This window comes from Mus musculus, chromosome 17 (genome assembly GCF_000001635.26).
Source record: "Mus musculus strain C57BL/6J chromosome 17, GRCm38.p6 C57BL/6J".
In the NCBI taxonomy this organism is placed as follows: domain Eukaryota; kingdom Metazoa; phylum Chordata; class Mammalia; order Rodentia; family Muridae; genus Mus; species Mus musculus.
The window spans coordinates 52,109,379-52,181,467 of record NC_000083.6 but is presented as its reverse complement, the minus strand read 5'-3'; the positions used below and the strand labels follow the sequence as shown (position 1 = coordinate 52,181,467).

The 72,089-nt window shown below is 40.2% G+C and overlaps 1 long non-coding RNA gene across 1 annotated transcript; it reads right to left on the bottom strand.

The window, feature by feature from the left end:
* Window positions 1-17,981: 17,981 nt before the first annotated feature.
* On the bottom strand, window positions 17,982-32,179 carry Gm19585 (predicted gene, 19585). Its single transcript, NR_155494.1, has 4 exons — window positions 32,064-32,179; window positions 22,841-22,977; window positions 21,050-21,128; window positions 17,982-18,674 (listed from the first exon to the last, which is right to left on the bottom strand). It is a non-coding gene; the product is annotated as a predicted gene, 19585 (long non-coding RNA).
* Window positions 32,180-72,089: the final 39,910 nt, after the last annotated feature.

The window sequence follows — 72,089 nt, the reverse complement described above, 5'->3', positions numbered from 1 at the left end:
GAATTCCATACAATATATTTTGATCATATCCATGACCTACTCTTCCACCAACTCATTCCAAATTGACCCACCTCACTATCTCACCTCCAACTGTGTGTGCATGTGCGTGTGCGTGTGAGTGTGTGTGTGTGTGTGTGTGTGTGTGTGTGTGTGTGTGTGTGTTTGCTTAAATAGCCCTTCAAGTCCAATTTGTATCCCTCATATATTCCTAGTTGTGGGGTCATTCACTGGAGCATGGTTGACCTGCTAGGGACTATCATCCTTAATGAAAACTGAATTTCTCTTCCCAAGACACAATCAACTGTTCATAGCTCTTCAGTTATGGATAGACTATACTGGAGGTTGACAGGATTGATCTTACATAGATCTTGTACAGGCAATTACAAGTTGTGACTTCATAAATGCAGTGGTCTTTTCATATCAAGAATACACTGTTTGGCTTTGGTAGTCTCTGAACTCTGCCTCCCACAATCTTTTCTTCTCCTCTTCTGTGATGCTTCTTAAGCCTTGTGGGGAGGAAGCTGATATACATGTCTCCTTCCTGGCTGAGTCCTCTACAGCCATTTTTCTGTGCACTCTGACCAGTTGTGAGTTTCTGTACCAAATATTGTCCATGATACACAGAGACTTCTCTGATGAGGTCTCACACAATCTATGGATATAGAAATATGAATTTGTAAGGCAATTTGATACTATGTCCACTTGACAGAATAGCAGTAGATTCTTCTCTGCAGCCTGCATCCTCCCCAATGATGGGTTCTTGCTTTATAGTATCAAGAAGGTGTTTCCTCCTACAGAACAGGCCTTAAATCAAATAAAAAGTGGTTGGTTCCACCATAACACTTATGCCATTATTGCACTCATGGACATATCTTACCACACTGATCATTATTACAGTTCACAGAGTTCACAGCTGGGTGAGATCGTTGGTTGCTTTTTTCCCCCTGTAGCCTGAATAGCACCTTCTATTACTATAAGAGCAAGCCAGGAGGGAGGAAGCTTTCCAGGCAGTACCCACGTGATTTATCCATGTCTTGTGACCAATGTGTGTTGTGTTTTCAATCATTTAATCTTTTAATTTTATAAGACACTGGGTTGGTATAACAGTTTTGGAGAGCTAAATTCCTAGTGGTGTTATATAAAATGAATGTGGGCTGTTGCTTTTTAATAAGTGATTTGCAAAAAAATGAAGATTGGATCTGCCAAAAATCCCCACCTAAATCTCATTTACAGCACTTTCCAAAAGGAAAATAAAAGCCCTAAATGTTTGTACAAAACCTAATTATGAGTTTGCAAGTATTTCAGGCAGCTGAAGATGCACAGCCTTGACAGGGGAGAATCGGAACGAGAAGCAGACACACTATTTCCAGGAAGTAAGGCAAGGATAGGAACTTCAAGGACCAGAATCAGGAGAAAGAATACATATGCTGCTTCTCATGGTCTTGGGTTTGCCAAAGGAAAAAGAGAGGAAGAGGGAATAGATTGTGAAGAAATGAAAGAGAAAAGAGAACAAAGGCAGAAGCTGAGGGCAATCCTGAGGTGATGGAGAAATTGAGGCAGAGTTTGGATGGCGAAAAAGAGGCCAAAGAAACTGGAGCCCTGCATGCCCTCACACCCAGATAAAGTAAGGATGCAGCTATTCAGTTCCTTCTCTTTGCTTGGTTCTGTTTATTTCTCTTTGCCACCTAGTTTTCAACACTAATAGCAGGACCAAGATAGTAGTGTCTCTCTTTGCCTTGAAGTGTTCCTAAACCCAGTTCTCACTGTAATTCCTACTTGGTTTGAAGAGATGTAATAGTTACAAAGTGAATCAGCTTTTGGAATGCCCACTGTCCTGAAGTCCAGGTCAGAGACCCAGGGAAACACTACTAGTTCACATAGACAAAAGTTATAGGCTTCCCTGACTCAGAGCAAAGACCATTGAGTTAGCTCTTCTATTCTTACTTTCACTAGCTCTCCATGGCCCATTACGCATGTTGAAGACATGACAGGAAGCAACCCATGTTTTCAGACAGACTAGAACTACTATTGAAATGCAATATTGTCCAACCTGAGCTACATGACCATCAGGGAAGAATTATGGGATGAAAAGGTGGGGCCCTAGCTATTCCTCTGCATTTAATAAATACTTGCAGGGTGTCCAGCATTTGGACATTGTGACACCACATTGTCATCTGCAAAGTTTAGGCTCAAACAGCGTACAAACAAGTTACAAAAGTAATTCACAGAGAGCGTTACAATGTGGCAAGTTAACAGCTTTGTGTTCAGCCACAATCACAGCTGTCCTGGAACACACCGGACAGGGTATGGATTGGATCTGCCTGCAAGGACCTTTGTTTGGTTCCTCCATACTGTCTTCCTCCTTCTGAAAGCTATTGTCTCATTTCCAATTTGTTCTATTTTCCCTCCACAGCAGGTGGAGCCCACTGTCCTGGTAAACGTTGAGCAACCACTGATGGAAGGAAGAGAACCAGCCAAATCTGTCCAGTCAGGTGCACATCTGTGGGTCTGCTCACCCTGTTAAGTGAATTCCGACACACTTGATCCAGAGTTACAGTCAGAGATGGAATGAATAACTCATCAAATCTGCCTCACACTCCTTCCCTCCAGTCCTCAGGCTTGAGAAGGAGAGCCGGGAGAGCTAAAGCAAGAGGAATGTGGTGAGGAGGACCACTAAATTTTAAACCTTCGGGTGAGATTCTATGAGTTGAGGAGTGGGAAACTTATTTCTGTAGTCTTAGATGGTAAACGAGTTCATCTTTATAGGACATATATCTTTTTTCCAATTACTCCTTTCTGGCTGTAGATCACTAGTCAGCCATACATGATGAGTGAATGGATGAATGAAAGTAGCTATTTCTTTTTTAAAAAATAAAAAAAATTAAAAACACATATACACACATATATTATTATTACAAGCCTTCTTTTTCCACCAAGTGTGTATTTTATTGACAGTGGCTAAAATGCAAGGTATTGGTACAATAAATTATTCAACTTTAGATGTAACCAATGTGTGCTTGGAAACTGCACCCCAGCATCTACAGAGAGACTTTCTATGACTTGTGCACAAAGCATGGTTCTGGATAAAGGGAAACTAGCCCACAAGTGAATTCTCACTGAGAACAAGATTTGTAAGTCAGATCAGCAGGCAGAACTACTTCTCCTCACCAGAAAATCATAACTACAACATTAACTCTAGCTCCAAATCAAGCTGGCCTAACTCCCATCAACACCTGAAGTTGCATTAAGGCCATACGTCACCAATCCAACCACTGTAAAGAAACGACTGTGCTTTTCATGCAGCTCTTATGAGCATGTGGCTCTTTGACATCCTGGTGATGGTGTGTGGTTCTCTGTCAATCCCTTTGCAGTAGGAGTGATAACAATAACATAATAAAGCAATCCCTCCTATTTCCTCTTGAAATCTTATTTAGAAACCAGTCCTGGAATACACACTCACCAATTTTAACCTTAGTTAGCATGATCATTTCGATCTTTTCTTTTGTCAAGATACCAAAAGTGTTTAGAAGACTCTCCCAAGATCCCACTGGCCAATTTCCATTTAGCATCAAGCCTGTCGGAACCGAGAGACAAAGCACAACGCCCTTTCAACCAGTCAACTCCTATTGTTCTGATTTACACTGGTTAAAAAAAAATGAATGAATGGCAAAACAGATTGTTTTTGAAACTGATAACACAATTTGTTCTCCTGCTTCATATGTTAGATTTCTGCCTGCAGCAAATATTTACAGCAGAGTTTTAACCCTCAGAAAATCAGCTCAGTTACGTCAGGGCTGTGACTGTTTTTCAAATAGTCCTCTTGACAATGTGGCTTTAAAAATATAGTGACTTCTGACAATGTCATTTGTGCATGACCAATGTTTAGTTACAAGGAAACGTGCAGATAGAAAATATAGTTTAAAAAACCTCATTGTCAATTATTTAGCACTCCCATAAACCATTAGACCGTCAAAAATATCTTTAATTGATTCCATCGCTACCTATGCTACTTATTATTTATTACTATAACAAACTTCTCCATGGGAACAGCTAATTGTATGTCCCTTGTGGCCACTTCTACTTGAATAAGCCCTGCACAGTGCAGTTTAAGATATGCTGAAAGGTCTTCGGCTTTGGGGACTTGATTAAAACTGTATTACCTGAGCATATCAGCCACCATTGGTGAAACCAAACACTGAGTTAAAAGCTGTTTGTGTTACTGCTCCACACAAGTGGAAGGAGCTTTGTGTGCATACATTTGTATGTATGTGCTTGTATGTATATGCATGTGGACCAGATGAGAGTATGGGAAAGTGGAAGCAGAAGTAGGGGTTCCATGTGTTTTTCTCTCTTGGAAGCAATCATGTTTAGTGGAAACAATGACATTCTGTAACACAATAAGGTGAAAGAAAAGGACAATCTTGCCAGCCACATTATGGGTACAAACAAAATCTCAGACTTAGCAGTAGGAATGTAAGAATAAAAATTATGATGTTGCCTAGCCCCTCTCCAGTGCACACATGCTAGTGCGTGAGCGTGCTTACACACACACACACACACACACACACACACACACCTTTAAAAAAAAAAGCATAATTGTTAATCTGCTCTTTAGTAGAAAAGACAGATGTTATGGAAATAGTAAGCCACACTCGGCTCAGAGTGTTCTATGGAAAGAGATTCCATCGACAGCACTCTACACGGGAAGATTTAGACAATTAAGCAACCGTTGTGAGGCATGCAGATGAATAACACATGCTAAATTAAATCAATACCAAACACTGTGTAGGAAATAGGTTAATTGTTTATTTTAAACTTCATGGGAGAAAAAAGTAAGTAAGCAACAGTGGAATTTGTCAACTACTGGGAGCAGTATACTGGCCTAGATTCACCACGGCAGCCCCCACACAGCATGCCCCATCATGCCTTATCCATAGGCTTTCACAAAAGCTTTTTTCCCACTTAAACAGTGGGCATGAATTCCAGATTCATTTTAAGGAAGGTGATGGACAAATGAAAATCAAAAGTTTAACATCAAGATGTTGAATAATTGCTCACCAATGCAGATACTTGGGCTGAGCAGAGCCGCTAAAAGATACCAGTGCCTCAGTTTACCAAATTTATTCACACAGAGCTTTTTTTTTTACTTGATGAAATGAATAATAAGCTACATTCTTACAGTATTTCCTGAAGGAATCAAGAGAGACAATTGTCCAAAGATATGTGTGTGTCACTCCAAAGAATTGGAATCTCTAAGTACTGTTATACTACAAAAGCCCAGTAGCTGAGTCATTTCTTCAATGAATATGAACATCCAGGACCAATCAGTTGTAAGCACTAATACTACAGCACCAGAGAGAGCAAGGTTGGGGTAGCCTGTGTGTTTCTGTGGCTGTACTTATCTATTTGGAAGAAGCAAGAAAGAGAAAGTTGATCTTTTCTTGCATCTATTAATGTCACACATGTGTAGAGCTCACTGGCCTTCATATCTCCATTCTATGATGGATGAGATATCAGGCTCATGTTTAAAAGTAAGGAAACCTAGGCTTCCAAATGCCAGAATTGAAATGCTGTGCCCAAGACCACAGGCTGTTTCTTGAAGTGAACTGTGAAGCCAGTTTCTGACTGACTCCAAATCTGAGCTTTCCTTCATTCCCATAGCAAGTTGCTAAGAACGGGATCAAAGCTTGGCTGTCTGGTAGTGCAGCTCATGATCTATCTTGAATCTGTGTACTAGATAACCATTGTGCTTGCTGCAGAAAGAGAATATTACATCAAGGAAACCCCAAGAGGAGTGAGCATATGTCTCAAAATGCTTTACTAACTACATCATTACCAACACAACATGTCCAAACTGAAATAAATGTATATGTATCACTTGCATTCATTTATATGTTTTTAAATTTACATATCTCCCATTTGCAAATTAGTTTTTGCTCTAGATATGTTTTATATGATATAATTATTAGCTGGCTAGTTGTAAAAGTCACTTGAAGAAAACGATAGGTGAAATTACACTCTAGCAAGCACCTAAAACATGTCTTCTTTGCAGCTAATCCTCTTTCCCTGGGCATCTCCACTTATACATTGCATGCCTACTTCCATGTCTTCATTTTTAGTGTCTTCATGTCATTGAGTCATTCTAAAGCCCATAACTTTTGTGCCATAAAAATAATTCTATCTTTTGCGTTAATATGTCAAAGTTTATGAATTATTTAATTAGACTTTGTGTTATAATAATTACTGTAACCTATCCAGCATAAACTAGCCCAGGATCAAACACAACTGCCCCCTACAAAACATTCTTTTCAATTGCTTTGAACATAGAAAAGTAAGCCTGCCAGAGAGGATATGATTTAGTAGTTTCTTTATCAGGGAGAGCACAAGTTAAAACAATAGACTTGGGAAGACATTGTTAGGATCAATGACAACCATAAATAAAATGACATTAGTAGGACTACATGTGTGTTACTGGGTATCTGGCACACCCTGCTTGTAGACCTTAAGTGTCTGAGCAGCAAAGGGACAGAAGGAATCCCGCTGCATCACATTGGCGTTCCATCCCATTGACTCTTGATTAAAGGGAACTTAGGCCTGACTCTCAGCCAGTGAGACCTGAAACTCAGAACAGGCGTATGTATGTATGTATGTATGTATGTATGTATGTATGTATGTATGTACGTATATTACTTTAAGCTAGGCAGGGCTTAGGAGATACCATTATGCCATCTTCCAGACCTCTCATTAATGTAATGAATTATTAAAGTAATCTGGAGTTTCCCATGATAAGCTATTCAAGACAGAGGTGTATTCAAGAGTGATATTTATCATGTATTAGCATCCTTTGTTCTTGCTGAAAGTAGTTGTGAGATGGGTACCCAGCTGGAGATGATGTTGGTATCTTGGACCAGTTTCTGTCTACTTAGTTCTCCATCAATGGTCTTCCCAGCATGGCTAGTTCCCAGCTTGACACTGGCACTTATAGCAGGTAGGGAAAGTAGACATTTTTATCTATAGAGATGAAAATTCCTTAGGTCTCAGAAAGATACAGCACACTGACCTCTGAAAGATAAGCATTGCATATAATAATAGAGACTGCATCCAATATGGTTGTTGGCCAAACTAATTTAAAATAGTACAAAAATGCAATTCTATTCTTAAAAAAAAAAATAAAGATCCTAGTCATTGTCAAAAGCATGAATATAAATCCAGAGCACAGGAAAGGTAGGATTCGGTCATTTTGGCCCTTTGCAAGCTTGTTCCCTTTTTGTTTGTACATTTTCCTTTGAGTGTTTTAAAGTGAAAATGCTAATTTGGGGGGCTGTAAAAATTTAGAGACAGAAGGAAAGTCTGGAATTCCCTAATCAAACCTTACCAATGATCAATGCAAAAATACCTGTAGTGCTCAAAGTTACAGTGTAAACAGATAACCCTCCCTTATCCCGGGGCCCTTTCTTAGTCTCTCGGGGCATTATGTTTATGTTGGTTCAGTTGGGGAGGTGGTTTTAAGGAAGTCCCAGGGATTAAATTAATGATGGATACACTGGAAAGCATAGTTCTGGGTGTCAGTGGATCTGATTTTGTGAACCCCACCTAAAAGAAGCTCTAGACATACACATATGAGTCAACTGTCTGTCTTTCTTGAATCTTCTGTAACTCTAGCTATACAACTAGACTTTACGTGCTCCCTTGGGGAGGTGAAGACAGCATCAGATGAAAATGTGGAATTGATACTGCTCAACTGAGCTAGTTTGTGATGATGTCACCCAGAGTACCAAAAATCCCGGTGGTGTTATGCAGAGGCATATTACTTGTAGAATGAGATCAGAATATTCTTTCCAAAGATCTTCCCTCCCACATCTGTGTGTGTGTAATGTATACAGTGAATACGACGAGTCCTTTAAGCTATTTTCTTCCTTTGTATTCAGTTTTTGTTTGCTCTTCCACCACCTGCTTCCCACATTAAGGATTCCCTATTTTATTCAAAGGCAATCAAAGCCATCCACTTTCTCCTTTGGAGCTTTGACACTTATCTTGGATGGCTAGTTTTGCATGCTTGCCATTTTTTCCATCTATCTGCAAACCTAATATGTTCAACCTACAGTATCTACCCCTCATCTCCCAACTCTTTTTCTTCCCCATGGCTATCATCTAACCCAACCAAAACTGGCTCTTAACCATGGAGTCATTTTCAAGTTTTAATTTATGCCTTTCTTTTTGTTTTTCCTTTTCCATTTTTTATTAGGTATTTAGCTCATTTACATTTCCAATGCTATACCAAAAGTCCCCCATACCCACCCACCCCCCTTCCCCTACCCACCCACTCCCCCTTTTTGGCCCTGGCGTTCCCCTGTACTGGGGCATATAAAGTTTGCGTGTCCAATGGGCCTCTCTTTCCAGTGATGGCCGACTAGGCCATCTTTTGACACATATGCAGCTAGAGTCAAGAGCTCCGGGATACTGGTTAGTTCATAATGTTGATCCACCTATAGGGTTGCAGATCCCTTTAGCTCCTTGGGTACTTTCTCTAGCTCCTCCATTGGGAGCCCTGTGATCCATCCATTAGCTGACTGTGAGCATCCACTTCTGTGTTTGCTCGGCCCCGGCATAGTCTCACAAGAGACAGCTACATCTGGGTCCTTTCGATAAAATCTTGCTAGTGTATGCAATGGTGTCAGCGTTTGAATGCTGATTATGGGGTGGATCCCTGGATATGGCAGTCTCTACATGGACCATCCTTTCATCTCAGCTCCAAACTTTGTCTCTGTAACTCCTTCCAATGACTGACAGCAGTCAAAACTGAATTCTTTTTTTTCCCATTTTTTATTAGGTATTTAGCTCATTTACATTTCCAATGCTATACCAAAAGTCCCCCATAGCCACCCACCCCCACTCCCCTACCCACCCACTCCCCTTTTTTTGGCCCTGGCGTTCCCCTGTACTGGGGCATATAAACTTTGCATGTCCAATGGGCCTCTCTTTCCAGTGATGGCCGCCTAGGCCATCTTTTGATACATATGCAGCTAGAGTCAAAACTGAATTCTTAAAACCCAAGGCTGACCGTGCCTCTTTCCTGCTAAGAAAATCATCCAGCTGCCTTCATCCTAAGTTATCAGAAGAAACATTAAATAGGTAGGTCTTGGTTTTGTGAGCCCTTTACAAAACCTCTACACACACACACACACACACACACACACACACACACACACACACTCACACTAACATACACGTGCACATGCATACGTGTATGTGTGTGTGTGTGTGTGTGTGTGTGTGTGTGTGTGAGAGAGAGAGAGAGAGAGAGAGAGAGAAAGAGGGAGAGAGAGAGAGAAAGGTCACTGTGGGTCTTCGCTTCCCTTTTTAACCTGCAGATGAATGAATCAAGCTTCAGGACAAAGACTTAGTGCGAATGTAAGACACAAATCTTTCCATTTGGATGAGCAGCTATATGCAAACACGAGAAGTTGTTTTGGCAATTAACTCTATTGTCGAGACTGTCATTATGAAGGCAGTGATTAAAAGCACCTTTATTAGAGTTCATTGTTTAAAATAGAGAAGGTGGGAGTCAGGAGTCTGTTCATGAGGGTTTCACCTGACTATGTTGGTGTCATCTCTCATTGCAAGCAGCTTATTTAACTCTCTTATCTAAAATACAAATAAATGAATAAGCCTTTGGTCACTAGTGCTTCAGGGATCACCAGCAGGAGCATCAGTAAACACTGCTCGGATGGCCAGTGTGAACATCAGTATGCTGATGCCAAACATCCATCACACAGAGGAGGTTTTCTAATGTACTACAACAGTTAATAATCCTCATAGTTGCTGAAATAAGATCGTGCCTCAGAAACATGGGGGCTGTTTTATTTATGTGGGCTGTTAATATAAAAAGGAATGAAGAAGATAGACCACCAAGCAGCAATAATTTTGGGGGATTCTCCTGTATAAGGAAGACAACTCAAATTTTGTAAAGCCTAGCAACACTGAGATTTCTTTTTCAGGGATCCACAAGAATAGGATAGGGTCTTAGAGTTGATGATGCTAAGCCATGAGAAGAAATTATCTTAAAATTTGAATGAAAGATCATCTCTTCACAATACAAACTACATTTACAAAGGAGGTTGAGGTAGACATTTATGAAGAAAGAAAGCACATCTATTTATCCATGTACCTGATAGGCTGAGGCAGGAAGTTCTCACGTTCTAGTCTAGGTTTTTAACAAAATCTTCACTTCTTTGATTAATTGAGTTTTTGATTTTCTAAATGCTGAATGTGTGGTGGTGGCTTCAGTTTGTTGTTTATGCCCTTCCAACTCCAATCACTTTGCCATGAGGAAAATGATAGGCAATCTCCCTTTCAGGTGAAGAAAAAAAGAGAGACAATAACCACAGTTCCAAATACCTTGCTACTAGCAAAGGTCTGACTGGATCAGTTGTCTACGTGACAGCTCAATTACCTGGCAGTGGTTGACAGTTTCTGAAGTCAACAGGATAGCGTTCAGATCTAGACACCTTTTCCTTTTTTAAATAAGTTAATAGCTCAGTTTTGCATATGAAAGGGGGAACCTGATAATATCTCCCTTGAGAATTTTACGAGGATTAAAAGCCATAATCCACATAGAATATACAGGGCATAAGTCCCACTCAATGAAATGTTTGCTATGAGCACTAACAGGTTTTGTTTTGTTTTCTTTTGTTTTTTTTTCCTAACACTTGCCTGACTCTCAACCACAAAGAATGACTGGTACAAGTTCCAGAATAAACATTTGCCTGGGAACGCCAGAGATGTCCCTACTCACTGCTGTATCATTCTCAGGTATTGATTCTGATCATGGACTGCCTGTGTGCCTTTCATAGATCCCAAGACTACCTAGACATGAATACGAATACGGGCCGGCACAGTGTTCAACCACAGAATCCAGGAGACCTATGAATGTGGCCCAGCACAAAGCATACTTAAACCTATTTAAAACCTTGTCAGAGGTTTTCTTTTTTTTTTTTAATTAGGTATTTTCCTCGTTTACATTTTCAATGCTATCCCAAAGGTCCCCCATACCCACCCCCCTCCAATCTCCTACCCACCCACTCCCCCTTTTTGGCCCTGGCGTTCCCCTGTACTGGGGCATATAAAGTTTGCAAGTCCAATGGGCCTCTCTTTCCAGTGATGGCCGACTAGGCCATCTTTTGATACATATGCAGCTAAAGACAAGAGCACCCGGGTACTGGTTAGTTCATATTGTTGTTCCACCTATAGGGTTGCAGATCCCTTTAGCTCCTTGGGTAATTTCTCTAGCTCCTCCATTGGGGGCCCTGTGACCCATCCAATAGCTGACTGTGATCATCCACTTCTGTGTTTGCTAGGCCCCGGCGTAGTCTCACAAGAGAGAGCGATATCTGGGTCCTTTCAGCAAAATCTTGCTAGTGTATGCAATGGTGTCAGCATTTGGAAGCTGATTATGGGATGGATCGATTTATTTTGATCATTTTTATTTTTCATGCTTTATTATTTTAAAAAATTGCAAATAAATAAGAGCATCACATACCAAAATTGACCAGTTAGTGCAGGCATTCAAAATGGAAGCTGTGATGCTTCACATGATATTTTACACTTTATGTGTTGAGTATATTCTATGCACTTATTCTCTATCAAAAAACAAAACAAATAAAAGAAAACAATTTCATGACAGAGTTAGAGCTAGTAAAACAATTAATGTTATCTTCTTTTTCATATTTCGTGTCTATAGCCTTCCTCATCTCCTTATATTTAATCTTTTGTGTTCTCCTCTCTTCACATTCTCCTATACCCTCATGTACATTTGGTCACATATGTACATAAATAATTGGCTGGATCCTACATATGACAGAGAATTACAGCTTGTTTCTCTTTGAGAGTGTATTATGATCTTGCTTAGTATTATACACTCTAAGTCCGTTCACTGCTGTGCAAATTTTTACACTTCATTTTTCAGAGATACTGCCTCCCTCTCCAAGGTGGAAGGGGAGGGATCCTAAAAGTTACCATTAGACATCAGCATGTTTGCCATTGTATAATTGCACCTACATTTTTACGCACAAATATGCATCCATACTCGAGCGAGCACACACACACATTTAATAAGTTAATCATAACTAATAATGGATGTCCTTTCATTTGGAAAGTTTGTCTAATACGTATTTGGTCATTGAAAGTGGAATTTATAGAGATCACAATGTGACCACAGATGTTCCACAGAACCAGAATAGACATGTCGATATAGAACCCCTCGATGGCTCACACAACCTCAAGTACTTCTACATGAAATGCACCCATCTAGACATGAATAAAGGCCAAGATCTGTCTTCACATTTAAGGAGGCATCACTACATAATCAGACTGTTACGGAGACCCATTCAGCATCATAACATGTGCATCCATGAAGGTCTGGGTCATTTAGAACAGCGTGAAGAGTGTTCTAGGAGAAGGAGAGTATCCACGTCACTGTCCCTTTCTTTTTACTTGACTGTTTTCCTACACAAGTCTGTAAACTGATGATATGAAATTGTTTTCACTCCCTGAGTGTAGCTTAGAATCTCACATGTAGTTGAACCCTCAAAAACAGTTGCAGGGACAAATTATGACTGAAGAAAGCATGTAACAATGGTTAACAGAAAGAGATGCAAACAGCTGTCAGAGTACAATTGAGTGCCACTTCCTCTCCGTGTGAGTGTGTGTGTGTATTGGGGGAGGGGGGTTTTGCGGGGTGCATGTGTGTGTGTGCTTAGGGAAGTTCTCAAAATATTTTTCATTTCGTTCCTTTAAAAACAATTACTGGCAGTAATACACTTAGTATCATCCTTCTAGTCCAAGTGGTCTGAGGACATCTCCAAAACAGGGCACAGAAAGGAGGAGTGACGTGAACATAAAGCCAACCACATTCCTTACACATCATGCATTGCTCCTCATGATGAAACCATCACCACAGAAATGTGGCAACCACTGGAGCTTTTTGAGAATACAGGATCTGGGGCCCACCTACATGCTGCAGAGACAGACTGTGCATGAGAGTGCAATTCTTGGCTGCTTCACCCGTGCTCAGTTCTGAGGAATACCTGCCCACTTCAGTATCTGAACAGTCATTCAGTATGATATCACAAACGTGAGGTCAGACAATGCTGTGGTCTCATGTCCAGTGACTACGCAAGTGACGGCTACATTAACCAAAATACAGAAGAGCAAGGAGAAACTGGTTTGAAGTGGCTGGTGGGAGGAACGCACAGATGCCCCTGGGTTAGGAAAAGGGGAACTGGGTTGCTCATCCTTTGAAACCAACCAAACTACAAACTATTAAATATAAGTCTCTTCTAATACCAGAAGTCCACAAGTACAGACCTCACTAATGTGGGATGGGGGTAGCGTTGGGCAAAGACAGTCATTTGAGATTGAATGCATGTAAAAGGAGGTAACTCTTCAAGTCAAAATATTTAAAGCCATTGCTCCACCCTCCCAGCTCTCCCTCTGATAATGTACCATTTCTCTCCAAAATTCTTTGAACCAACTCGCCCATTTTTTTCCATGCTTACTCCTTGAACATTAAATGCCAAGAAACACATCCCCCTCAAATCCTCTAAATCCCATTTTGGGTATCCACTCTGCGTAAAATGCCTGCTTAAAAAGCTTTTTAGCACATTGTTTTCAGATGCCACCTCCAATGTATTTCCCTCATTTTTATAGTCACCAAAACCTACCGCTCCTATGATAACCCTTAGGAAACTGGAAATGAAGTCTGTTTTTATAACATTTTAAAAGCCTAGCCTTCGTTCTATGTTTTTGTTACTCTTCTTTTTTTTTAATGATTATGTTAGTTGTCTGAAAATTGCCAGAGGCATTAGTTTTTCTTAAAGAAAATGGCCTGAAATCATTTATATGGGCTGTGTAAAAAGATACATAACGATAGGAGCTTGGACAACGTAATATAGTGGGGATAAGGAGACAAACAAATCCAACTTGGTACGGTGTTCCCTCTATTGTCAGATCCCCCGAGAACCCACCCTGTCACTTTACAGGGAAACAGGTTACTATGAACACATGTCACAGCGGAGAACTGAATGCTTCTGTCAGCAAGAGATCTGACCAAGCTGCAGTGAAAGCCACTATGAGCAAGGCCAGAGCATGGTGTCTTGATCATTCACATCCCTTGTCATGGTGACTCTTCTGAATATGGCTCAGTGGGTAAAGGTACATTCTGCCAAGCCTGAGGCACTGAGTTCTCCCTCCAGGAACTATCAAATGGAAGGAAAGGGCAGATGCCTCCAGTAAATTGCACACACACACACACACACACACACACACACACACACACACACACACACACATCTCCACATGAATGTCCACATGCCTATATATACACACATCTCAGAATAAACAAATGCATTGGTTTTCTTTCAAAGCGTGATGCATATGGCCTGTCAACAGCACTTGGGATGTTGATTACATGTTACAAACTGCATTTCTCCCCTACTCTTCCCAAAGCCCTATCGGCTTCTTCTAACGGGGCTCCTATGCCAGTCTTCTGCCCCTGACCCCTCACCTCACTCCCAACCCCCTCTTAAAACAGAGCAGAATTAACAGAGATTCATGGGAGGCAGGGTGAAATAAATATCAAGCCTGTCAATGTGTGTGTGTGTGTGTGTGTGTGTGTGTGTGTGTGTGTGTGTGTGTGTGTGTGTGTTTTCATAAAGCAAGAAGGAAAGCCAGCACTCGGTACCTAAAAGGATGGCTGACATTTCTAAAGTTTTCAAATAAAACAGGGCACTTTAGGGATCGTTTTTAACATTGAGCTAAGTCTGAGTCTACCCTGATCTTCGATCTCCGGGTACATCCACATTCAAGATGTGAGTCCAAGTCACTGGATGGCCAGGCCTACCCCTTCCTGTTATCCCCTGTAACTAGGAACTGCATAAGAGAATTGTGAATTCAAAGACTACAGAGGAGAGTTTGAGGCTGGGCAAAAAAAAAGAACTGTCTCCATTTTTGTTAAAGGTCAAAGAAAAAAAAAAAAAAACCAACCCCAAAAACAAAAACAAAACAAAAAAAACCAAAACCAATATTTTAAAGTTTTAACTGCCACAAAGAAGGTAGCATCTGAGACCTGCCTGGCTGTCAGTGCCCAGTGCACTCTCCAGGGACTTCACTCTACTTGAAAGCAGCTCAGCTTTGGTTTGCTCTGCACAGTGTCCTAGCTAACCTCGCCCGTCACTTCCTCCAGCTCTGGGAGATCCACACTTCAGAGAACACAGCTCTTTGCTGGACAAGTAGAAATGGAAAGCAGAGGCAACAGTCGTTGGTTTCCTTCCATAAAGACCTCAAGGGAGTGTTTCAAAACTAAGGAGAAGCTCACAGGGCCCACTGGAACAGACGGCTCTTTCTTTAGAGATTCTCTCTCCTCTAAACCTCACTTGAGCCTGCCATTGGCCTGTCCATAATGACCTCTCAAGGACTGCTCTGAGTCTACCCTGATCTTCTATCTCCGGGTACATCCACATTCAAGATGTGAGACCAAGTCACTGGATGGCCAGGTCTACCACTTCCTGTTATCCCCTGTAACTAGGAACTGCATAAGAGAATTGTGAATTCAAAGACTACAGAGGGAGTTTGAGGCTGGGCAACTTAGCAAAAGATCCTACCTCAAACTTTTTTTAAAAAAAGGTCTGGGTATGAGACACAGTGGTAGAGCACAGGAGCAGCCTGCAAGAGACTGTACATCCAGTCCCCCAAATGGCCCCGAAATTCTGTGTCCTGATGGTGCCTAGGTTTCTTTATGCCAAGGCTATGAGATGATCTGAATGGTGTTGAGCCCACTAGCTGTGCACACAGTTTTAGACATCGAAAGGCATATACTCTACGATGATGTTCACACTGCCACAGATGCAGTCCCAACTGTGTTGTCCGTCCTGCATTGTTAATAATAATGGCTATCATTACTGCTGATTGTAACAGTAACTCTGAACAAAGCAAGATTCTTGCTAATGATGATTATGAGAATACTAAGAATTCTAAACTAAAATAACAACATAATTTCAGGTTTTAATCCTAACAGGCTGGAAATTAAATGTGGGCCCAGAAGTCAAGGAAACTGATGCCTAGTCTACATAATAGCCTCCAAACCATTATTTCTCTCTCGTGTTAAAAATTAAGTTGAGAGCATATTCAAGATTGCATTGTGACTGGAATTTGCGGACAGTGAAAGTTTTATTTATTTTTCATTAGAAGCAATTTGAAGAATATTCAATCCATTGAAATGCTAATAAAAATACCCTGCACTTTCTTATGGTGGCATGGAAAATAGTAATTCATGTCCTTCAATCAAGGAAGGACAGTGAAGAGACCATAGATATTTCTCCTTTGTGTTTAAGTGAGTCCTATGATCTGTGTATGCCTCTCCAAAAAAAGTAAATAATAACAAATAAAATTAGCCAGCATAATCTTCTCCTTAAAAAAAAAAAGATAAATAATAACACATAAAAAACGACCAAGATGAAGAGTGTGAGTTGAGATCTCAAAAATAATTCTCTGTTTCCCCCCACCCCCAAACCCCAATTTTAATTTTCTAACATAACAAAATAGAAAACACAAACTAGGCAGTGCCTGGATGCATTAATAGGTCAAGATGGATCACATTTTAAAATGTTATGTTTTGAAAGTTCTCTCTTTCTTACCTTTTATTTGTGTGTGTGTGTGTGTGTGTGTGTGTGTGTGTGTGTGTGTGTGTGTGGTGTTTGCAGGGTATACATTATGTGACAGGGGTATATACAGGGGTGGTATACACACCCACATTAATGGGATCCTCCTCTGGCATCTTCTATTTCTATTCATCTTATTTCTTGATAGAGTCCCTCGGTGAATCTGTGGCTTGCTTGCCATTTTAGACTGGCTGGCCAATAAACCCAAGGATGCACCTGTCTTGGCCCCTGTTGCAACTGGAATTTCAGAGGACTGCCTTTACACCTGACTTTTACACGGGTGCCGGGGACTCGAACTCCTGCCTTCACACTTGCACAGCAGGCACTTACTCCTCCATGCTCCCGGGATGCTAAGTAACTTTGAAGAGCATATTTGAAGTCTATGCCTTGCCACTTTCTCTGGCAGAGGTTTAAGACCACACTAAATGGAAACAGAAAAAGAAATGTTGGAATAGGGAGAAACTAGCCAAGTACATAAAGAATAAAATGTAGAAACAGCAAGTATGGACAAGACCATCTTTGTAGTATAATTCTTTTCTTCCTCCAAAAAAACTTCTGTCATCTCAAATGTGTGCCTATGCCATTGTACTCACTCTTCTCTGTTATTTAATCTGTACAGTAATCACTAGTCTGTTTTTCCTTTTAATATTTTACACTTGGCCCCAGATAGGGAAGAGTGACTGGAACAAAACCGGTTAATACATAGCTTTTTGTGTTCCATTTTTGTAGGTTTTAAAAACTCCAAGGTTGGACACAGAATAAATTAATTCTTTAAAACATTTTACTCTATTCATTTATTTACTGTGTGTGGAGGCATACCACAGTATGCACAATGGAGGACTGTGGACAACCAGAGTGGACCACATGGTGGGAGAAGGGATCAAGATCATGCTGTCAGCTTTGTTAGCAAGTTCTGTTACCCACTGAGCCATCTTGCTGGTCCAGAGTATGTGGTCTTTAACAAATGCATATGGAGGCCTATGAGATGGGTGGCTGAGGTATATAAGATGCTGCTCCAGTCAACCCAGCAATCCTGAAGAGAGTCTGAAGACACTTTCGGTCTTGAGCAGGTCTTCTACTCCAGTTCGGATAAAATGATGCTGAGATACAGAAAGGGGATGAAGTAATCCACAACTCACAATAGGTCACCTGGACATGTATGTCCCAACATGACATCTGTATGTCAATATTTTGTTTTAAGCCTCGAGTAGCCTCAGACTGCTATAAACAGAAGAATAAATGAACATAGAAGTAGACTGGAGGGCTTACATTTATTTGTTTATTTATTTATTTATATCTATTTATTTTACAATCATCTCCCATAGTCTGGCATTTATAAACCCTTAACTACTTATCATCAATCATTTTTGGTCAACTTTGATGTGAGAATGATTTTTATCAAGTGTCCAGGAAACACACCTGGGTAGATCTGCAGAATGGCCCAGAGTATGAGAGGCCATGTAGAAACAGGAAGCCGAACTTCAGTTGAAAGAGTTCATGTTTTCTCTCTGTTCAGATCTCAGACTAAATTTGGCAAGCTGTGAGTGCCCGTGCAAGGGAAGGAAATGCATAACAGAGCAGAGCAACTCATCTTTCATGGCTTTTGGGAAATTATTTGACAGATCCACAGTCATATTATTCTTTAAAAACTCTTTCATGAGGCATTTCCCAAGAAATTCTGATGTTGACTGTGGTGGACTGACGGGTTGTGTTTACGTACTTCTAAGGGACCACAAGTCTACCTGTGTGTGAATGAGCGCCTTCCTAATAAGTAAATGACTCTGCTTTCATGTGTTTAATAATATTTAGACTTCACTTTTTCTTTTTTTTTTCCCCTTATGTTCTCCCAAAGAAGTTTCGGTCTCTCCCATCATGTGTTGTTGTGGTGGTGAGGTTATTTTTCTTGATGAGTCGCACCCACTCACAGTCAACTTGAAGGTCTTTTCCACTGCAGACAGCCTGTGAATGCGCAAAAGGAAGCTGGTTATCTCCACATCAGCAACTCACATCACAGCGTGATCAGAAGTGACATCACTGTGTGGTTTCACTAATGATATTTAAAGGAGATCACTATTTTCAGTTGCTTTTTTAGTCTCAGAAACCTCTGCATCTCCTTCCACTTCGCTGCCCATCTGTCACCCCTCCTCTGTCCCACCAGATTCCTTCTCAGCACTACTCTCCTCTCCATTTCCAGCCTGTGATGACAATGGGTCCTCTCAGGTTTTTCTGGGGTTGTTTTGTTTTGTTTTTTAAAAAAGAGAAAAGTCAAGTCCATTAATACTATTGACTTGGTAACTTTTTTTTCCCAGAATAAGATCTGAGAAGAATTCGAGAAAACCACAGATACTAGAACTGATGAAGACTGTTTCCTGTGAATTTGTGTGGCTTGCTCACCAAGACACCCTCTGCTAGTCTCATTCTTCCTTCTATAAACAATTTCTGCAATTGGCCCTAAAACCCTCTTGGAATGAAGACACAATTCTTACATGCGAACACTTCAATCCAGGTCCAGTTGTAGATCAACAGGACCTACACAGGGAAGCATCTTTGTACAGACATCTCTTAAACAATTGTAGTGAAATGATCTGGTTTGAAATAGGTGTCCAGAAGAAAGTCCTTACCTTTGCGTATGCAGTGGAAACCCTCCGTTTTATGTTTACAGTGATAAAATTTGTATATGTGTGTATGCATGCATGCATGTGTACATATATATATATATATATATATATATATATATATGTATATATTTGTGTTTTGGAGTGCAGGTAAGGAAGGGCTGAAAAGTGATGTGTGGGGGAAAAACAGAAATCACATACACTAACATTCCAATAGAGGAGTTTGTAATGAGCATACAAATGGTAGCAGGATGTGCATTTATTAATATTTTATGGAACTGGGTGCCATGAAATGATATCGGTCTCCACAGCATCATCTTTATAACATGTGAGACCACAAGATTCTCCAGCCATAGTCACTGAGCCTCTTGGGCTCTATCTTCCTCCAGTCTAAAATAGTTTCTTAACCCCATCACAGTCGGCTTGGGGGGATGGATGCTTCTTGTGATAGGGTTTACTTAACAGCATTCCTGGTTTCTGCTTGTCAGACACCAGTATGTTCTATCAGTTTTAACAGTCTCCAGACAGAGCCAGATGTTTCTCAAGGGAGCTGAACAGGCAAAATACCCTATAGCTTACAACCAGTAAATAAAAATAATTAAAGTTTATAATATCTTTCTATTCTAAAACTTGGTGAGAAGAACATCTAAGATACTTTTTTAGAATGTATTTTACTTACCTTTTAACTATTTTACAAATACATAATAAAATGTTTTGACCATATTCACCCACCTAGCACCTACTCTCAAACCCCTTGGTACTGCTAAACCCCATAGTCAATTCATAAAAGATATTTTTTAAAAAATTCTTAATTCATACCAGTTAAGATTGAAGAGAGAAAAGTAACCAAGTTATATTTTTAGACTTGTGAGTGGAACTAAAGAACTAAAGGCAAAGACATCTTCATCATTAACCAAGCACTTAGCCCCTACTAAGAACAAATCTTGAGAAATAAGAGAGAATTTGCTCACAATATACTACATGAAACATCTCTAGTGGAGTGTCTCATCTCTTGTAGGGAGAGAGTAGCAGGTAGCATAATTAGCTTCGGCTTACAAAACAGTGGGCCTCTAGCTTAGGAACAACTCACCGAGGAGCACACTACCAGGGAATGGGGAGCACAGACTTGAAGTGTAGTGTGCTTCTCCTCAAAGGAGTACTGACATTGCTTTGTACTGCTTTGTCTGGGACATTAGGACAGGTTGTCACTTCAATGTTAAATATGAATGGATTCAGCCCTTGTCTCTCAGTCCCAGTGGTAAGGATAGTCACCAACTTTGTCTTTCACATGAATCAAATTAGAGAAGCCTAGATATGTGCTACCTGCTGCAGGTCACACACTTGGTGGAAAGTTGAGACTCAGGTCAGGCAAAGATCCTACTCATGTCACTTTGTTATCTTTAACACAGAAAAACTCCCTTCCAGTCCTGACTATCCTATAAGAATTCATGTAAGTTTGTTCCATATTCAGTAGTGTGTTTTAGATGGTCAGGGTATCATGAACCTCTTTTTTATAAAGACATCGACACAGTAAAATTAAAAAAAATAGTATCATAGTTATGACATTTAAGAGATTCTCTGTGGATCTCAATACAGAAAACAATGTCTGAGCTTCATTTCACACATGCTATAAAAGAGTGAGACATTTGAAATACCATCACAGGCAAGAAGTGCTACCTACAGTATGACTATAACCACCCACATATAGCTTATACTTACCAAGCAGTCTCTATTGTAGACTTGAGGCCATCCACTAGGAATACCCATGAAGAAGCCAGATCCCTATAGAGCTCAAACCCTAGGATTAACAGAAACCATCACTAAGGCTTATGAAATAGGAGCAAGGATGTACAGATGAGAGCAAATGTTTCTAATGAGTAAAGTTTGCCCAGGAAGAGTGCTAAAGTAAGGCTCTCATATGACTACGGTGTTTGGCAGATATGAACAGACAAATATAGGGTATGAAAGTAGATAGAGTTCACAGAGACATTGCTCTTTGGCTAAAGAAAAGAGACTGCAGAGAGGTAAGAAGAGACTAGAAAAATAGATCAGAGTAACAAAGGAGAGAGACTTGAACTTTCATGTCAATAAATCTAGGGTATTTTGTGTTTGGAGGAATGCAGTATGTATCAGCTACATTGGGGAAGTCTAAGCAAGAGAATGCAGAATAATACTTGTGCTTTAGAAAGATTGCTCTTCACTTCTAAGGAAATGGATTTGGCTTGCCCAGTTTGTTCATTGTCTTTCTCTTTCCAGAGTTCCTATGTATCAGACAAACATAATATACTAATACAGAGCACCTACCAGTAGGACCCCATATTCTTGCCATTTCCCTAACATGGGACTAATGAGAGTCCTCTGTAGGAATCTTCCTGACGATCCCCATGAGCAGTGGGTGTAGACCATTTAGCTGGTTTGTCCTTGTTTTCTTTCCCATGGGGGAAAATGTCTCTTAAGAGCCTATGAAGTCTTGCTGCATAAACAAGCAATTCACCTTTAGTATTTTGTCTCTGCAAAGCAGTTTGTAAACAGAATTTCTCAAAGCGCTAACAAACATGCGTAAAGACATGTTCTTCCATGTAGTAGAAACGAAAAGCACTAGAGAAAGGGATTGAACTTGCTTTGGCCTCTCAGTCATGAACAGATCCTGTAAATGAAGTATCTGTCCATCTTGAGTGTCCATACTGGGCAGGGCTGGACATCTCATGAATGATGTTGAACATTTTGAAAGAGAAAGCTCAATGCTTAGGCCATTACACTCTCAAGGGTAGTTAAGTAACAGTATCAGCTCAATTTTTTGTCACACATGGCTATAACCATGAGCAAGGAATTTAGGGAATCCACAGAAATTAATGAAGCCAGCCCACAATATAAATTATATGAGAAGAACTTCTATGGAAATCTGTGTGTCCCATTTTTCTTTGGCCACCAGGCAGAAGGCAAGCTCACACTAGCACACTCTTGATTCCTAATAGGCACCTAGGTCCAAAGCATTATCTATAAAAATGATACATAGTATCCACGCTTGCAGAATGAGCATAACCTCTTGCATTGGGAAGACCTTGCCCTGTCAATCACACAGTTCAGCCACAGGAAATTTCACAACTCTTTTCCAAAATGTAACTCACACCAACACCAGGGCCTCATTTCCTCCATACCTGGAGCTTACTAATATTAGATAAGACTTTCCCTCATCCCTGTATATTCAACACAATTCGTATTAGAGACACCCACACCTATGTGGGCCCTCGTACTTCAGTCATAACCTTTAATTTGTTTTGTTGAGTCCAACTTTTCCCATCCTGCTTTTGCTGTGCTGAGTGTGGGTTTTCCTTCCCTGCAGCTTGTCTGTTTCTTCTGAAGCCCTGAGAATCTTCCTTAATTGTCTGACTTAACAAGTTCACTGTCTACAAAGTATATTGCTATTATGAATCATTTTCTAATCAACAAAAGGAATGCCCTACGTCAGGAAAGAGAAACAAAAGATGAGAAGACACAAGTGTCTCATACCTCAGTTACCACTTCCTCTGGATCCATGGAGAAATGTCCTGTTTTTCTGCAAAATTCTTCCAAGATTAGCTCACTTATTCTCCAATTCCACATCCTTTAGACGGGTAAGCAAGTCCATCTCCAAACTCTATTCTTGCCTGGGAGAGATAAGGTATTGATTGGGGAAACAATGGGGGAAAGAACACTTCCTATTAGAGTAAAAGTCCTGCATATCTGCAGCTCCAATTCCATTCTGTCTCAGGATGGTCACATTATCAGCAAGACATGAGGATGATTGCTTTGCAGAGCCACCCAAGAGGTGCTAACACTCAGGGAGACTCTACCAGTTAGCAGCTGAGTGATTTTTGTCCAGAGACATTTTTCTGGGCTTGGCTTTTCTCCTTGAAAAATGAAGGGGTTAGGAAAGAAAATGAGCCTTTAGGTAAAGACATGCGTATTTCTGTCCCTGGTGCTTTACTGTGTGTAACATTTTGGATATTCCTTGGTTATTTTGAGAAACTGGTAACATTGTGGATAAAATGATAGTGTTTTGAAAATGTAAGAATCCAGGGATGCACAGACAATGTGTTCTCCTCACTTGGATTCTTACCCCCACTTTAGAAACCCCTCCCCTTTTATTCTGTAAGCAATAGAAAATTATCTGTCATACCAGGAATAGGCATACAGTATCCCCAAGACCCCCCATACTTGCACATGAATTAAGTCTGTCATATGATCTTAATAGGCCCTATCTTCACAAGCTCAATTATGTCATCTTCATCAATAATTTATTAAAAATCCGTGTGTATTTATTTTTGAGTTATCTGCCAATAGTATAATGTTATAAATTCTAAGGCACTCTGGTCAAAGAGCTCAAGATTGCCTAGAAGTGGGAGAAGGCAGAAGCCCATCAGTCACTGCTGTGATGACCTTAATGTCTCCATCTATTGTGGCTGACATGTACTTGCTCGTGAGGCTCTGTATTCACCTAAAGAGAACAGATTTCCCTAGGAAAAAAAATGGACTCTGACTCGTGAATTTATAAGCAGATTCTCTTAATAACCCAAATGAAGCACTAATGTTTTAGAAAGCTCTATTCTGCTATCTAACTCATTCAAATAAGTTGGTCTTTTGATGAAATAATGCCATCTTATTGACTTTTTAGTTCCATACTGGTTTATTGCTCAAATAAAATGTAACCATAATAGGATTCAGTGTCATCTAAGGAAAAACAAAACAATTCAAAAATATTTAATATAAATTTTAAGGAATCAAGGACTCCGGGGGTGGGTTAAAATCCTGTCAAGTACCATTTGATTTGGTGGCCATCCTATTTATTGGCAGGTGCTTTGCATATACAGTAGTTTGATATTTTGAAAACTTTGTCAATAAAACCAGGCAAATTATTTTCATTTCTCATTATTTGACTGGTGTTTTTACTCACCTCAGAAAATTTGGCATACTTTGTTTATCATGCGACTGCACGACTGCACTCCACACTATGCTGCCTTGTGTAAACTAATCCAAAACATCTGCCCTGTACTTTGCTCAAAAGCTTTGAAATGGGATATAAAATAGGGTAAAATAGAAATTCTGCTTTCTGCGCTTAGTTATTCAAAATATAGTTTCTTAAACATCAAGGAATTGTTTTCTATAACTAGTCCCAAGCACATCCTAAGATAAATAAATTTGAGAAGCATTACTCCAAAACTCTAGCTGGTGGAAGCCATGTACTCAGTCACTATCTTTAGAGTCACTAAGTTCCCACTATGCAGAATTTCCGGTTGACTGGCATTGGATGCCCTCAGCAAGGATGCCTCCCAGGACTGACAGACTTGCAGATTCACAATACCTGAACAATGAGTCTAGGTCTGAGCATGTGATTTATTTCAGCCAATTCTTTCTCTGTACTTCTGATGTAAGCAGGAGCTTAAAAACTGTTGTGATGGTTTGTATATCCTTGGACCAGGGAGTGGCACCATCTGAAGGTGTGGCCTTGTTGGAATAGGTGTGACCTGGTTGGAATGGGTGTGTCACTGTGGGTGTGGGTATAAGATCCTCACCCTAGTTGCCTGGAAGTCAGACTTCCACTAGCAGCCTTTGGATGAAGACATAGAACTCTCAGCTCCTCCTGCACCATGCCTGCCTGGATACTGCCATGCTTGCTCCTTGATGATAATGGACTGAACCTCTGAACCTGTAAGCCAGCCCCAATTAAATGTTGTTTTATTAAGACTTGCCTTGGTCATGGTGTCTGTTCACAGCAGTATAACCCTAACTAAGACAACTGTACACACTGCTTGCTCTCTCGAACACTCCATCTCAGAAGCCAGTTATTTTAAGCTATGTCTAATTTGACAGTGGAGTGAGAGAGTTCTGATACAATGAAAGATCATAATGAGAGGCCTGGGCCCTAGCAAGCTTCCCACCTTAATACAATAACATGAGTGATCTCAGATATTCCATACAGAATAGAAAACACCCCAGATATGCCTCCTAACATGAGAATCATAAGAATAAAGTACTCTTTTTAATTTCTAAAGTAACAGAAAACTAAAAGTAATCAAAGTAAACATATAGGTTTAATTTCATATTTTAGATGATATAAATATGCATGCAATGTATATACACCTACATTGCAAAAATAGTAATAGAATACATACAGACACCATGATAAGAAAATGACTTTTGTCATTGTTTCAGTTAGCAAGGAGTCCAAACTCTAACATGTCAACTTTCCAGGGTAAGTTAACATCTTTTTCCTTAAGCCCTTTTCTAAATATTTGTAGTTAAAATAAATAAAACCCTCAATTAAATAATTTTAAAATGAAGAAGTATTGAGAATTTAAAAGTATTGAGAATTTGAGCATTTAGAAGTATTGAGCATTAGGGATGGCTCAGTGGTAAGAAATTTTGCTGATCTAACATAAGACCCAAGTTCAGCTCCCAGTACCCACAGCATGTGGTCATGACCATATGTACCTACAGATCCAGGGAATCTTATGTTTCTGCCTCAGTGGACACATCCATATATATATTTCAAATCCTGTAAAATACCATACAAAAGATGAAAGTAGAGGAAACAGGCCTTTATTGGAGCCTATTAAGGTAAGGCTATTTCCTCTTAATAACGCCTAACTTTTTATAGATTTATTTAATTTTAATTTTTTGTAATCATTTATAATATACACTGTTAAATAACCTTTGGTCAACTGAATGAAATTTAAGCTTTATCTCTGGTTTGGGTAGAAACATGGATTTCTGATAAAGAACAATGACATACCATTGTCCCCTCTTGTAATAGTTAATCCATACGGCCTGTCAATCATGTGGACAGGAAACATCCCTCAGGAAGATGTCTGTCCCAGAGACTTTAGAAAATACATAGCCTGCCTAAACTTGTAGGTCAACACAATGGTCTCTCTGATCCTGGTTACTCCACACTGTGAGACACTTCTCCTTCACAATGGTCCCTTTGACTGTCTTTCCACTTTGATCCCTTAAGGATACTTCACTAATCAACTGTGCTCTGTGGGTCTCTTCTGAATTATTTCAACAAACAAAGCAAGGAACTTATTTGAGGCCAGAGCAAGAACCCACTATCAAAACCAGCAGCTTTGGCTAATAAATAAAGGATTGGTTTCTATCAAGTATAAACTAACATTCATCTAATATTGTTTCAATGATTATTTCTACATTTTGAGAGATATGGTAGGAATTCTCATGGTTTTGCATATACCAACTCATCATAATAACTTCAACAGTGAGTCAAGTTACTCTTTCTCCATTTAACTGGAAACAAAACAAAACTAAAGACCAGAAGAAATGTTGTAAGATTCAAAGCATGCAGGTGAACAAGAATACTTCCAAGTCCCTGTTCACAGAATTCCCAAAGCTGAAATATTTTTCCATCAAGAGTAACTGCCAGTAAATATGTTTAGCTCTGTAGGCTATGAAGTCTTCATTGCGGGGAATCTGATTGAATCACAAAAGGAGGCTCAAGCAGGAAGATGAATGTGGATGGGTAAGACAGTGTTTCACTAAGACTTTTTTTTATTAGATATTTTCTTCATTTACATTTCAAATGCTATCCCAAAAGTCCCCTATACCGTCCCCCCACCCTGCTCCACAACCCACCCTCTCCTGCTTCTTGGCCCTGACATTCTCCTTTACTGGAGCATATAATCTTCGCAAGACCAAGGGCCTCTCCTCCTATTGATGGCCAACTAGGCCATCCTCTGCTACATATGCAGCTAGAGACACAGCTCTGGGGGTACTGGTTAGTTCATATTGTTGTTCCACCTATAGGGTTGCAGATCCCTTCAGCTCCTTGGGTACTTTCTCTACCTCCTTCTTTAGGGGCCCTGTGTTCCATCCAATAGATGACTGTGAACATCCACTTCTGTATTTGCCAGGCATTGGCATAGCCTCACAAGAGAGAGCTATATCAGGGTCCTGTCAGCAAAATCTTGCTGGCATATACAATAGTGTCTGAGTTTAGTGGTTGTATATGGGGGTTTTGAGTACGTAGGGAAGAGAAGTGAAGGTAAAGTCAGTATGTGTCACGGGATGATTATACAATAGGAATACAAAGGCCCAGGTACATTAAAAGTCAACCAGGAAATAAAACACCCCAGGCAGTGATGGGGATCACCCAAGCCCCAGGGGGACTTAATCTCCTGAAATTCAGGAACGAGATCAGGAAAGAACAGACAAGTACACCCTTTCCCGCCCTCCCCATAAATTCAAGATTTCTCATAAAGCTTTGATTTCTAGCAGTAAACATGAAGATACATTCATTCGTCTCCTAGGAACTATCTTATGGCCTCTTTGACATAAGTTTCTTGCACTGGCATTAAGTTCCTGAGTGACTTGACTATACATTCATAGTCCCTTTTCTGGTCTCCAGATTCCAACTTTCTACATGGAAGACCCCACAATTGCTTCTCTCTACCTAAGAGTGACAGATTATGTTGTTTCGACCCATCCGAAGGTGAATCACACCATGAAATAGTCTTGCCGGCAGAGGTGGTTCCTGCAATCCCTGCATAGAGGGTCGAAGATGGAGAATAGCTAGGAGTCTGAGGCAATAGTAAGCACCTTTTTTTCTGCTAACTCATCACAATGTTCTGGTACTGTGGAAGGCATCCTCACACATGGTTCAGTGGTTAAGAGCACTGGCTGTTTTCTAGAGGTCCAGGGTTTAATTTGTAGTACCTACGTGGAGACTGAAAACTGTTAGTAACTCCGGTTTCAGAGGCTTTTCTATACTCTTTTGAACTCTGCCTGCATGAGGCATGCACGTGGTACACAGACAGACATGCAGACACAACACTTATACACATAAAATAAAACAAAATAAAATAAAATATAGGCTCCTGAGTCACATCACATGCAGGAATGATTGCTGGCTATCCCCTTATCATGTATGTTCCCTAAAAATAAATATTACTTTATCTTCTCTTCATCCACAAGATGGGATTTTGAAGTTATATGGTGATTAAATGAATTCATACATGGGTGAGACTGAACATGTAGAAAAATATTTATTAACATGGTAAGCAGTGATAAATATATTTAATATTTGAGACTGAGCATGAAAGATATCAAATGATTCATTCAGAGATACTTTCTCTTTGCAGTAATCAATTGAGCAAGATATGGCTCTGGCTGACACACAGTCCTTAGAGCTTAAGGGACTGGGAGAAGGAGGAAGGGCGAAGAGCACCCACTCCTAACCAAGACATTTTAAGAACACACATAGAAAATAATCTTCATCCCAAAATGCATATGCAACCATATGGGTTGAATGTGTGTTTGTATGCAGAGAAGAAAGAGTGCAGAAAAGCCTTGTTGGTTTGCTCAGAAGGCATGGGCATTGTAACATTGTTACCCTGAGTATGGCCAAGGGGATCTACTATAGCTGAATTTCTGCACTGGCCTAATTCTCTAGATGAGACCAGACAGTCCTGCAGGACCAGATGCCTGTCCCCAGTGGGATGGGAGATTAGGGCAGGGCCAGGGCTTCTGTTCCACTGGGCCCAGGGCTCCCTGAGAGACCAGGAATCCTGCCTCAGTGTGGGACTGAGGTTCTAATTTATAAGATCCCAATGGTCACCGTAGGACCTAGAGTTTATACATTAGTGGCTCTAGAGGTCACCTTGGGTCCAGAGTTCTAACTATAGTTTCTAGCCTGTTCAGAAATAAAGCCAGAAACTTATCTTCAAATGGACTCACTGAAATCTATTGGGTCCATGATGGTAGCTAGAGAGTGACTTGTAGCTTTCAGCTCTATTGCAATACCACCTTCATTCTATATGGCACGCCCCCTGGGCACCATGACAGTTGACAATTGCCATAGCAACAACTAGATAAAACCTGAAAAGAGGGGAAATTTTGAATTCCTGGAAACTCTCTACCCATTACCAGGAAAGACAGGAGCACACTCCTTATATTTCCTATACTCTATTCATAGCTTGTAGACTGCATGGGTAGAGATGCATATGCATGCTTACCTTTCTCTTTGGCTAGGTCCCCTGACTATTGAATTGGTACTCAGTTTTGTTTTGTTCTGTTCTGTTCTGTTTTCATGGCTTCCACAGTCCCAAGAAAGACAAAAGATCCAATTTGGAGGTAAAAACTGGTTAACAGTGCAATGCAATATTAAAAGGCATTTTTGATATAAGCATCATGTGTACAATGTCTCCAAAGGAAGAGACTAGTCCTGCGGCATAATTAAAGCCATACAATTACCTCACCACACAAATACAAATGTTACTTCTTAACGAACATTTTAGGTGGAAGAAAATCCCTAAATGTTAAAAAGAATCTTCTGAAATGACTTATGAAGAACGTAATAGAAGAGAACTATAAGAATAACTTACCATTTATCGGTAACAATAAATCAATAACTAATAGAGAAAACTCATTAATTTATCACCATTAATCCTCCCATATTCTAGTTATTTATCTACATAGGACAGAGGCAGAGGGGTGTCTGGGGTAGCTGAGAAAATATTAAAGGAAAAAATTTTGCAGAAATAATTTCAAAAGTTCTCCTGTTTTCCAACAAGGGGCATATCTGCCCCATGAGCCTTCGAGCTGTGCCTCAAACAGAGCAAGCTATTAGGTTTACAGTTCCAAGAAAATGGTTTCACACAGCTCTGATTGCACAGGGCCCTCAGAGGTCTTGCTGCAGGTTTGCTTTGGTTTCATGATGATTCTATATTTCCTGTTCACGTTTTTATGAGTTTTATAGAGACACATAAGCATGGAAGGTCAAAAGCAAAGGAAGAAACAGAAGATGGAGTGAAATTAGCAGCTGGAATTTAAGAAAATGGGATGGGACTCAGTTTGAGAGAGCTTGCCCAGCCAGTGAAGTCCAGAGTCAAAACTAGATGCCACAGGTCCATGCATCTCCAGAGTTCCTTTTTCTCTGTCCATAAGGACATGCCTTCCATTGTGTGACTGTTAGGAGCACAGAACAAAGCACACTTGAGGACAAAGGCATCTGTAAGCCTCTTAGCTTCTGATCACAGGTATATGCTCAGAAGACATGTCAGGGTGCGAGGCCCGGATTCTCCATTCTCTAACTTTATAAATAGTCATCAGGGTCTGTGTCCCTTATTGTGACAGTAAAAATAGAGCTTATACCAGGTAGCTGTGTGTGCTTCTATCTTATTTACAAATAGATGAGAACAAAAGAAGCAAAACTGCAATCAATAAGATTTTACATGAGGATGTAGAGCAGAGAGAGAGAGAGAGAGAGAGAGAGAGAGAGAGAGAGAGAGAGAGAGAGAGAGAGAAAGAGCAGTGTAGTGTCAAGCATATAGTCAAACCCTGTTTCAACAACTGGTTATGATTTTTACAAGGCATCCTTTTCTGTTCCGGACACAATACCTTTTAAATTCATGCCTCCCCATTTCCAGCCCAGATCCAGCACTGCCTGGGTGCTAAAGAAGACTCAGCACCACCACACCCTCTTGTTTCTACTTACGGTTCAGAGCTTGTTAAGAGTCTACCAAACAATACAACCTATGCTCCTGTCCTACGTTCTTTCTGTTGCTGTTGTAAACATCATGACCGAGGACAAGTTAGTAAGAGAAGGGCTTATTTGGCTTAAATGTGTCAGGTCGCAATGTATTATTAAGAGAAGTCAAGACTGGGGCTCAAGCAGGAAGTATAGCAGAGGCCATAGAGGGATGCTGCCTCCTGGCTTGATCCCTAGCTTCGGTCAGCTTTTCTTCTTATAAAGCCCCAGATGCCCCTGCTAGAGATGGTACTGTCTATAGTGAGAATGGGCCCTTCTACATCAATTAGCAATCAAGAAAATGTCCCACGGGTCAGTCTAATCGCAGTCCCCCGACGTGAGACCACCTCGGATAACTCACTGTGTCAGCTCAACGACTGCAGATAACTGGGGCAGTTCCTGCTGTACATGACACTGTGCTATTGTATGTCCAGCTGGGTGAACGGGAGAACTGGAGGTGGGTCGCATTCCATCCACTGAAGACAAAACTTTAGACAAGCTATTGCCCTTTGAAACACCCAAGTATCTTTCCAAGAAAGATGGGAGCAATGATCAGCTTTATCTCAGGACGTTGATAAGAGAATCAGATGAGTAAACGCCTAGTGTTTAGAACTGAGCATAGCACATAGGAAAAATTTCTCAATGGATGCTGGTTATTTCTATTACTGTTAGGATCAGTGTGCCAGACACAGTGATGCTTGTCTGACGGCTTAGCAGTGGGGAAAGCTGAAGCCTTCAGTTCCAGGCCATCCCGAGCAAGAACTTGTCTCAAAACACCAAAACTACTCTATTTTATTACTGTTTTCGGAAACTGCCTTCCAGAAACACATATAACTATAAAGGGGCTGTCTCTTAACTGACAACATTTAAAAGTTATATGGAAGAACGTCTAACCAAATTCACAGTTTGGGGACACTTATCTTGGACACGCACCGTCCCTCACTATCAGTTGGTGTTCTGTGATGCCTTGCTCCCTGGAGCCAGAGAGCATTCTCTCACATTTTGATGCCTTGGCAGGGCCTTCTGGGCTTAAATAAATATTCTCTGCAGTTCAATATTCTACAAGAGGCTTGAGTGAAAGATGCTTTTATATTTCAGAGATTTGAAATTGCACAATTTGACCAAGATTTCTACAGACAGTCTTGCACAGTGACAGTTGTTATCAGTGTGTCACCAATTTGAAGATCCTGGTAGAAAACTTGGAGCATTACATACCTGAAGTTTGGTCTTCTCTTTACAGGAACCTTGACCAGTTTGGGTACTATTGAGTAAGATCGTTCACACTCAATAGAGTGCAGCTGGACTGAAGAGTTTGATGTCAAAAGTCAACAGCTCCTCCCCTTCCGTCCACCCCCACACCCCTCTCTATCAGGAAGTTGTACCCAAACCACAGAAAACCCTGCAAATGCTCTGTACCCAGAAACATATAATTAAGTTGATCAGCTTAAATAAAAAAGGTGGTGACCCATTTTCTACTTTGCGTAAGTAAGTCAGGTATGATTATCCATTTTGTTTGTCTCCAAAACTGTTCATCTACCTGAAGGCAACAAAATCTAGATTTCACAGGATTAATTTAGAGTCACTTTGAAGAATGCTTTTCATATAAAAACTATGGAAAGAAACCTCTTCAATCTGCTATTGTGCTTCTTGGAGCTCTAAGCTTTGGTTGAGAGGGTGTGGGGCCTGCTACTTATACATGATCAGATTCTATGATAGATTTGAAAATCTATCTTCTAGAAGATAAACTCAATTTGGATCATTCACAGGGCAGAGTGACAGCAGATGGATAGAAATATATAAAGAGAGAAACTTAGAATCAGCACATATTTATGACATAAAATGTCATTATGTATTAATAGTTTGGCACCCTATTAAATCTGAGGAAGGGAACAATTTTTACTTAAAGACACACACTAAAAGTACCTAAGAAAATCCAAGTGTTACAGAGAACAGGAGGTGCACAGAACGTCATTCTGAGTGTACTGACCCCTCTTCTTGTTACACAAATGTTCATTATAACAGGTAGAACATTATAAAGCTGATTTCTAAATCTTTGGTCAAAGCAGGGAGCCAAGAGGTGCCTCCAGAACAATGTCAGATGGAACCAGATTAACACCAGATCTGGGTAGGTGTCGCTGGACACAAGTGTGAGGAAGGAAGCCATGTGTGTGGAACTTGCAGACATGTTGGGAGAGACCCAGAACACCAGAGATGACCATGGCGGGGTGAGTTAGTCTGAAAGAGAAGCTCTTGCTGTCAGTTTAGTACAAGAAGAAAGAACATGCTCCCTGCTTACCAAGTCATGAAAAGACTAGGGTTATTCTCATAGCATGCTCCATCAGATTGTTTTACCAGAGATTAACTTGGTCAATGTAGCTGCTTGTATTATGAATGCCAAATATGTTCCCCCAAAAACTGTTTGAGAGGGTCTGCATGTAGCTTCTGGGATGCATCCAGTTGGTTCTAATTGGTAAATAAAGATACCATCAGCTAAGAGCTGGGGAGGATAGACAGAGGCAGGATTTTAGGATTTCCTGGGCTTGGGGCCAGGAGGAGAGGAAAAAGGAGATTCACTTTGTTTTAGGAGAGTATGGAGAAAAGAGAGTTGCAGAGGCAGGGGTAGAGAAGCAAGGAGATCGCCCTGGGCTCTGAGCTAAGAAAGCACAGCCCAGAGAGCTGCACAAGTGGGTCCAGAGCCGCCAAGATGAAACATAGAAGATAGTTAGTAGTAACTTAGAATTATTGGCAAGAGGTAGATTCTAGCAGTATAGAAGCTATGCAGGTGCCCAGCTATTGTGCTGCTTAAAGCATATTAAAATATAGAGACTGTGTGTGTCTTAGTCAGGGTTTCTATTCCTGCACAAACATCATGACCAAGAAGCAAGTTAGAGAGGAAAGGGTTTATTCGGCTTACACTTCCATACTGCTGTTCATCACCAAGGAAGTCAGGACTGGAACTCAAGCAGGTCAGGAAGCAGGAGCTGATGCAGAGGCCATGGAGGGATGTTCTTTACTGGCTTGCTTCACCTGGCTTGCTCAGCCTTCTTTCTTATAGAACCAAGACTACCAGCCCAGAGATGGTCCCACCCACAAGGGGTCTTTCCCCCTTGATCACTAATTGAGAAAATGCCTTACAGTTGGATCTCATGGAGGCATTTCCTCAACTGAAGCTCCTTTCTCTGTGATAACTCCAGCTGTGTCAAGTTGACACAAAACTAGCCAGTTCAGTGTGTTTGTCTTTCATTCAGGAATATAAACCATTAAGGCGGGTAGCAACCCACACTGGGATCCATAATTAATAATTAATTCCCCAGTTCAAGGAGGGAACAAATGAATAAGGAGACATAACCCAAGGCCATGCAGACACAGCCTGCCCTGATCTAGTTGAGTGAGACCAGAGAGGAAGCCCAAATTCTACCTTAGAAGAAGATGCTCTCAGAGAAGGAGGGAAGTGGGCACTGAGACTATGGGAAAATGGGAACAATATTTTCAGAAGATTGTTAGGTATTTTGAAGGAACAGCAAACCATCAAGCAGGGTTATTTCTAATATAGCTAATGCGGGAAATCAAAAACAGTCTTGCCCAAAGCAAGGCTAGGAAGATAGCTGAGGGACCACAGCACAAAGAAAGTTTCTTCCTTATCTTCCATCAGTTCACAGGGTTATTGTAAGGGTAAGATTCAAAAGTATTAAGGCCTCAAGTGTTCTAAGCACATGTACCACATGGAGCTTTATACACACCCTAGACTCTTACCACAAAAACAATGGAAACCTACTGGAAGTTCTTTGGTTTTTCAAGACAGGGTTTCTCTGTGTAGCCCTGACTATCCTGGAGCTGGCCTCGAACTCAGAAATCCACCTGCCTCTGCCAAGTGCTGGGATTAAAGGCATGGGCCACCACGCCCAGTTCCTACTAGAAGTTCTTAAGCTGGAATTTATATGATTACATTTGAGAACCAAATGAAGTACATATGGATCTCTAGATAACTTGTTTTGCACAGATTAGGCATCCACCTATCCAAACAGCGTCCTTCAAACCTGAGGATGCATGCATGTTTCATAACCCACCTCCCTGTGAGATGCAATCTGCTGAGACCAAGCCCCTCCTCTGGTCTCTGCAACAGTTTGCTCCTTTCTTACTTGGTTGCCTGTACATTTTTCTTCTAAGGGAGCATTCTTCAAGTGCTACTTTGTATATAGATCATTCAGTCTAGAGAACCACAAGTTGATGGCAGATGGATACACTGAGGAAAGAAAACCAGGAAGAAGAGATGTCTGTCTCCAGGAGACATTGATAGTAATAATGTTTATAGTTTCTAAGTTAGAGGTGGGAAGACCCAGGACAAATGTAGGCAGCAGCATTCTATGGGCTGTGTGTAAGACTACATAAAAAGGAGGAAAAGTGGTTTGAGCACCCACTTTTTTTGTTGTTGTTGTTGGTTTTTCGAGACAGGGTTTCTCTGTGTGGCCCTGGCTGTCCTGGAACTCACTTTGTAGTCCAGGCTAGCCTCGAACTCAGAAATCTGCCCACCTCTGCCTCCTGAGTGCTGGGATTAAAGGCATGTGCCACCACACCTGGCCCGTTTTCTTCTCCCTTTGCTTTCCGGCTCAGATTACCATGGGACCAGCTGCCTCAGACTCCTGCCTCAGTGACTTCCATGGTTGACTGAGAGTTGTTAGCCTAAAGAAACCCCTCCTGCCCTAAGTTTCATTTGTCAGGTATTTGGTCAGAACAACAAGGAAAGTGTCAAACACACTGGGGGCACTGAGTACTTTTGTGCAATAAACTAATCTTTAGAAGTCCACTCAAAAACTTCCTAGACCTTGTGGGCCAGTAGCAGCACCAGCAGGTCACATACATCCCCCAGACTCTAAATTAGAACTTTTCACATTTTCTTTCCTTCTTTTTATGTTTAACCAGAGTAACTTTATTAGTTCGTTGAGAATTTTGTCTTTTGATCATATTAATTCCCATGGAACTCTTTCCAGAGCCACCTCTCTTCCCAATTTTGTTGCCCAAATATTCTTGGATATATGGACTCACAGTAGAGTGTGGTTAAATTACAAGGGGGCTACACTCTTAAGGAACATGGACTCTGTATCTCCTAGCAACTATCAATTGCCAATAGCTCCTTATTAGGGGTGGGACTTTATACCTATCCACTCTCTGTACTGGAAATTGGTTTCGCTTGAGCATATACAGGTTTTCATTCTTTCTGTCACAACTGCTGTGTGCTATCTATGCAGCTGCCTGTCATATATTTTCATCTGGCCATGAAATCTCCTTAAGCGAGTGTTAGCATTATTCATATAACTCCAGCTTTGTATGGATTTTCATTAATACTTACTTTTTAACTCACTTATCTCAAGGCCTTCTGGAAATCAGAAATTACCACTCAAAGATCTGTCTACAGCCTCTTGAAAAACAATCCTTTTCTTTGTAGAGTATCTGTAATAACTGTAAATACTAAAATCCATTAACTTCTATGGTCCAGATAATATGGTTGCTGGTTTGTTCATATTATCTTATTTACTTCTTCAGACAATATTATAAAATGCATAGATTTTCATCCTAGTTATTGACAAAAATTCAAGACTGGAAGGGTCATACAGTCAGTATATTTTGGAGCTGGGAGCAGACTGGGACAGGAGATTGGCCCAAGAAATAGCATTCCACTGCTCAGAAAATTTACTAATTAATTATTCATAGCTAAAAATTAATAAATAGCTATGAATTAGCTATTAATTTAAGCTATGAATTCATAAAGGTGTGTTCTGAATTTTCACATACTTGATCTGAAAATTGTGTAAAAGCCGATATGTCTCCAAATATTTTTAAAACCGTAAAAGGAATGTTAGCATATTTGAGTGGCAGCTAAAGTCATTAGAAATCTCAAGTTAATAAAAAAAAAAATAGTACCACAGATTAACCACGCAACTCTCCTGTGTTCTACTGTAAAGAACTTTACACTAATAAAAATACCACTTTCTCTGCTTTACATATTGGAATTCTATGTCAGCTTTTGTTTGCATAATGTGCTCAGCTCTGTGAGAAAGTTGGAAAGCCTCTTCCTTAATGTGTAGCATCTCTCTCAGCCAGACCCCTCATCCCACCCAATTACATGTATCCTCTGCCTGAGCAGCCGGCAAAGGTCAGCTAGTATTGTAATATATCATAGAGTCTAAAAACACAATGAATTGTAAGAGGTGCTGTGATTTGATGTACTACACAAAGAGAAAACCACTCCTAATGAAAATGTGGCAGATTATCAATTCAAAGATCTTAAATTTTTAAAAAGAATAAAAAAAAAAGAAGGAAGTAAAACATTTAATCAAAAGAATGCAGTACTTATGAACTTGAACTTTAAATTTTTGATATTGTGTGTGTGTGTGTGTGTGTGTGTGTGTAAATGCATTTGCAAGCATCTCACAGTGCTTGTGTAGAGGTTAGATTTGAAGGGTTCTCCTTCTACTACTATGTAGGCTCTGGGCATCTACTTCAGGTCACCATGCTTGATAGCAAGCAATTCCTCCAACAGTGGACTATGACCTGGAAGTGTAAGCTAAATCTACAATTTCCTTCCTAACTTGCTCGTTGGTCATGGTATTCTCATCACAGCAATAGAAACCCTAACTAAGATGCCCTCTTTTCATCTGCAAAATTGTACTATTACTACTATCCACATCAAAAGACTATATGGGACCGACATAAGAGATTAAGTGTACATGCAGAGTGATGGGGTGTGGTTAGCTCCTCATATATATTGGCTATTGTCATTGCTACAAGGCTCAACACTATCTCAGCTGCAAACTGAAGAAATGTGTTTCCCTCAAGCTCACTCGGCGAAGCCTCATCTCCCACTTGGTGGAATCTTCTGAGGAGCTTTGGGAACTGGTTAAGTCATGAGGGAAAACTCCCACCAGGAGCAGGGTTAATGTCTTTTCGAAAGAAACCCCATTCAAGTGTCTCACTCATCCACTATGTGAGGACACAAGAACATCTCTGAAGCAAGATGCAGACATCACCAGACATGAAAGTGAGGTAGCTTTCTTCAGCTCCCTCTATTGTGTGACTCTCCATGTGGCACCTTTTCCCACTAGATTCCGAAAGAAATGGTGGGGAGTCACAAGCCTACCAGTGATCTCTCTCATTTCTACCCTCATAACATTTACAAGAACTAAGGTGCTGAGGCCCCTGAAGCCCATTGATTCTGTCTCAGTGGCGTCGGGATGGTTTCCTTCTTTTTCATCCTACTGACACTAAGGAAACATCAATTAGTCTTCCCTTTGTATCTTCTAATCAGTAGTTTAGGATATCTCTAATCCTCCTGTCTCTCTTGCCTCTCATCTGTGGACACACACCCTACATCTTGCTGCCTGTTTTACCTCCCAGTCCTGGTCTAAGTCCCTTGATTGAGAACAGTGTCTTTAGCCAGTCTATAGAGCAGGGCTGTGTCCCCTACATGATTGGATGTCAGGTGTCCATGCATCTGTACAAGCTATCTAGCAGCTGAGTCTTTATGCATGAATCTGTCTATCTTGGATCTCTTATTCCCCCTGGACATTCCTTGTTCCATAAATGGCCTCACAGTGGCCAGTAGTATTCTGTCTTTTGAAAAAAATCTGCACTATTTAAAACCCACTCCAGTTATGTCCCCGTCTATTTCAACCGTGCCGATCCCCTTTATTGAAAAAGAATGATCATTCTGAAGGACTCCTAAACTGTGTTTTAAGAATATCTGTTTTTTTTTCAAATTTCTCTCTTTTTGCATACTTACAGGTAATTGTATGAACCAGCTATTTCCCCACCTGCCCCTCTTTCTCCTATGACCTCATAATCACTGTGTCAACTTCAATCTCAGAAATCTCATAGACACCCAGTACACCTTTCAATTTTTAAGTTTTAGCATTTTCAAAGATTAAATAGCTATGAAGTATGATTATTCAGCATGCTATGTTGAGTAATTATATAAAGTAATTATTTGATTATTTATTAGGCTTTCTTCTCTGACCATCCATCTGAGCACAAAATTATTCAATAGGTCATCTTCTCGAACATGATAAAAAGGCTGGAAAAAAAAAGATCTTTGCCATATGAAAAACTGAAGCTACCTTTATTTAAGGTGGTTTGTAAAAGTATAATCAAGTGGGTTCATGAAGAACCACTTCATCCCTTTAAAGTTAGCACACTTGGTCCACTGAGGAGTGGGGCACTAGGTAAAGAAAACGTAACATTTCCCTATTTGATCCTGGCCACTCTGCCACCTCCCTCTGCTCTGCTCAGTATCTTTTCTCTCCTTTCCATTCCTCAGGAAGACCTCTGACCTTCAGGCCATTTGCCTACATCCCTGTACTCAGGCCTTACAAGCCCATACACCCTTGCTCTTAAGTCCATGGCAAGGTACCTTCTTGCAGGGTTTCCTGGCAAAAGAGATTCATGGGCTCACTAATTTGCTTTGTATTTTCTTGCAGGTCTTCTTTTGGAGCAAAACACAGTGGGAGAGGAGTTCAGATATCTGTCTGTCTTTCCCAAGTGACTGTGGAGTTGAAAAGGCATTGGATCCCCAGAGCTGGAGTTACAGATAGTTGTGAACCATCTGACATGGGTATTGGGAACTGAACAGAACTTGGGTCCTCTGAAAGAATAGCTAGTGCTCCTAACTGTTAAGCCATCTCCCCAGTGCCCTCCCTCACTGACTTGTCAAAACAGTAGTTTGCTTCTCCTGCTGTAGCTCCTCCTCCCTCCTGCTGCAGGTCCTCCTCCCTCCTGCTGTAGTTCCTCCTCCCTCCTGCTGCAGGTCCTCCTCCCTCCTGCTGCAGGTCCTCCTCCCTCCTGCTGCAGGTCCTCCTCTCATCTGCTGCAGGTCCATTGTCCATTGTGAGCTGCCTTCTGGTGTTTCTTTCTCACAGTCACTCAGAGACTCCAGCTAAGGCATTCTCTCAATGTGAGTTTTCACAATAATCATAACAATAAAGAGAGAAGGTGGCGAACTATGTGCTTGCCTTCCAAGCTTCTATCTGGCAGTAACGATGTTCACTTCCACCCACATTCCATTGGCAAAAAAAGGCAGATGGCCACGCCAAATGCCATGAGAAGGGGAAGATATGCAGTTCTTTTCTGTACCCAGAAAGTAGAGACCCCACCTCTCTGGTGTACCAAAACTTTCCTTAATCTCTAATTCTTCTCACCAGTAGGACATGTTGAAGTTTCTTATAACTTCTATGGTCATTATCAAGTAACAATAATACATCTGTATAGTTAATAATTTTAATGTAGTTTAGTATTAGGACTACAAGCTCCATTGAGTTTAAAATCTCAACCTATATCAGCTTGTTTCATATGCTGAATTTGGAAAACATCTTTAGAGCATGTTTATATAAGATAGAGGAAAGATGAGATTTTTCTGTCTGGATATTCTACTATTCCCACCTACTACTCTCCTATTCTTAGAATATGGCATTATTAAAATTTTCATCTATCAGACATTGGTCTAGATGGCTATAGTTGGACAATGAATCAAATACCCATTTTGTGTCTTCATCGAGCTTAAATGATACTTGACAAACATGTAATATCACAGTGATAGCTTCTAGAGTAAAGAACGTAATAGGCCAGGTAGTCAGCAAGTGTGAGGAAAGAGCTACTAGGTAAGGGTACCCAAAGAAAGTGATACTTAAGTACTAATGGAGACAGAGCCATGCATAAACAGAGAAAGTATTTCCAGATCCAAGATTCAGAACAACAAAAACCCTAGGGAATGGGCATGGTCTGGATTATTGAAAAACAGCACCAGACATCTGTCTCAGGTGTAGAACAGAGAGCAGAAAGACACAGGGCTGAAAGAAAGACAGGGAACCAAGGTTTGGTGCAATGCTTATCAAGATTTCTTGAATGTTGTATTAAAGACATGTGAAAAGGCAAAGCCAGGAGGAAGGAGACAAGTTAGAAAGAGACCAGTTAGAAAATCTAGGTAAGAAATAGTCGCCTGGCCCAGAATAGTAATATCAATGGTGAACTGCCTGATCTTCAAGACCCCAAGTACAGACCGAGTAGAAGGGGCAGGGCATTGCTACTTGGCTATGACAAGTCAGGATGAGGAAGTTTTATGAAACTAGAGCAATCCTCATCTCATAATTATGCCCTGTGTTTATGGAACATGCCATGTGGTGATTCATTCTCTCCTTGGTCACCTTTGTGGTGTTTCTGAGACCTGCTGCTGATAATCACATACCTACATTTCCCTCGATATGGTCAAGGCCCTCCACATTGGCCTAGTTCCCTCTTCTAGCCCTGTGCTTCTAGTATTTCATGTCTCGGCTTGGATTGCACATGAGTTTACAGAAAAGCTCTCACTTTAAAAGCTCAGCTGTCTGATTGATATTTCAAGTGCCAAATGTCCTGCCAAATTCATAAAATTCTGGTAATTCCACTGGTACCTAGACTATCGCACCATTGGACAGTAAGAAGCCAACCACAAATTCTTTCTGTTGAGCTGGAGTGAAAGTCCCTGTCCAGTGCCTTGCCTATGCATCAGATAGATTGGGTATCTTGAATCTTTCTCTCAAAGCTTTACTCTTTAAGGAGAGAGACATGGCCTTCCCTTTCTCATTAGTTGGGAAGAGAAACTTGTAAAATATTGGCAAGTTTCATAGTTTTTCTCTGCCAGCACCCCTATCTCCCATCTTATTATTTCGTTTGATGCAGATCGGAAGAGAGTGAAGAGCTAGTTCAACTCTGCTAGACAGTCCTGCAAAATACTCCGCTGCTTAGCATGATGATGTGAGTCCACCCGCTCATGACCTACCTACTGAGGCCACGTGTCTTGCTAAACCCGACTTTTATTTTTGTCATTGAGCCTGGAGTAAAAAAAAAAAAAGACATCTTGGGTATAAAATTTAAGGAGGCATATGCTTCCAGGGGCATGCTAATGCAAAACTGGTCCTTTCTTCTTAAATGCTGTCACTTACATCCCTCACAGGTCTCATCCTTGTCCCCAAGTTAACAGTCAAACAAACAAACAAGCAAAAAACTAAAGCTCATATAGAAAGAAGGGGTCATTTAAGACATTCTATTGAGTAACTCTCAGAATCATAGATTGCCAAAGGACAAGGCTTGGTGTCTAGGCAATGAAAAATAAGATTTTAGTGCCACAGGACCAAACAGACAACATCCAATCCCAGCTTCCTCTTTATAGACACATTTGCCTAACAAGTGTATGATAAATTGGTTCTCCTATAAAGATGGCCCTGAAATTTCTGGATCACATATCCACAGCTACTCCCACATTGACGGACGATATTCAACCCACCATCATGTTGGCTCAGTTTAGGTCAAGGACATAATATGAACAGCACACTCTAGGTCATCTGTCCACAAAACAGGGAACTTTAAGAAAGTGTTGACCATTTTGACTGTTTATATTGAAAGTTGGCTTTGCTTCACCATGTTGGAAATTCCCCAAATACATTGGACCTAAGTTCTTGGGCAGCCGAAGACTACGAGAAATGAAAACCAAGCAATCAGTCTGTACAGTAAAGTACCCATAAGTTGCTGTACATTATATGAAAGAAGCAAAACCAGAAGTTGACAAAGAATAAAAGAAGGAAACCACTCTAAATTACAGTCTAAAGCAGTGGTTCTCAACATCCCTGATGTTGTGTTCTTTCAATACAGTTCTACATGTTGTGGTAACCCCAAACAATAAAAATTACTTTTGCTGCTACTTCATAACTATAATGTGTTACTGTTATGAATCTTATTGTAAATATTTAGTATGCAGGATATCCAATATATGACCCATGTGAAAGTGTCCTTTGACCACCACAGGGGTCATGACCCACAGGTTGAGAACACTGGTAAAAGGGAGGACCGTGAACTATGAACTAAAGAAGAGAAGAAGCCAGGTCCACAAAGGTGGTCACTGGTAGAAGAAAAAACAAAAGCAGATGTCTTCCAGGTTGGAAAGAGTATGGGATATGCAAAAAGTAAAGATAACTGAAGGAAGGGTGCAGAAGGAATATGCAGATGGGGACAGCCTGGTAGGCTATGGTTATTTCAAGCATAATGGGAAAGCATTGCAAGTTTGGAGCAGATCAATAAAGGGACTTAACATCCATGTATTTTTTTTAATTAGGTATTTTCCTCGTTTACATTTTCAATGCTATCCCAAAGGTCCCCCATACCTACCCCCCCAATCCCCTACCCACCCACTCCCCCTTTTTGGCCCTGGCGTTCCCCTGTACTGGGGCATATTTGTGGAAGTGTCAGGGGTAAATAGAGTCACAGCAGTCCTGCAGTAAATGTTTGTATCCAATGTATACGTTTGATGATACAACCAGTGGCTTGAATTTAATTCCTTGTGGGTGAACAGGAGATTTCTGAGCTGAATAATTGAATGAGTAGTCACGACATCACTGAAACATGGAAAACCAGACTGGCAGTCAAATGTTGAGGGTTCTGTCTGGGGCATGTTCATTTGGCAAGGCAATAACATGGGCAAAGCATTAAAATGGGCAAGGCAATAAAATGGGTAAGGCTATAAAATGGGCAAGGCTTCAAATGAAATGGGTAAGTGAGCTCAAGAATCTCCCCCAGACTATTTGAAGGCACTGCAAATGAAGTCACTATCAAGCAGTCCTTGATGCCTGAGATCCAGGAACTTCTCACTAGCTTTTATCTTTGTCTTCTGCTCCCCTTCCCACACTTTTATTTTTTTTTTAATTACCAAATGTTCAAACACACATAGAAGTACATGAAAAAGAATGCATAAGACACCTGTATTTCCTGCATCCAGATTTAACAAATGTTAACATTTCACTGTATGTGCTTCAGATCTTTTTAAAAGTAAGTATCACAACACACACAGCTCTATTCACTCACCCATCCCTCTAACCGTATGATGGCATTTATACAAAATCTGAAAACACTCAAACACTCTACATATTTTACAGAGTGCTATACATGGAGCAAAATTACAAAACAAGCATGTCGGAGCAGCCAAGAGCCACACTTACTTGTCGATTTTCTAATTTGCATTAAATGAAGTATGATCTTCGTGTATCATGGATGCCTCAGTTATTTTGCAGTCGGTTTCCCCCTCACTTGAAATCTCCCAAGAAATCTACAGCTGCGACCACCCAGAGACAATGAGGTAACCCTTAGTCTTCAGCTCATCGGGTCACATCTCACATTCCCTTTGCTGGAATCTAAACCAACTCAATGAGGTCAGGAAAGATGAATTTTTGAAACACTCTCTTTCATGAACATGCATCTAGAACTGTGCACCTATCATAGGCTACAGGACCACCGACGCTTATGTTAAAGTGTGGGACCCACAGACTCTCTCGTCAGAAGGATCTCAGACTTTGACACTATTTCCTGGGCCCATGACAAAGGTCTATCCTTTCCTTACCCTAGCTTTCTGCTTCTAGGAAATGATGGTTCCTCCAAAGTTAAACATCTCTTCTGTTCCCTGAACAACCCAAACTCCCTACTTTGGACAAAACTATCTTTGTATACTAAAGGTTCCTAACACATTCTTTTAACCCAGAGTAAAGATAGCTGATGTTGAGCATAGAAGCACTCTCTACACAAAAACATCTTGTTTTGTTTTGCCAGTTAACGAGTAGACGGGCAAATAACATCGGGTGGCCTTCTCACTTCTGACCATGGGACATGATGGCAATATTCTGCAGAAGGTGCCCCATACTGCTTCCACCAGTCACTCACAGTGAGTTCTTTCTATTCCACTAGTACCTGGTCTTCTAGTTAGTTCCCTTAAAGAAATTAAGTGTGATTCCACACATTTCACCCTGCCACTGGGGTGTAGGAAACAATGCTGGGTGGAAGAAATGCAGAGACCCTAGACTGTTAACCCTGCTCCACCACCATTGGCTGCTGGGCTTTAGGGAAGCACCAAAACACCACTGGGGGGGTGGGGGGGGGAGAAATACAGCCTTGCATGTGGGAGACTGAAGCTGGGCTTCCCAAGCTCCAGGGCATCCAGTTGCAGCTGGAAAACTGCACAGAGGAATAGAACAAAATTAGGGGCCCTCAGGCTTAAGTTGACTAGCCAGAGGCAAGTAGGTGGGATGGGGAACTCCGGCTTAGGTTACTTGCAGTTGTCATAGGCTTAGTGGTCATGGGAGATTTAGGCAGCATGATTTAGTAGTTGAAGGCTTTCTCCATGCTCCTCATAATGGTTCTTGTTAAAAGAGACAGTTCTTGGTTCCAAAATGTTTATTGCATCGTGGAAAATCGGGAATATACCACCTTCTCAGGGTGGACCAGAGATTAAATACCTTTTGCAGAGAGGAGTATCGGAGAAGGGAAGCTTCTTGGCCAAACCCTCAGGGCCTTTAGATACCTCATTAGCATGGAGAACTCTGATCTGGGTGATGCGACCTACATGGGGAGTGGGTTCACGTGTTCTGAGCCAGGAATCTAGTAGGGAGCAGAGAGATGCTTACCATCTCAGGTGGGTACCTTATTGCCAGGGTGTCAGATCCTTTCAACCTTACTAAATTTCCTGGCACGGTCCACTGTCCCACAATGAAGTGAGCAATCAATGGGCTCCTGGCCACTCATTACTTCCTCTTACTTGAATTTTGGTATCTTAATCCAATACTGTTCTACTCTCCTCAGAAAGGTTATTTGCTCACTTCATTTCTTGCCTTTTATTTCACTGATGAACTCAAAATAGTACTAGGAAAACGAAAGAGTATTTTGATCAATATAGCTGAATACATATTTTTACATTTTTTGAGTGTGTGTACACACATGGACACCTGGTCCAAAGGCTGAGCACATGTGCCTTGGTGTGTATATAGAGGTCAAAGAACAATCTGCAGGTGTTGGTCCTGTCCTTATGCTATGTCAGATACAGGGATTAAACCTAGGTAGTCAGGCTTGGCAACAAGTGCCTTACAATCATCTTGCAGACCTCAATAGCGCAGAATAATGAAGAAAACTGAATACATTTGAATGTTTCACGCTATTAGCAATAAAAGGTGTCTGCTCTCTGAAATAAGTACAAAATGATAGAGCTAATAAGTCGTCTCTATATTGGATCCTAGCTTACCTACATCTAAGTCCTCAGTCTTCTTAGCTTGAAATATATTTCTCAAGTAACAGACAAGCAAGCTAAGCCACGTTTTGAAGCAGGTAATCCCAATACTCGGGAGGCTGATGCAGGAAGACCACAGGTTCAAGGCCACCCCGTACAATGTAGTAACAGTCTGTCTTAAAATGAAAAGCAAATGTTGATAACGTAAGAGTGAATTCCAGGCCACTTGTATAACTTGGTGCATCCTGTCTCAAAGTCAAAAGTTAAAAGGATGCTGAGCTTACAGCCTGGTGGAGTAGCACTTGCTTAGCATGAGCTGGCCTAATGGTCAATTCCTGGTACTAAAGAGAAAACAAAAGGCAAGGGGGAGTCATAGAAACCAAACACAGGAATATAAATTATTACTCATTAAAATTATCCATTTGGGCCTCCAAACTTGTATACAAGCTATGGAAAAGCTATATTATGGGATTTAGTGGTGAAAAAACACCCTACAAGTATAGCTTCATTTTCCTGATACAGTGAGTTCTTGGTTCTGAGCAGAAACTCAAGCAAACTGACCCACAGACCCACAGGCTGACCATGCATATACCTGTACAAAACCCACTTCATGGGTTCGACCACCTGCCAGCCATGTTTTATTTATTTCAGCATATCTCTCCTTCAATACTAGAGAATTGCCTAAAGACTCACATTTTCCATAACTCCTCACTTAAAGGGTAAATGGTTACTGAAGACATTTTGAAGGTATCCAGAACTAAGGCGACAATAGCCAAAGTTTAGTTCTTTGAAGATTGCTTTTCTTTCTCGTTTTCAAAGTTAGCCAAATAACAAGAGTGGAATGTCCGGTTCACTTAGGCCAAGTTCAGACACAGGCCTGAGAGCTCTCTAAAAACATTGGTCAATTCATTTTTGCGTTTCCCATTTCTAGAATATGCATGGCGCCCAATAAATATGGTGCAATAAATGGTGCAATAAATATTTGAGAATGGAAAATTTTGTGTCTGCTATACTTTCAGCTATAGCCCTGCACAAAGGTGCCTTTCAATCTCCCTGAACCCTTAGCTCGCATTTCCTCCACACCGGGCACTCCACCTCCCCTTTTTTCCCACACTTTCCCAACCCTGCATCCCTAAAAGATTGAATTCAAGAAGGCAGGACTGGACAACTCAGATGTCTCATTAAGAATGCCTAAAGAAATATGCCTAAAGATGAAATTATAGCTCTCAGACCAGCACTCAAAACCCTGGAATCAAAGGAAAGAAAAGAGGAGGAGGTGGGGCAAAATTATGCGATTTGACCATGGTTACTTATCCAGCAAATGTTTTTGAAAGCTGCTAACTACTAATTGTGGTGAAGGTTTTTAAGCCGGGAAATGGCGAGTCTCTCTCTTTCCCCGACGCTCTGTAATTCACATGCAGCTTGGGATGGCTCTCTGTCTTAAATACAATAATATTTTAGAGGAATTTGAACACTCTAAGTTAACAGGTATGGCAATTTGGAGCCAGAAGACATGCAACTCTAGAGATTTCAAATAATTTAATAAGGCATTACCATTTTTTCTAAGGTTCTGTGGATTTTTTTCTCCCCCACCCCAATCAGCCTAAAAAGCTGTACCATGTGGCCTAATTCAAGGCTTGCAGGCAGGAGAAATTACTGACTTCATTATGCCTGCCTGGTGCTCTCCAGTAAAAGCGTTGGGCACTAGGCGTACTCATTCTGGGAGGCTCTGCAGAAAGCTTTTGCACTGACAGATCTCCACTGGCTCCTTATGAAAAGCAAGAGAGAGAGGAGGTTATGGTCTATTGTGTACCAAGCTCAGAGGTTTGCGTCCCCCAACCCCCGACCCTTTGCCTTAAAAAAAGACCCACAGCAGGGCCTAGTCATGCTGGAGTCATAATGGCCCTTGGGCCACTGAATGCCATTCAAGACCTGCTGAAGAAAGATTAATGTTGATTATTATTGCCATTAATGGTATTACTGTTATTGTTGTTATTATCCATTGCTTATGGAATAAGCATTCTGTGGTCTTTTGATACATTCCCTTGCTCTCCCTGTGGTGCTCAGCACAGCCAGTTACTTGTCTACAAGGAAACAAAGAGGAAAAGGAAAGCCATGGCTGTTGCATGAACTTTCTTATGGCTTGTATCCTATGTTCTACTTTGCTTGGATGGAGAAGGAAACAGAAAAGAATGGGGTTGAGCCAGGAAAGCTGGTGTCAGGGAGATAATTATTCCAAAACTTGGTGGCTTCATGTAATAAAGTTCATTTCTTGCCATCTGAGATCTAAGCTGGGCATGGACCACGGAACAGACAACATCCTTTCTTCATCAACCACTGCCCCCAAGTGCCTTCCACTTTGAAGGTATTAAGTTCTTCTTGATGGTGACTCCATGTCACCCAGCTACAAGGGCAAAGACCTCCAAGGGAGTTGCTGACATTGGGTGAGGATGACTGGAATTCCAAGAATACAGTATGATGGTCTTAAAGGCAAACATATTTGGGTTGAGAAAGATGATAGAAAGTTCCCAAAGGAGAGTCTTACCCTCCTCCACTCCCAGCTTCCTCCCCTGCCTGCCTCTGTGTGTGTGTATGTGTGTGTGTGTGTGTGTGTGTGTGTGTGTGTGTGTGTGTGTGTGTATGTGTTTATGTGTGTGTGTGTGTTTTCAAGAATAATAATTTTCAAATTGAAAGAAAGTAAAAAATTATCTGATTCAGTTGGCCCTGGAAAAATAATATTAAGAGCAGTTGTGTACATTTCTATTAGCAAGTTGAAAAAGAATTACTGATAATTACGAACCAAGAACATGAAGATGACACAATTAGTCACTTAAGGAAAATAAGCCTTAGACAAGAAAATAAAATTAGAGTGTGCCTTTGACCTTACAGTGAAAAATACTTAAACATTAAGGTGTAAACAGTAAACACTCATTTGATACCTTGACAAAGAAAGAGGGGAAAGTAACCATCCTTGTTATAATATTAATTCAAAGTCATGTCTGAAATAGAAAAATCAAGCGGTTATTATTTCAACTCTGGAATTATAAAAATGTTATCTTACTCATATGGAATTAGAATTTCTATTTGAAACTACAGAATTAAACCCAACGCAGCTAAAGTGAGCAGGGTTAGCTCTGAGAGCAGTATATTGATTAAGGATGGGATAAAGGGCTACTGGCTTTTGTTGTGAACTTTGGAGTTCAATTTACCTTTTAAACTTACATGTGAGTATAAAAACAACCAGAAAGACCTCACAATACATATTAAACTGGTAAGGTAACAGTCTCCCAACACCTGCTAAGAAGAATGGATAGTAGGTAATTCTTTTACATTTGAGGTAGAGAGCAGCAGATCTGAGCAACATAAAAAAATGGTCTTTGGGGACCAGTGGGTAAGCATGCTTGGAGATAAACTTAGTGTCCTGAGCTCAGTTATCCAGAGCCCACATGGTAGAGACAGAGAACAATCTCCTCCAAGTTGGGCTGACTTTCACACATGCATCCTGGATCTCTCTCTCTCTCTCTCTCTCTCTCTCTCTCTCTGTCTGTCTGTCTCTCTCTCTGTCTCTGTCTCTGTCTCTGTCTCTCTCTCTCTCTCTCTCTCTCTCTCTCTGTGTGTGTGTGTGTGTGTCTAAGTGCTCTTTTTATCATAAACGTTTAAAAATATATATATATATCTAAAGAAATGTTCCTTAGGGGAGCCTGCTATAATAGGAAAACAGTGTAAGCAAGGAGTTAATACAGGGAATTAGGAAGGAATGAGTCTTCTATAGTATGCTGACCTCTCTGTCAGCATACTATAGTAAGTCTTACTGACAGTAAGCATAAGACAGGATGGTGTGTTTACTGTAGTGAAAACCTCATTTTGTGAACATGGTAAGAGAAGGGATAGAAGTGGGGGCTGCCTGCTATGAAGAACCATGCAAATGAAAAGAAAAACTGAAGACAGTGTACTTTAAAATGACTCACTGGAAAGAGAAGAAAATGTTGAGCAGGAAATGGAAGGGCATTTGAGGGCAAGTGACATAATTTTGCTTGTTTGCTTGTATATTTTTAATTTAGGAAAGACTTTAGTGTGTTTCTATGGTGAAAGCAAGAGAGAACACAGAATAGAAGACTCTAGAGAGAAGATAACAGAAGGTGGTATTTGCAGAGACAGAAGGATGAAAAATAGTAGACTTAGGAAGTGTGGCTGGTCTGAGTGCATTAGTCGGAGATGATTCTAGCCACTTACCCTTAGTTCTCAGCATCACTCCTCAGGCCCTGCTCCCTTACTCATCCTTTCAATTTTCACTTCCAGTTAGCCACCACCAGCCAAAGCTTATAAAGACAAATAAAAATTACAGAACTAGTAAACTCATTAAGTTTTAAGTTGGTCACTGTTCTGAGTAGCATGATGAAAGGTATGTGCTCTGATCCACCCCATCTAGGACATGGATTATCTATATAGCCCTGGTATCCACACAGGGTATGTCACCCTCATGGACCTGTCATAAAGCCATTTGCCAGTGTTGTAAAGCTCATGTTTCATTTCCGGGTGGTGTAGCATGAAAGCAGGGAAGACAGCTCCTTGGACATGACAAGACAAGACGCAGAGTGTTTCCTGAAGGGAAATGTGAAGTGTTTCGGCCTAATAAAGAGAAAACGGAATCATAGGCTGAAATTGGTTTTAAAAAAACTATCAAAAATTATGTGTTAATTGCTTATTATGCCTAATTTTTAGTTTAAAATTTGTCACAGATACATATATAAGAGAATGGGTGTGTCTGTTCAGTGTATCCATTGGGTTCTGGAACAAATCCCATGAAAATAAGAGGGAGCTACAATTTTTACAACTGTCATGAAATTAAGAGGTTTATATTGACCAGGCTGCTTTTAAAAACAAACAAACAAACAAACACTTGCCATCCTATCATAAACATGGTGGATCAACTTCTACTGACATCTTGACAAAATGGATGCATTTTTTCTGAGATGTAGTTTAAAATTTTAAATTTTGTCAGCAAAAATAAATTGAGGCATAAACATTTGGGATCAATTAGTCTAAGTAGGAAATAAAATTAAGAAATTTCACCTAGAGTTCCGGGAAAATAAAATGGCCCACAAGAAATATCCAAAGAGATAGTTCCTGAAAATCTTCCAAAATGGTCACATTATTAATAATCCAAGAAGATAAAAAATCTGCACTTGAACTACAGTGGTGTTCAGAAGGACATGAATAACCTCTGGAAGGCTCTTCATGAGATGAAATGGTATCATTCAGAGACTTCTAAGAGAAGCTGAAGCTGGAAGTCAGAGGAATTTTACTTTCATCAGCTGAGAGAATGCAGAATGATTTATCATTCAAAAATGTCTTTTTAAAGTTAATGTAGAAAACCAGGCATGATGGTGCTTCAGACCTACAGTCCCAGCACATGAGAAGCTGAGACAGGAGTATTGCAAGTTCAAAGCCCAGCTTTGCTACATAGTGAGATGTGTGTGTGTGTGTGTGTGTGTGTGTGTGTGTGTGTGTGTGTGCACATGCATGTAATTTTCCATCATATACACATTTCCAAAGAAAGAAAAGCATGCCAAAGGGAAAGAAGCAAAAAGCAGTAAAGATCAAGTGAGATGGCACTGCTGTGCAAGTCTAATAAAACACCAACTTATAAGAAATTAGGGCAAGGCAGCATACAGCATACACCTCAGTAATACATTGGTCTCAGAGCTGTACACTATTCTGGAGGGTAAGAACAGTAGCTTTGGAGTCTTAAAGGCTAATTGTGTCTCTTGTTATTTTATCATGCTTTCTATGCGACTACTACTAACACTGCACAAGGAGCATCATGCCTAGAATCACAGCACTCATGATGCAGAGACAAGAGGACCTTCATAGGATTGAGGCCATCCTAGGCTACAAGATGAACTTGTCTTAGAAATAAGAAAACAAACAAACAAACAAGAAGTTAAAAAATAAATTAATAAATATGCCAAAAAGCATAAGCAGTATAAATTGACTCTGTGCTATATTCTTAGGGAGTGAACTGTTTCAACTTCTATGGGGAGTCTGGGTAGTGGTCAGGAAAATTAATTCTATAATAGAATGAACCAGATAAATCCCAGTAGTCCTTTGTAAATATTATTAAAACATTTAGAAAATTTATTCAATTTTATTAACAAAAGTCTCAACTAATTACTATCTGAAATATGAAAACTTTAACTACACAAATTACAAATAGTAAGAAGACAAAATAAGGCAGGAAGCTGAAGAAGAAGAGGAGGAGGAAGAGGAGAAACTAAATTTAAAGTTTAGAAGAAACTAAATCTGAACATGAATGATAACATTTTTCAATAATTCTAGTATGCCAGAGGCTGAAGCAGGAGGCCCTAGGTTCAAGAACAGCTGGTGTCATAGTTTCTGTTTGTGTTGCTCTGATAAAATACTCTAATTAAAACAATTTTAAGGAAGATGGTATTATTTTGGATCATAGTTACAGGTTATAGTTTGTCATGGCAGGGAAATCAGAACAATGAAAACTTGCGGAAGCAAGTCACATCATCTCCAAAGTCAAGAAGCAGAGACCATCACCACACACACACGCACACACACACACACATACACACACACACACACACACATGAGCAAGCACTCATATACACACATACACGCAGAGTCATATCTGTGCATGCACACACATATAAGCACACTATGCATGAATGCACATGTGCTTGCACTCAGCTTACTCCCTCTTCTCCTGTAACCCAGGTCCTGCACACAATTAAAATGGGTCTTTCCATGTCAATTAAATGAGATCAAGATTGTACTCCACAGACACATCAGAAGTCTATCTCCCAGGTGATTCTAGATTCTACAAAATTCACAATAAGCAGTAACTACGCACTGTGTTCTATAAAGCCTGTCTCTAAAAACTAAGGGCTGCTTGTGTAGATCGGTGATAGAATATTTACCTAGTTTGGTGGTTTGAATATGCTTGGCCCATGGGAAGAAGAAGCACTGTTAGGAGATGTGGCCTTGTTGGAGAAAGTTTGTCACTGTGAGAGGCCAGGAAAGGCCATTGGCGAGGATGCAGCTTCAGTTGTAGTTGACAGCCCAGAACACCGAAGGGGATATGCAAAGAAAGTGAAGCTTGTCACCATAAAGGAAACCTATGAGAGGCTATTGGTAAAGCAGAGAGGCTAGTAGCAGTGGAGACCCCAGGGTATTGGAGGTGCAGTACCATGGGATGATCACCAAGAGCAGCAGCAATAGTGGAATCAACCAGTGTCTAGAGTGCTACAGAGAGCAGTCCTGGAGAAGTGACCCAAGTCCTTTGGAGGAGCCTGGAAGATTATGTGTGGAACCCAAATATTGGAACAAGAAGCTGTAAAGTTGAAGTTTCCTTGGAGACCACAAGATGTTAGAGCCTGCTGCGGAAAGCTGCTAACAGGGAATGGGACCAGCCCAAGAGAAAGAATTGTGTTACTATCAACAAAGCAGAAAGGAGTTGGACATCAGACATGGACAAGCAGAGCTTGAAATTTGCTCAGCTGTTTGTTTATTTTTTTGTGTTTTGTTTTTGTTTGTTTTGTTGGTTTCTTTTGTTTTGTTTTGTTTTGTTTTGTTCTTTTCCTTTGGTTCAGTATTTTCTCACACTGACATTTTGGAATAGTAATGTATATCCTATGGTGTTGGAAGTATGTGATCTACTTTTTAATTTTGATTTTATAGGAGATTACAGTTAAGAGATTGCATGAATCTCAGAAGAGACTTTGAACTTTGGACTTTTGAACATTGTTGAGACTGTAGTAGACTCTGGGGACTTTTGAAGGTGGATGAAATGTGCTTTGCTAGGTATGTCTGCATACGCTCATGTGTTTGAGTAAGTCTATGGAGGCCAGAGAATAGAATGTGGTGGTTTGAATATGTTTGGCCCATGGGAAGTGGCACTATTAGGGGGTGTGGCCTTGTGGGAGGCAGTTCAGCATTGTGGGGTGAGCTTCGAGGTAATAAGTTCACCCAGTGAAGAAGAAAGAGATCCTTCTACCAATGGCCTGAAGAAGCCAGTCTCCTGGCTGCTTTTGGATCTAGATGTAGAACTCTCAGCTTCTCCAGCACCATGTTTACCTGCATACTGCCATGCTTCCTACCATGATGATAATGGACAGAACCTCTGAAAGTATAAGCCAGCCCCAAGTAAATGTTTGCCTTTATAAGAGTTGCCTTGGTTGTGGTGTCTCTCTTCATAGCAATGGAAACCCTAGCTAAGACCAGTAGCATGTCCAGAGGCCAGAGTTGATTCCCAGTGTCACAAAGGTGATGTAAAACATTTATTAGAACTGAATAGTCCCATAATTAGAGAAACCAACTTGTAGTTTATAATATGCTCATAAAGTTACTTCGGTGGCAGTTTGTTTTCCATTGTGGTATAATTTACATAGAATAAAATTCTACTTTTATAAGTAAATTCAATGGAGTAAGCATCACTGCCATGTGGCCACATCAAGATGGAGTGTGTAAAATAGTTTGCTGAACCTAGGGCCCCCTGTGAGCTATTCTTGTCGATTTTTTCCTTCCCATTCTGCTCTTGTAAGCTCCCAGAAATTTACCAACCTATATTTTCCTATGTTCAGACTATCATAGAATATAAAGATACTATCTGAATTTTGGATTGTGAGCCTAGTCTTTAATGGCAAAACCATCTCTCCATCCTGAGTTTTTAATATTCAGCATAAAGGTTTGGAGAGACTTAATTCCACTGTGGATTTCTGTGGTCTATTTCTGTCCAATTGTGAGTATCCCAAAATCTTTAACTCCCAACATGACACAACCTTGAGTCACAAGAATGGAGACACAGCTGGGGCATTGCTCAGATGTGATTGGCCTATTCACATGTCTGTGAGAGATTGTCTTTGTTATTAATTGATGTAGGAGGACCCATCCTGATGTGGGCTGCTCTGTTTCTAGTGCACGTGTCCTTGGGCTGTACAAAAAAAAGCTACCTAAGCATAAGTTAATAGGCCAGTAAGCACCATTCTTCTATGGTTTCTACTTCAAACTCTGCATGAGTTTCTGTCTTGAATTCCCTCAGGGATGGACTATGACCCAGAAGTTTAAGCCAAACAAATCCTTTCCTTCCATCAGGTGCTTTTGCTCAGAGTATTTTATCATAGCAACAAAAATACTAAGAGACCGGGTGTTATATTGTAGGGAACCACAAGGTATTTATCAACATACAAGAGGAAAAATCTTGAGCTGCAAAAAAAAATAAACAGGAGGACTCTTATCCATGAGACCCAACAAATCCACGAAACAAAGCAGAATATGTAGGATATATAGTGGCTAAATACAACTTGATATTCCGTGTTTACTTGTTTGGAGCACTTTGAAATTTCTGGGGTCCTAAAACACACTAAATTCCAAGTCAGTCTATAGTCTTTATAGATCATCAGCAATTTAATAGGCTGCAGAAACCATGCTCTGCGTATTCAATAGTCAGATTAGGATGTCCAAATGATTTTCTATTTCTAGAATGATCATTGTCTCCTAGCACAGCCTGGTGCTCTAGAATATGACTCAGGCAAATACACCACAAAGACAACTGACTCAGCAGCTTTTCAGGGTCCCCATGTGTGGACTTAGCCATTTACAGACATGTATGCTGCCTTCGGTATCTAAATGATTTGTTTTTTCAATGAATATCAACTGAATTCCTCCCATGAATATAGGCAGGAATAAAGCAGGTGAAAATCTCCCACCTCACATACCTTGTTTTCTTAGATAAAATTAAAGAAAAAATAGGATTCCTGCGACTGACAAATTCTATGAATGAAAGTCAATTCCGGGTGCTGGTGTTGAGGATCCTCAAGCTATGAAAGTGTTTTCAGGAAAAATTTCACAGACAAAATCAAATCTGTGAAAAAAAAGATATGTTGGAGCTACAAACATGAGAAAGCAAACAAATGTCAAAGAAGATGTCAGAGAATCTAGATTCCTGTCAGCTGGGTGAAAAGGCGTACCACAGAATTTCCCCTATGATTGCACCTCTGAAGCTTTGAAGCTGCAGTCTCTACTCACCACCCTCCTACACAAGCGGCAGCTCAAAGTCAGCAGGAGATCTTGGGACTAGGGATGCGTGCTGCCGAGGGCTGTGAACCAACCACAAGGTATATAAGGGATGCTGGAAATGCTTTGTGTCCCTCCTCCAGCCCCTGACAGTAAACAGCCATTAGAAATACATAAAAGAGCCACAAGTCACTCAAAGGCAAAGGCTGAGGCTGGGGTTTCGTATCTATGCGTGGAAACACACATGGGCTAGAACTCATCTGCATCTTTGTCTTCATTTACATTTTTCCCAGAAGCAGGATTCGAAAGACGGGTCCATGTACTTCAGAGTGAGGTGATTCTAGAAAGTTCTAGAAGAGGAAGGGAATAAAGAGATAAAAGACAGATAGTCAGTAGAAAGTTATGGGATAAGACTTCTCAGGGTGGGTAGGAGCTTGATTCTACTGGAGGATGCTGAGAACCTGTGTGGGCTATAACCTCAAAGTTACCTCACCCAGGGAAAAGAACCTAGGATTCTGTTCTCCCAACTCCTATGAGTCAGTGATTGACCCAATGGATAATTGAGTTTTGACTCAATCCTTGAGCATGCTGAGCATAAATTGAATTCCAAAGCCCTTCTGATAGCTTTGAGCCACCATACCAGTGCTTCTTAAAGTCTTCTTAAAGAACAGCAAGTGCTCTAAACAACTAAGCTATTGCTCAATGCCCTGTTTGTTACATTTTAGTCTTGCAATAGCAATTTGTTACAAATAACTGTAATTCTTATGCTTTACAAGTCAGTTATAGTCTTTTAGGTACAATATGGAAGATATTAAAACTACTCAGCCTTATAACAATTTTAACTATTAATTTACTTCACTATGTTTGTGCTTTTAAGACATATAGCAAAACTGACTCTCAACAGTATTGTACCCTTTACAACAAAATTATCATATCTGAAACCACACATGGTAGTGCACACGTATAACCCCAGCCCTTGAGAGGTAGAGACAGGAAGATCAGAAATTCAGGGTTAGTTTTAACAGTACAGTAAGTTCAAGGCTACCCTGCATTATGTGAAACCTTGTCTCAAAAGAAAAATTGAGATTTGATCTATATAAAATGGAGTACTGGTGAATCTGGAAATGTTTGGGGCATGTACTTTGCCAACACATGCAGCTATAAAAGATTAGTATTTGGCAAGATGTTCTACCTGCTCTAAGACTCAACACTTCAAAGTTGATCAGAACTCACATTCTGTGCCCTTTCAGTACACTCTCCAGTCCCTTGTCCTCTCTTCTGTTCCAGGAGGCTAATTTCTACCCAGTTGAGTACTTTGTCCTTTTATTACAAATTAATTTTACTAAGAAGTGGCCCTGCTGAAGGACTGAGGCCAAAAGAGGAAGCTGTGATCCTTTGACTTGCAGCACAGCACACATTTTTTGCATTACATTTTTAAGGTCATAGTTTCTGGAGCAGAGCTCTTAGCTATGGGTCATCTTATGGTGTTCCACTAATGTTGTTTATCTCTTGAGCTCCAAGGATGACACAATCCTGCTGCGTGTCCCTTGGTTGTTACTACCTCTTTCCAGGTTCCCTTAGTCCCAGCCGTATGTCAGCAGAGGCCTTCCATGAAATGCTTCTTAGGCACCATGCTCATATAAGCTGTTTCCCAAATACAAACTGCCTGAAACTCTGCTGCCTCTGTCACCCAGAGGTTAAGCTTGCAGCCTCTTGCTCAGTCTTCAAAAATGTAATGTGTACACTACAAACATCCATTAGGCAGTGCTCTCGTGTGTGCACTACTATGATCCACCACACAGTGTTCCCATGTGAGCACTGCTATCATCTACTATGCAATGGTCCCACACAGACAAGACAGGACAAGCAATCGAATACTCACGCATATGAATGTATGTGATTTCTAGAATTTCTGACTTAAGTCATGATTAGCTATAGGGTTTAATGTTATTAGATAATTATCTCCTTACCCCCACCCCCCACCCCATGCTTATCAACCCACCTACTCCCACTTCCTGGCCATGACATTTCCCTACACTAGGGCATACAGCCTTCACAGGACCAAGTGCTTCTCTTCCCATTGATGACTAGCAAGGCCATCCTCTGCTACATATGACACTAGAGCCATGGATACCTCCATGTGTACTCTTTGGTTGGTGGTTTAATCCCTGGGAGCTCTGGGAGTACTGGTTGGTTCATATTGTTGTTCCTCCTGTGGAGCTGCAGACCCCTTCATTTTCTTGGATCCTTTCTCTAGCCCCTCCATTGGGAACCCTGTGCTCAGTCCAACGGTTGGCTGAGAGGATCCACCTGTGTATTTGTCAGGCACTAGCAGAACCTCTGAGGAGACAGTTGTATCAGGCTTGTGTCTGCAAGCACTTGTTGACATCCACAATAGTGTTGGTTTGGTGACTGTACATGGGATGGATCACCAGGCAAGGCAGTCTCTGGATGACCTTTCCTTCCCTCTGTTACACACTTCATCTTTGTAACTCCTCCCATGGGTATGTTGTTCCCCCTTCTAAGAAGGACCGAAATATCCACACTTTGGTCATCCTTCTTCTTGAGTTTCATGTGGTTTGTGAATTGTATCCTGGGTATTCCAAGCTTCTGGGCTAGTATCCACTTATCAGTGACTGCATACCATGTGTGTTCTTTTTTGAATGTATTACCTCACTCGGGATGATATTTTCTAGTTCCATCCATTTGCTTAAGAATTTCATAAATTCATTGTTTGTAATAGCTAAGTAGTACTCCATTGTGTAAATGCACCCATTTTCTGTATCCATTCCATTTTTGAGAGACATTTGGGTTCTTTCCAGCTTCTGGCTATTATAAATAAGGCTGCAACGAACATAGTGGAGCATGTGTCCTTATTACATGTTAAATCATCTTCTGGGTATATGCCCAGGAATGGTATTGCTGGGTCCTCAGGTAGTGCTACATCCAATTTTCTGAGGAACTGACAAACTGATTTCCATAGTGAATGTATCAGCTTTCAATCCCACCAGCAATGGAGGAGTGTTTCTCTTTCTCTACATCCTCGCCAGCATCTGCTGTCACCTGGTGTGAAGTGGAATCTCAGGGTTGTTTTGATTTGCATTTTCCTGATGACTAAGGATGTTAAACATTTCTTTAGGTACTTCTCAGTCATTCAGTATTCCTCAGTTGAGAATTCTTTGTTTAGCTCTGTACCCCATTTTTAATAGGATTATTTGACTCTCTGGAGTATAACTTCTTGAGTTCTTTGTATATATTGAATATTAGCCCTGTATTGGATATAGGGTTTGTAAAGATCTTTTCCCAATCTGTTGGTTGCCGTATTGTCCTATTGACAGTGTCATTTGCCTTACAGAAGCTTTGCAATTTTATGAGGTCCCATTTGTCAATTATTGATCCTAGAGCACAAGCTTTTGGTGTTCTGTTCAGGAAAATTTCCCCTGTGCCCATGTCCTCAAGACTCTTCCCCCATTTTCTTTTCTATTAGTTTCAGTGTTTCTGGTTTTATGTGGAGGTCCTTGATCCACTTGGAATTGAGTTTTGTATAAGGAGATAAGAATGGATCCATTTCCATTCTTTTTCATGCTAATCAACAGTTGAACCAGCATCATTTGTTAAAAATGCTGTCCTTTTTCCACTGGATGGTTTTAGCGCCTTTGTCAAAGATCAAGTGACCATAGGTGTGTGGTTTCATTTCTGGGTCTTCAATTCTATTTCATTGATCTACCTGCCTGTCATTGTACCAATACCATGCAGTTTTTATCACTATTGCTCTGTACACAGCTTGAGGTCAGGGATAGTGGTTCCCCTAGAAATTTTTTTACTGTTAAGAATAGTTTTAGCTATCTTGGTTTTTTTTTCTTATGCCAAATGAATTTGAAAATTGTTCTTCCTAACTCTGTGAAGAATTGATTTGGAGATTTGATGGGGATTGCATTTAATCTGTAGATTGCTTTCAGCAAGATAGCAATTTTTACTATATTAATCCTGCCAATCCATGAACATGGGAGATCTTTCCATCTTCTGAGATCTTCTTCAATTTCTTTCTTCGGAGACTTGAAGTTCTTATCATACAGATCTTTCACTTCCTTAGTTAGAGTCATGCCAAGGTATTTTATATTATTTGTGACTATTGTGAAGGGTGTTATTTCCCTAATTTCTTTCTCAGTCTGTTTATCCTTTGAAGGCCACTAATTTGTTTGAGTTAATTTTATATCCAGCTACTTTGCTGAAGTTGTTTATCTGGTTGAGGAGTTCTCTGGTGGAATTTTTGGGGTCATTTAAGTATATTATCATATCATCTGCAAATAGTGATATTTTGACTTCTTCCTTTCCAATTTGTATCCCTTTGACCTCCTTTTCTTGTCTATCTGCTCTGCCTAGGACTTCAAGTACTATGTATAATAGGTAGGGAGAGAGTGAGCAGCCTTGTATAGTCCCTGATTTTAGTGGGATTGCTCCAAGTTTCTCTCTATTTAGTTTGATGTTGGCTACTGGTTTGCTGTATATTGCTTTTTCTATGTTTAGGTATGGGCCTTGAATTCCTAATCTTTCCAAGACTTTTATCATGAAGTGGTATTAGATTTTTGTCAAATGCTTTCTCAGCATCTAATGAAATGATCATATGGGCTTTTTTTTCTTTTAGTTTGTTTATATAGTAGATTACATTGATGGATTTCCATATATTGAACCATCCCTGCCTCCCTGGAATGAAGCCTACTTGATCATGATGAATGATCATTTTGATGTATTCTTGGATTCAGCTTTCGAGAATTTTATTGAGTATTTTTGCATCAATATTCACAAAGGAAATTGGTCTGAAGTTCTCTTTCTTTGTTTGCTCTTTGTGTGGTTTAGGTATCAGATTAATTGTGGCTTCATAGAACAAGGTGTGGGATAGTTTAAGGAGCATTGGTATTAGATCTTCTCTGAAGATGTCATAGAAGTCTGCACGAAATTCACCTGGTCTTGGGCCTTTTTGGTTGGGAAACTATTAATGACAGTTTCTTTGTTTATTTATTTTTTATTTTATTTTTTATTAGATATTTTATTTATATACATTTCAAATGCTATCCCGAAAGTTCCCTATACCCTCCTTCCACCCTGCTCCCCTCCCCACCCACTCCAGCTTCTTGGCCCTGGCATTCCCCTGTACTGAGGCATATAAAGTTTGCAATACCAAGGGGCCTCTCTTCCCAGTGATGGCCGACTAGGCCATCTTCTGCTACATATGCAGCTAGAGATATGAGCTCTGGGGGTACTGGTTAGTTCATATTGTTGTTCCACCTATAGGGTTGCAGACCCCTTCAGCTCCTTGGGTGCTTTCTCTAGCTTCTCCACTGGGGGCCCTGTGTTCCATCATTCCTCCTTAGAATAGGGAACAAAATACCCATGAAAGGAGTTACAGAGACAAAGTTGGGAGCTAAGACGAAAGGATGGACTATCCAGAGAATACCCCACCCGGGGATCCATCCCATAATCAGCCACCAAACCCAGACACTATTACATATGCCAGAAAGATTTTGCTGAAGGGACGCTGTTATAGCTGTCTCGTATGAGGCTATGCCAGTACCTGACAAATACAGAAGCGGATTAATGATGTTTCTATTTCTTTCGGGAATAAGGGACTGTTTAGATAGTATATCTGATCCTGGTTTAACTTTAATACCTGGTATCTGTCTAGAAAATTGTCCATTTTATCCAGATTTTACAGTTGTGTTGAGTATAGGTTTTTGTGGTAGGATCTGATGAATTTTTGTATTTCCTCGGTTTCTGTTGTTATCTCTCTTTTCATTTCTGATTTTGTTAACTTGGGTATTGTCTGTGCCCTCTGATTAGTCTGGCTAAGGGTTCATCTATCTTGTTGATTTTCTCAAAGAACCAGCTCTTGTTTTGGTTGATTCTTTGAATAGTTCTTTTTGTTTCTACTTGGTTGATTTCAGCCCTGAGTTTGATTACTTCCTGTCTTCTACTCCTCTTGGGTGTATCTCCTTCTTTTTGTTCTAAAGATTTCAGATGTGCTGTTAAACAGCTAGTATATGCTCTCTCCACTTTCCTTTTGGTGGCACTCAGAGCTATGTGTTTTCCTCTTAGCACTGCTTTCATTGTGTCTCCTAAGTTTGGGTATGTTGTGTCTTCATTTTCATTAAATTCTAAAATGTAAAATTAAAAGTCTTTAGTTTCTTTATTTATTTCTTCCTTGACCAAGTTATCATTGAGTAGAGCATTGTTCGGCTTCAACCTGTATGTGGGATTTTTGTTGTTTTTGTTGCTATTGAAGACCAGCTTTAATCTGTAGCTATCTGATAGGAGGCATGGGATTATTTCAATCTTCTTATATCTTTTGAGGTCTGATTTGTGACTGATTATATGATCAGCTTTGGAGAAGGTACCATAAGGTGCTGAGCAGAAGATATATTCTTTTGATTTAGGATGAAATGTTCTATAGATACCTTTTAAATCCATTTGGTCTAAAACTTCTGTTAGTTTCACTGTGTCTCTCTTTAGTTTGTGTTTCCCTGATCTGTCCATTGATAAGAGTGGGGTGTTGAAGTCCCCCACAATTATTGTGTGAAGTTCAATGTGTGCTTTCAGCTTTAGTAAAGTTTCTTTTATGAATATGAGTGCCCTTGCATTTAGAGCAGAGATGTTCAGAATTGAGAGTTCTTGGTAGATTTTTCCTTTGATGAGTATAAAGTGTCCTTCCTTATCTTTTTTTATGACTTTTGGTTGAAAGTCAATTTTATCCAATATTGGAATGGCTACTCCAGCTTGTTTCTTGGGGCCATTTGCTTGGAAAATTGTTTTCCAGCCCTTTAATCTGAGGTAGTGTTTGTCTTTGACACTGAGGTGCATTTCCTGAATGAAGCAAAATGCTGGGTCCTGTTTATGTATCCAGTCTGTTAGACTATGTCTTTTTATTGGGCGATTGAGTCCACTGATGTTAAGAGATTTTAAGGAATAGCATTGTTGCTTCCTGCTATTATTGATGTTATTTTTATGTTTATGTGGCTAACTTCTTTTGGGTTTGTTGAAAGATTACACTCTTGCTATTTCTAGGATGTAGTTTCCCTCCTTACATTGGTGTTTTCCACCTATTATCCTTTGTAGGGCTCAAGTTGTGGAAAGATATTGTGTAAATTTTGTCTTGTCATGGAATATTTTGGTTTCTCCATCTGTGGTAACTGAGAGTTTTGCTGGGTACAGTAGCCTGAGTTGGCATTTGTGTTCTCTTAGGGTCTGTATGAAATCTGCCCAGAATCTTCTAGCTTTCATAATCTGTCTTTATATGTTACTTGACCTTTTTCTCTTACTGCTTTTAATATTCTTTCTTTGTTTAGTATATTTGTTGTTTTGATTATTATGTGATGGGTGGAATTTCTTTTCTGGTCCAATCTATTTGGAATTCTTTGGGCTTCTTGTATGTTTATGGGCATCTCTTTCTTTAAGTTAGGGAAGTTTTTCTTCTATAATTTTGTTGAAGATATTTACTGGCCCTTTAAGTTGGAAATCTTCACTCTCTTCTATACATATTATCCTTAGGTTTCTTCTTCTCACTGTGTTCTGGATTTCCTGGATATTTTGGGTTAGAAACTTTTTGCATTTTGCCTTTTCTTTTTCCTGTTGTGTCAATGTTTTCTATGGTATTTTCTGCACCTGAGATTCTCTCATCTATCTCTTGTATTCTGTTGATGATGCTTGCAGCTATGACTCCTTGTCTCTTTTCTAGATTTTCTATCTCCAGTGTTGTCCCTCTTTGTGATTTCTTTACTGTTTCTATTTCTAATTTTTATATCCTGGATGGATTTTGTTCATTTCCTTCACCTGTTTGGTCATGTTTTCCTGTAATTCTTTAAGGGATTTTTGTGTTTCCTCTTTAAGGTCGTCTACCTGTTTATTTGTGTTCTCTTGTATTGTTTTAAGGGAGATATTTATGGCCTTCTTAAATTTCCCTATCGTCATCATGAGATGTGATTTTAAGTCAGAGTCTTGCTTTTCTGGTGTGTTGGGATAACCAGGGCTCACTGTGGTGGGAGAACTGGGTTCTGATGATGCCAAGTAGCCTTGGTTTCTGTTGCTTATGTTTTTGCCCTTGACTCTCTCCATCTGGTTATCTGTGGTATTAGCTGGTCTTGCTGTCTCTGACTGTGGCTTGTCCCTCCTGCAAGTCTGTGTGTAAATACTCCTGGGAAATCCTTTCTCTCCAGGAGGCATTTGAGTATGGAGATCCTTGGTACAGGTTCAGTTCTGGGGTGCACAGAGACCTGATGGACCCTATCTCCAGCTGTTCCTTGGCTCCTGAGTCCTGATGGCTCTGTGAGGGTTCCTCTTAGGTCAGAAATTTGAAGAGAAGTGGTTGTCTTACCTGTGCTTACAGGTGTGTAGGCACTCCTGGGAGACCAGCTCTCTCCTGACATTATTTGTATATGTAGCTCTGTGGCACAGGATTAGCTCTGGGCGCAGGTGGAGATAGGAAAGCTCCAGTCCCAGGCCACCTCTGGGTTCCTGTGTCCTGAGGGTTCAGGGTGGGTTCCTCTGAGCAGCAATAGTGGTCCTACCTGCACTCACAGGCCTGTCCACACTCCTAGGAAGCTTGCTCCCTTCCAGTGCTATTTGGGTATAGCTATAGTGTTTGTTTGTTTGTTTGTTTGTTTTAAACAGGTCAACATATCCCTTCTCACTTTCCTTTATGGTCTTTATGCTTGTAAATTTCCCTTGTATATTTGGCAAAGAAGCATCCAATTCACCCCTCTCCATTTTCTCTGCTGAACTCACTAATGTGCCAGCCTCTCACCAAAAAGAAAACATACTTTTCAAGGTAACACTGAAATCCCAAATGCAGAGATTGTCAGCAACAAATTAATATTCACTGCCCATAATCAGCTCGGTTTCTTATAATAATGTAGCACACATATGGTAGTTATGAATAAGCATTGATAACATTTCCCTAATCCTTTCCATTTGGGCCAAAGTGAACAATTTTTAAAACTTGAGTGAGCCAATCAAGATTAATATTAATAGTTTCAAACTTGGGTTCAAGATTAGAACCAATTCATATTTGGAGCTAAGAATTAGCTTTGTTGCACATTTCTATAGATATAGTTATCAATATGATTGCCAGGAATGCCATGATTGTATTATTGCCAAGAATCTGAAGGTTTTTTTTTTCTCCGTGAGCAGCAAAATGCACAGAAAGGCATGATGTCTGGTAACAAAGAGCTTCCATCCTAAAAAAAAAAAAAAAATCACAACTCATATAGGAAGAAGAAAAGGTATGCTTTTTGGTGTTCATTTTTTCATTTGACTTTGCCCTTTATTATATGAAGAACAAGTCATTGAGCAAGTGACTAATGACTGCCCTGTTCACACATAAACCTCAAATGTCTACAGCCATTCTGAATCTACTAAGGCTTGCACACTATGTACATGACACACCAGATTTGGAAAAAAAAAACATAATATTCTGTTCAGAAACATTTTTGAACAGTAACTTTAAAATATCATTAGAAAAGTTCATCAGAGAGATGTTGCTATAGCAATCATTGTTAGCCAGAACAATTCCTCTAGACTGTTGGCTAAATGATGTCCAAAGAGGAGTAAGAGGAGTAAGAAGAAAACAGTTCTATTTTTCTCCTTCCAACTTTCTATTTTTCTCCTTCCAACTTTCAGACTTCCTTCCTAAAAGATTTCAGATTCAGAACTTTTTTTTTGCTTGTTTTTTTGTTTTTTTTTTTTTTTTTTTTTCCGCTTCACGCAATGTCTGAGGTTGACCCTAGGGCTCCGTAGGTTCAATATAAGTATAAGTAAACAGGGGAATGCCAGGGCCAAAAAGCAGGAGTGGGTGGGTAGGGCAGCAGGGCAGAGGGAGGGTATAGGGAACTTTCGGGATAGCATTTGAAATGCACATAAAGAAAATATCTAATAAAAAAAAGTATACACTCTACCACTGAACCACATCCCCAACCCACATTCAGAACATATTTTTAACTACTAATTTCATAAATAAGAGAACATTTACATACATGGCAAATTTAGTTTCTATAGAACTAAATGCCCTGAGAGAATCATTTCCATTGTTGGAACATGTGCTGATTTTATTAAGAAGTATGAGTACAGGAACTACAGAAGAATACATTGCTATGTGCAACAGTTTGTAATGCTTGGAAGCACACAGCTATCTGCAATATGGAGCCACACCCCATCCAGGAGAGAGAGGGTAAGATGACTACTTCTATATCCAGAATATTGACATCAAGAAACTGTTTTTACATTTTTCCTTGCTTTAAAAATAAGCATGTCAAGGAATGTTGTATCCATAAACAATTAACATTACAGAGCACAGAGCAGGCACTGAGTTTGGTTGTAGAGTTTCTATGAGCTAATGGAAAGGTCCTTTTCTGTTCTTGTTTTCTTCCTCTGTGGGCTCCAGGGTAGTGAGGGGTGGGCCAGATGATCTCTAAGATTGCTTACTGTGCCAGAATCAAGTGCTTTTTAAATCCATCAAAACTCCCATTTCACGCACATATGACACACAAAAGAGATAAAATGCCAGTTGTTATCTTTTTTTTCTAAGGCTTTGCTTTTGTTTCAGACCTTATTTTGGAATGACGGGGGAAAAAAATCACAGATGAATCACTGCAAATTATGATACTAGTCATGGTTCTTATCAAAATCGACGACTCATCTATTTCCAGAAGTTTTGTTGACCATGGGAAAATGTAATTTCTTTCTCTCTCTCCTCCGAAGGCCAAAGGGACTTCACTGCCTTTTTTGAACCAAAAATGGGGTGGGGGTGAGCATACAAAAACAAAACAACAACCCACTGACGTTGTTTCCTACATTTTTACTCTAGATTATTTTCTATATTTGTGATGCTTAATTCATAGAAAGATAATTTTCAGGCCTGGAGAGATGGTGCAGAGGCTAAGAGCACATTTGACCCAGCAGAGCATCCAGGTTCAGTCCCAAGCACCCATATTGGGGTTTCCAAGTATCAGCCCTTTTCTGACCTCCTTTTCTGACACCATGCCAGGTGTACTCACAAGCATACACATCTGCTACATATACACCACACACAAACAAACACACATTTTTTAAAATCTTTTTTAATACTGTCCAAATCCATTTTGAAGTCTTTCTTTTTGTTCAGGATATGATTTCCTGGCATTGGGCGAATAATATTAAATATGATAATTTTTATAATTTTTCTTGGTTCTTTATGAATTTCACATCATTCACCCCAATCCCATTCATTTCCCAGTCCTTCCATATCTGCCCTTCACCACTGTAACCTTCTCCCAAAAGTAAATTAATTAATTAATTAATTAATTAAAATAAAATCTCACAGTGGAGGCTGTAGTGTGTCATGATGTGTCGCATAATATACACTTTTGTCCAAGCAGCTCTACCTGCAAATGTTCATTGAAAAATCTGGTCTGATTTGAGGCTTCTGGCTTCTGCTACATCATCAATACTGTACCCTCACTTTAACTGCTCTTGGAAATCCAGCTGTTGCCCCAAGTCACGGAGATCCTGCTTTGTCTCTGTAGGATCAGCCTCGTCACATGCTCCAGCAGCTCAGAGATGGAGAAGATATTGAGGTGGGCCAGCTCAAAGCCTCATATCAGGACCTGGATGGTAGCTGCATTGGTCAGTCTGACAGCTCTCCTGTGCCCACACTCTACCAAGGCCAAATCGCCTGTATTGCTCAGGTAAGGGCCAGGTCTCCTGTGCCCATGTTGCCAGGGCTAATTCCATATGATTTTCATCTGTCTTTCCTAATGTGTTATTTATTCACTTGAAATCTAGATTTATTTTGATTTATAAAGTGGAAATTTTAGACACAATTTAAAACATTGAATTTTGACTCACTTTCCCTTTTCCTAACTTTACCACTTAGAGTCTGGTACGCCTAAGTTTGCTGTTTTAAGACACATCAAATTTACTTTTCAGACGTTTTGTGAAAATCAAGTAAAGTAATTGTGCAAAATCATTTGAGGGCAAGAGAGATGGCTCAGTAGCATCTGCTGCTCGTGCAGAAGACCCAAGTTCACAACTGTCTATAACTCCAGCTCCACAGATCCATCATTCTCTTCTGGACTCAATGAACACATGCACACACATGTCACACACACACATACATGTATACATTAAATAAATATTCATATAAGAATCTATTTCAAAATGTAGCTGGTGCTACCCCCAATATATATCCTAATTATTTTTTTCTGATTAGTTTTGTTCTAAATGATTTTATACTCTGTAAGGAATTAGAATTCTACACTTACTCAGGTTGTTATTCCTTTTTTACTTTTTGTGTGATTTGAATTTTTGATTCTCCATTATTATAAATATAAATTTGAACTCTGTAATGTAAACATGTAAATGTTTTACTCTGACCTAGCATGTGCTCACTGCATGTATCAATGGAATTCATGCTAATGTTTCCCTGCATACCTACCGTGTGCACTGATAAAGCTTAGAATGTCTCGCTCTTTCTTCGTTGCCATCCATCTCAAATCTAGTAACCATTAGCTCTTATTTACATCACTCTTTGCTCATAGTTAAGATTCACTTGGGAGAACTACATATGACATTTGTCTTTCTTTATCTGTCTTTTTAACTTAATAAAATATTCTCTAGTAATAGACCCTTTTTCTCCCAAAACAGTATTTCTTCTGCCTCCTCCTCTCCCTCTTCCTCCTCTTCCTCCTCCTCTTCCTCCTCCTCCTCTTTTTCCTCTTCCTCTTCTTCCTCCTCTTCCTCCTCCTCCTCTTCCTCCTCTTCTTCTTCCTCCTCTTCCTCTTCCTCCTCCTCTTCTTCCTCCTCTTCCTCTTCCTCCTCTTCTTCCTCCTCCTCCTCCTCCTCTTCCTCCTCCTCTTCTCCTTCTCTTCTTCCTCCTCTTCCTCCTCCTCCTCTTCCTCCTCCTCCTCTTTCTCCTTCCTGGCTGAATGATTTTCCATTGTACCTATACACAACATTCTCTTCATCCATTCGCCCATTCATAGATACCTAGGTTTCTGCTATACCTCGGTTATTGTGAGTAGGTACCCATAGGTGTACAGCTGTATCTCCTGGGTGTGCTAACTTCAAACCTTTTGTATATGCCTGGAAATGGGATATGGGATCACATGCTCATTTTTTTTTACTGTTTTAAGGAATCTGTGTACCAGTTTCCATATTGACTGTACTAATGCATGTTCCCACCACTGGAACATAAGAGTCCCCATACCTCACCAGCATTGGCTTTATAGTAGCCATTCTCACTAGGCAACGGCTGGCTATCTGTAAATAGGATTGATTTAGATTTCTATGATAGACACTGAAAATGAACTTTTAAACATAATGGTTGGCCATTTGTGTTTTTTCCAGAAGCATAGATTTAGATCATTTGCCCAGTTTAATTAGGTTACTTGATTTTGCTAATAGTTTAGTTATAGTATGCATTTTGGACCTTATTTGTCAGTCAGATAAGCACTAGACAGCTGTATCCTCCTGTCTGCAGGTTGTCGTTTTAGCCCGAATGCCTTTCCTTTGCTGTGCAGATGCTTTTAAGGAAATGCAATCTCATTTGTCTATTTTTGCTTCATTTCTTATATTTTCAGGATTACATATCCAAGTTATCATTTACGCATTCACCCTGTGTCTTCCTCCAATATAACTTAGATTGTATACTTAGGTCAGTGTTGAATTCATCTTTGAGCAGGATGGTGAGAGAAAGGTGTCAGCCTCCACCTTTCCTTACAGGGATAGCCAGTCCTCTAAGTATCATCTGTTGGCGAAGTTGTCCTGTGTCTAGCACATGATTTCTGTTGCCTTTGTTAATCATCAGTTGGCTTTGGTGTCCAGGGTTAAGTTTGGGGTCTTTAATGGTCCCTTTAGTCTATGTTACTTTTATGCCATTCCCAAGTCGCTTAGATTGCTAAGGCCCTGGGGTATGTCATAAAGTCAAGCACAGTATGTTTCCAGCTCTGTTCTTGTTCAGTATTGCTTTGGTTGTTCACAGTCCTCTACCCAGCTGTAGACATTTCTTCATAAATGTTTCTGTGTCTATGAAAACCTCCCTTGGTTTTCTGATGAGCATTATTTTGAACCTGTAGATCCCATTACAAGAGTTAACAACATTAATTCTTCCAGGTGACATGGAAAGTGTGCCTCTGTGTGTCTGTGCGTGTGTGTGTGTGTGTGTGTGTGTGTGTGTGTGTGTGTGTGTGCTCAATTTTAATGTATTTCATTAGTATTTTACAGTTTTCCATTAGAGAGGTCTTTCCCTACCTTTATTTAATTGGGGTTTTTTTCTCTTTTTCTAAGACATTCTAATTGCATTTTTTTTATCTTTTGTGGTATAGAAGAGATATTAACACTGTATGTAAAGTAGGAGCTCACCCATTCAGATAAAGATGCTGACAGCTCTCATGCAGCATAGCTTCATATCTATCAGTACCTACCAGTTTGCTTAAATGCTCAATGGGAAACATTTCCTCCTGCTGAGTTTACTCAGCTGGAAGCATGGGAGTCTCGGGTCACTGAGTTCAAGGCCAGAGACTGTACAAGGCTGTAACAGTTGGCAGGGGTGGTGGACATCACTCTAAGGTGTCAGTTTTTGCCACAGAAAACTTTTTTCAGGTTTCTCAAAGACAATATTGTAGCAAGCTGACATTTTAATAAAGTTCCCTGAATTTAAGCAGTCCGGGGAATTACTGACTTTGAATTACTGGCAATAGTGAGCAGGGTTAAGAACAGTTTCAGAATGAAAATTGGTTTTATTTTGTCAGGAAGTGAGTGAGCAGAGAGGTGCAGAGAGCGAGCGAGCGAGCGAGAGAGAGCGAGAGAGAGAGAGAGAGAGAGAGAGAGATCAACAGGCCTAATAACAAAATGTGTGACAGAAGTTGGAAATGATGGAGCAGTTGAGGCCTTTTCATGTGGCCACCTCAATGTCACCTATATCTGAGAAGGGACAAGAGACAATGAGTAGGACATTTCACTCCTTCATTTTGCTGCAGTTCTGTGTTAAAGACAATGAGTGTTTGTGGACTACCCTGATGGCACACCTGAACTTTTGTTCTCCAATGCAATATTCAGCACAGCTCTTCTACCCTTGTTTTTTATCAAATATGTCTGCTGTCCTGCTCCCATTTCCCTCCATCTCTGCAGAAGTCTTGGGAAGAAGCACTTGAATTAGGTTCCACATGGAAGGATTCAGATGTCCTATCCTAGAGGTAGCCTCTGACGTCATCCAATGGAGTGCTGACATCTCAAAACTTCACACTCAAAGTACAAGAGTGTCCTTAAAAGAGTGGCATTCTGGGAAAATTATTATGAATGGTGAGATGAGTTTTGATTTATTAAATATGAAAATATGACCAAATTAAATGATATTGATATAGAAATGGACAACTAGAATACAATCTGGTATTTACATTAGTGGCAAAGGTAATATTGCAGTTCAATGGAAAATATGTATACCTTGGCATGTATATGTACCCCCTTGAGGCATCTAAGAGAAAATGGAATATATTCCCTTTATCTCACATATATGAAAATAAATACTACATGGATTAAAGATTTAACTATAAAATAAAGGAAAACAATCCAATAAAAAGCAAAAAAAAAAAAAAGGGAGTGGCATTATCCAAGCATTTAGATGTGTTTTACATTTATTTACTTACTTAATGTACATGGGGGTGGGACACATGTATGTGTGACAACATGCAAAGAGCAGGGTCTCTTCTTTAACTGTGTGGGTCCTGGGATCATGCTCATGCTGTCAAGCTTGGCAGAAGACACTTTGAGCTTCTGAGCCATCTTCCCAGCCCTGGATTTGTTTCTAAATTTTGAAAGTCACATCCCTTAATTGCAAATAAATATGTTCTACACTCTAAAGAGTCTGTTTTGGAATTTGTGAGGTATCATAATTACATTTCAGACAATATATCAGACCAATGCTACTTCTCTTTATCCTCAACCCACCTATCAGGAAATCAGAGAACAAAAGAAAATTTTCTGGGTTTAAAGAGCATTGCCCGAGGTCACAAATACACCCAATAAGCTTGGGTATGAGTAGAGGCTTTACATGTAAATTAAACTGTTGAGAGGCCAGCAGCATACATCCTAGCTCTGAGCATCTCTGGGTCTTT